General features: G+C 40.7%; 3 protein-coding genes and 1 pseudogene across 3 annotated transcripts; all 4 read right to left on the bottom strand.

Moving 5' to 3' along the window:
* Positions 1–2278: 2278 nt before the first annotated feature.
* On the bottom strand, positions 2279–3394 carry LOC108349174 (heterogeneous nuclear ribonucleoprotein A1 pseudogene; annotated as a pseudogene).
* Positions 3395–5785: 2391 nt separating this feature from the next.
* On the bottom strand, positions 5786–9115 carry Zfp36l3 (zinc finger protein 36, C3H type-like 3). Its single transcript, NM_001318118.1, has one exon. It carries the CDS (start codon positions 8958–8960, stop codon positions 6792–6794), a length of 2169 nt encoding a protein of 722 aa, NP_001305047.1. The 5' UTR covers positions 8961–9115; the 3' UTR covers positions 5786–6791.
* Positions 9116–16564: 7449 nt separating this feature from the next.
* On the bottom strand, positions 16565–29926 carry 3830403N18Rikl (RIKEN cDNA 3830403N18 gene like). Its single transcript, XM_008773327.4, has 11 exons — positions 29803–29926; positions 27811–27948; positions 27309–27375; positions 26735–26769; positions 23711–23836; positions 23079–23142; positions 22773–22807; positions 20624–20741; positions 19849–19948; positions 17330–17428; positions 16565–17011 (listed from the first exon to the last, which is right to left on the bottom strand). Exons 2-11 carry the CDS (start codon positions 27899–27901, stop codon positions 16871–16873), a joined length of 876 nt encoding a protein of 291 aa, XP_008771549.1. The 5' UTR covers positions 27902–27948; positions 29803–29926; the 3' UTR covers positions 16565–16870.
* Positions 29927–45095: 15169 nt separating this feature from the next.
* Positions 45096–58368, bottom strand: LOC120099188 (cancer/testis antigen 55-like). Its single transcript, XM_039100186.2, has 5 exons — positions 58059–58368; positions 56847–57031; positions 46826–46970; positions 46049–46161; positions 45096–45364 (listed from the first exon to the last, which is right to left on the bottom strand). The coding sequence occupies exons 1-5, from the start codon at positions 58138–58140 to the stop codon at positions 45170–45172; spliced, it is 720 nt and encodes a 239-aa protein (XP_038956114.1). The 5' UTR covers positions 58141–58368; the 3' UTR covers positions 45096–45169.
* Between the last annotated feature and the right edge of the window lie 13721 nt (positions 58369–72089).

A 72089-nucleotide genomic window follows, 5' to 3' on the forward strand; every position in this document is an offset into this window, starting at 1 on the left:
GAGACAAAAGGACAGCATTGGGCTGGGCCAGGAAACCACCAAATGGCTTTTTATTTTCTTTCAGATCCCCATATTATTTTCTAAGCTGTTTCAGGTAATGTTGCTTCTGCTGGCCTGGAAGTTACACTTGAGAAAAGTTTATGAATATGTAAGAATACTTCATTTCCCCCTTCCCAAATGTTAGTTCTTCATCTATGGCCAATGGATTCATTTTCTTTTTTCTATCATTGCATTCCTAGGGCCTGAAAGAATGCATAGATTGCCTGTGAGCCACCACTTGCCCTTTGGAGGCCTTTCTAGGAACTGTGTTCGTTTGAGTAGGAATGGCCTGTATAGGCTCCTTTGAATGCTTAGTCTTTCTGGGATGGCACTATTTGAAAAGATTAAAAGAATTAGGAGATATGGCTTTGTTAGAGTGGGTATAGGCTTAGTGGAGGGAGTGTGTAATTGGGAATGGGTTTTGGGGTTTCAGAAGCCCATGCCAGATTCAGTTCTCTCCCTGCCATTTGTGAATCACAATGTAGAACTCTCACCTATTTCTCCTGCACCGTGTCTGCCTGGGTACTGCTATGTTTCCTGCTATGATGATAATGGACTAAGCCTCTAAAACTGTAAGCCAGCCCTAATCGAATGCTTTCTTTTATCAGAGTTGCCTTGATCATGGTGTCTCTTCACAGCAACATGACAGTAACTAAGACAAATTAGTACCAGGGGGCAGAGTATTGCTGTGATAGGCCTGACTATGCAGTTTGTTGGAGTAATATGGAAGATTTTGGAACTTTTGACTAGAAAAGTGGTTGGAAATTTTAAACTGAACTTAATGGACCATCCTAGTAGGAGCATGGAAGACAGTACTGCGAGTGATTTGAACTACGTGGACCCAGCTCAAGAAGTTTCAGAGTAAAGAATATTAGTAGGCGGCCTAGAGAACACTCCTGTGATTTTTTTTTTTTTACAAATAATGTGGCTGCTTTCTGCCTGTGTCCTAAAACTCTGCCTTAGGCTAAATTCAAGAGTTTTAGATTAATGGCAATGGCAGAGAAGATTTCAAAAAATCTTAGTATTGACTGTGTCACATGATTATTAGTGGTCACAATTATGCAGATCTATAATGAAAAATGCAACTGGGCAAAGACAAATACAAAATGTACAGTTTGAGGAGAAAAAGAGAACCGGGAAATGTAATATAGATGACAGAAGGTTCAGGTCTCAAGGAGATACGTTTGAAGAAGAGCCTGATGCTAAATGAAATAAAGGGAGTGGTGACCTCAGGGCAAGACATTACTCAGCTAGGTTTCTACCTTGTGAAAACTAATTAAAGAAAAATTTAAACAATGAAAGAAACCAACAGAAAGTTGATGCTAGTGTAATTGAACAAGGGGGTCAATTTCCATCCCCAGGAAGCAGCAGAACTTCACCACTTGGACTTCTGGCTTTTGAGTTAAGGATAGAAGAAAGGAGTTATGAACTGTCCCTCCCTGGCCAAAGGAAAGCCACTGAGGTCAGGTATGTGTCTGGGATGTGTCAGGGATATCCCGGCATGGAGGCCGAGAGAGGCCTTTGCATAAAGCTGTGAAGGTGAAGCCTGGATTGACTTGGAGATCCCAACATGTTGGAGATGCCAGAGCCCTGGAAAAGCTGCTGAGGAAAGCTGCTAACAGGACATAGAAACAGTTCAAGGGAAAAACTGTGTTACAGTCAACAAAGCTGAAAGGAGTTGAAGATCGAAAGAGTACTTTGGCATCAGACATAGAGATGCAGAGTTTGGAGTTTGTCCAGCTGGTTTTTTGTCTTGCTTTGGTTCAATATTTCCTCACTATGCTCCTTTTCCTCCTTTTTGGAATGGTAATGTGTATTCTGTGCCATTGTGTCTTGGAAGTATTTTGATATTGATTTTATGGGGGTTTACAATTAAGACATTGACATGAGTCTCAGAAAAGACTTTTAACTTTTTTTAAGACACATTTATTCAACATCATGATCAGACTTTTACATTTAGTAATCAACATCATGGGTGAAAAAGGTCTACAGTAAAACCCTTCGTTGGAATTCTTTACATTTTGCACAGTACAGAAACTAAAATAACCTGTTCTACAATTAGTCACAGATACAGTCTTGGAGTTTTTGCTCACACACTCAAGTATTGTCCAAAACATGTCTTCTTTGTAGCAGCTAGGCCCTGCCACCACTGTGCTTGGCTGAGTTCACAAATCTCTTGTAACCTGTGGCTTCCCTGCCACTTCTCTGGCTCTCTTCTCCTGCCAAGCTTTGTTTCCTGGCTGTAATTAGAACCTCCTGCCACTGCCATAGCTACTGCTGTTGCTGGATCCTCCATAGACACCTTGATTTCGTGGTTTAGCAAAGTACTGGCCTCTGCCACCATAAGGGCCAGAGCTCCTGCCTCCAAAGTTTCCTCCTTTCATCGGTCCAAAATTTGATGACTGGTTGTTGTAATTGCCAAAATCAATGTAGCTTCCACCATCTCCAAAATTGCTTCCACTACCACCGCCAAAGCCGCCTCCGCCTCCTCCGTTGTTATAGCTGTCATAGCTGCCACTCCCGCCACAGCCACTGCCCTGGTTTGCATAACCCTGTCTACCACTTCCATAGCCTCTGCTTCCTCCAGAGTAACCAGGGCCGCCTCCTCCATAACCACCATCATTGCCAAATCCATTATAGCCATCCCCACTGCCCCCATATCCACCACCACCACCACCACAGCTGCCACCAAAGCCACCACAATCACTGAAGTTCCCTCCTCAACCACAATTGTCATTACCACCAAAACCACCTCCACGACCACCACCAAAGTTTCCAGAACCACTTCAACCTGTCTGGGTGGATGAAGCACTGCCATCTCTTGTTTTGACAGAGCCTTTCTTACTTCACAGTTGTGGCCATTCACAGTACGGTATTTCTGAATAACAATCTTATCCACCGAGTCATGGTAATCAAAGGTGACAAAAGCAAATCCCCTCTTTTGTCCACTGCCTCTGTCAATCATAATTTCAATCACTTCAATTTTCCCATACTGCTCAAAATAATCTCGTAGGGGATGTTCTTCAGTGTCTTCTTTAATACCGCCAACAAAGATCTTCTTCACAGCTAAGTGGGCACCTGGTCTCTGAGAATCTTCTCTTGAACAGCTCTCTTAGGTTCCTCAGCTTTTCCATTCACCTTGTGTGGTCTTGCATTCATGGCAGCATCCACTTCCTCCACAGTGTCCTATGTGACAAACCCAAAGCCCCTGGATCTCTTTCATTACTACACAGTCAGTGAGTGTTCCCCATTGCTCAAAATGGCTCCTCAGACTCTTGTCGGTTGTTTCGAAACTCAGCCCTCCGATTAAGAGCTTCTGCTGTTCTGGTTCCTTGGGGGACTCTGACTTACACATGACCACGGGGTGATGAGAGCCTTCAGAGATGCTTCCTCGCCAACCTCAAAGAACTGAAAGGAATAAGATAACAAACATGCCCTGAAGTTTTTTTTTTTTTTGAGATGACAAAATGTTTTCTTTTATTATGATTTTTGTCTTATAAACACTTATTTCATCATAATAAATCACATCAAATATTTCAAAAAATAGTTATAATTTTAGGAAATTTTAATCTAAATGGGAACAAAATATTCAATATTTCAATCCAAATATAAAAAAATATAAATATAAAATATTTCAGAAACTAATATAAAAGATTCAAGGCTGATTTCTGAGCTCACGACTTTCTTGATTCCCCATTTATAAATTTGAGATATCTGATTAACTCTCTGATTAACGGCTTTGTAAGATGATTCCTATACATTGAGGAGTTGAAGATTTTAAATGCCTCTTTTATTTCCTCAGATGAAGAGATTAGATGAGAGCTGTAACCAAGCTGTGCAAATACAGGGATTAAGCTGAGTCCAAAATGTTTCTTCCCCTGTTCTAACTATCCCTTAGCCTAGAAATAAATAACTTCTGGCCTTCACACAGTCTAATCTTCCAAGATGACTGATTGCATCTGAATTCTCTCAGCTCCTGCCTGAATTTCTCTGATTGGCTTCATACTAATTTGGTAATATGTTCTAATCTTCTGGATCCTTTTTATTCTCTGGCTTGTTCTGTTGTCTTCATGTGTGTCCCGCTTGCTCTCTCTGCAACCCGTCTCTGTAAAACTGTCCTAGTAAAACTGCCATACACACACCACTGTGTTCACATGGGGCTTGAACAACTGGGAGGGGAAAAAGCTGTCGCCTACACATGGGATATATTCTTATGGCTTGGCTGCCTTGTCTGGCCTCAGTGGAAGAGGAAGTGCCTAGCCTTGCAGAGACTTTAAGTGTGGGAGGGGGGATATCCAGAGGACTGCACCCTCTCAGAGGAGAAGCGGGAGGAGGAGGGCTGTGGGAGGGAGTGTCTGGGAGGGGGACAGTGAATGAGATGTAAAGAAAATAAGTAAAAAATAAAATTTAAAAATTAAAAAAAAGACGAACGAGAAAGACTTTGAACTTTTAAATAGTGTTGAGACGATAATAAACTGTGTGGATTTTTGACATTAGACTACATATGTTTTGCATTATGATATAGCTACAAGCTTATGTGGGCTAAGGAATATAGAATGTAGTGGCTTGAATAATAAGCAGACAGTGAATAATATGGGCCAAGGAAGAGAAACAGGTCTAAAAGTAAGGAAAAAGAGGCCTCATAATTCATTGGTATGACCTAACAGTGCCAGTGCCTGTGGTGCCAAGATCATGCTGAGCCCTCTGCACCCCTCCCCCAGAAATGAGAAAATAATCAAAGGGGCAGGTGAATCTTTAGAAGTTTGAAGCCAGTCTGGTTTAAATAGTGAGTTCCAAGTCAATCAAGGTTACACAGTGAGATCCTGTCCCCTCCCATCAAAATAATAATAATGATGATGATGATGGTCACAAAGCAGCACTGATCATAACATTAGCACTTATAGTTTACATATAAAACTATCTTATATGTATGGTTGTTTTGTCTGCATATATATCTATACATCCCATGTGCCTGGTGCTAGCAGAGGGCAGAAGAGGGCATCTGATCTTCTAGAACTAGAATTACAGAACTGTGGGAGCCACTGTGTGAGTGTGGAGATTCTAATTAGGGTGCTGTGGAAAAGCAAACAAGGTTCTTAACCTCAGAGACATCTATTCAGCCCATAAACCTTTACATTTCTATTTGAACAAGTCACCTAGGCCTGAAATTGTAGTCATAAGAATCTTATGGAGCAGAAATGGTTACTGTCTTCATTTAACAGAGTAAAGGTGCCTGCTACCAAGACTGATGACCAGAATTCAATACCCAAACTCTAAGAGGTAGAAGGAAAGAACTTATTCCCACAAATAGTGTTTGTGGTCTTTTGACCTCCACATCTCAAATTAATACTTTTATTAAAGAGTGTTATTTTGAAATTTATATAAACATGGAAAGAAATTAATGAAATGATGTAATATTTTAAGTTAATGGATGGAGGTAGTTTGTAGGATCCTACACCTATTAGCTGGTGAGGGAACCTAAGGGAGGGAGAGTCAATATCATCAGACAAATATCCACAGAGATAGCCCTGGTTAGGTTCACTGTATCATAAAACAAAACAAAAACACCTGAACACAGGAAAGGAACCTGTGTGTAGGGGTACTTGTAAGGAAGGAATTTGGTGTCTGGCTATATCCTACACCAACTCAAATGGGGCCACCCTGCCTTATAGTACTGACAATATTGGGAGGAAGATAAGGGAGGGTTGGGGGGCGGCGAGAATAATCAGAGCCATTACACATATATGAAATTGCGAAAGAAGACATTTAATAGATTTTGTTCTTTTACAGTAAATACCAAGTGATGTTACAGAAGATATATATATATACACATATTATATAACCATAGAAAGAACATAGTCTTTGCATCCTATTACTTAATAATAATAATCATAATATAAGAACATATCTATTGCTTTTAATCAGCTAGATGGTCCTAGCATGAACAGAACAACTTACACTAACCTTCTCTTCCAGAGAGCCCATGAAATGGCCCTAAGCTAATCATCCACAAAGTGGTGGCAATGTAACCAGTATCAAACTTTGGAAGGCAAGCTTCTCTTGGCCCCTATGACACTTCTAACTTTCTTTTAAAAAACAGACAGAAATAACCACAGACTATGGAGGATCTAAGGGCTATTATTAAGGCATACGCTTAATGAAATTTTGAATTCTAAAAGTATAGCAAGGGAGGGGGCACTTGCTTTGCTGATACTGGTCTAAGACAATTCTAAGCCATTCACTTCAAGGTAAGAGTTCCCACATCAGGGATGTAACTAAGTCAAGGAAAAAAAAATGCTTCTAGGCTGATTATTTTAAATTGTGTCTCACAAAAACGTGTGGGCTTTTTGTTGTTGTTTTTATCTTCTTCACAATCACACATTGTTTAACACAAGGAGTTCCTTGTCTTTTCCTTTCAACAAGAATTAAACTTCAGGGGCTGGGGATTTAGCTCAGTGGTAGAGCGCTTACCTAGGAAGCGCAAGGCCCTGGGTTCGGTCCCCAGCTCCGAAAAAAAAAAAAGAATTAAACTTCATAATAATAATGAAAATAATAACCAAGACAAAAAAACAAACAAACCGGGAATGGGATCCCTCCACCAACCTTAATAGTTCTGAGTCCAAGCTTTCAGCGAGGCCCTCAAACTGCCCAGTGGTTTTATCACCCCCTACCCACAGTGCTTTCCACAGGCGAGAAACTGCAAGAGATTTCCCCCACCACCACCTCTTCCTCACCACTGGCATCTTTTTGTTTCATTTGTCAGAGTCTGAGATGCGGCTGAAGATGGGCAGACGGCGGCTGGAGCTGCTGTCCTCTACTTCGGAGCCATTGGGGCTGCTGCAGCTCGAGGAATCCCTCTGAAAGTCGTCTTCATCCTCGTCATCAGTGACAAGCAGGGAATCCAGGGCGCTGGTGACCATGTCGAACTCTAGCGACTCGGACTCAGACTCGGACTCGGCCTCGACACCTGGCAGTTGGAAGGTGAAGTGTGGTGCGGCACCCTCTGCAGCAGGGAACGTGGTCAAGGATGTGTTGTCCACAGCGGCAGTTCCAGCACCGGTAACTGTAGTGGAGGCACCTGGAGCCAATATGCCAGCAGAGGCTGCAGCAAACCTGGGAGCGATGGCAACTCCGGGAGTGATGGCGACTCCGGGAGTGATGGCAACTCCAGGAGCGATGGCAACCCTGGGAGTGATGGCAGCCCCGGGAGCCAGGGCAGCCCTAGGAGCCATGGCAACCCCAGGAGCGAAGGCAGCTCCGGGAGCCAGGGCAGCCCCGGGAGCCATGGCAGCCCCAGGAGCAAAGGCAGCCCCGGGAGCCAGGGCAGCCCTGGGGGCGAGGGTAGCAGCCCCAGGAGCGATGGCAACCCTGGGAGTGATGGCAGCCCCAGGAGCGAGGGCAGCAGCCCCATGGGTGAAGGCAGCACCAGGAGCTATGGCAACCCTGGGAGTGATGGCAGCCCCAGGAGCGAGGGCAGCCCCAGGGGCAAAAGCAACCCTGGGAGGGATGGCAGCCCCAGGAGCGAGGGCAGCAGCCCTAGGGGCAAAGGCAGCCCTAGGAGCGAGGGCAGCCCCAGTGGCCATGGCAGCCCCAAGAGCCATGGCAGCCCCGGGAGTTATGGCGGCCCCAGTAGCCATGGCAGCTCCAAGAGCAAGGGCAGCTCCAGTAGCCATGGCAGCCCCAGGAGTGAGGGCAGCCCCTGTGGCCATGGCAGCTCCAGTAGCCATGGCGGCCCCAAGAGCGAGGGCAGTTCCAGTAGCCACGGCAGCCCCAGGAGCGAGGGCAGTTCCAGGAGCCATGGCAGCCCCAGGAACGAGGGCAGCAGCCCCAGGAGCGGTGGCAGGCCCAGGAGCGATGGCGGCAGCTGTGCGGCCAACACCTGTCTGGCCAAAGATGGTGGTTGAAGGCGAAGGCCCGGCAAGGGGCATCTGGAACTGTGCGGAAGCCGGCAGGCCCATCTGCTGCTGGTTGTTATAGCAGTCAGTGGGAGTCGTGGTAGGGTTCTGGAATGCCACAGGCGAGAAACCACCCAGCTCTTGGCGGAAGGCGATGTCATGGTTGGTGAAATCGGAGCGCGGGTCGTTGCCAGGCTCGGAGACCATAGTTGGAGAGGCAATCATCGGAAGGTTGGCAGCTCCAGGGTATGAAGCAGGCAGAAACCTGCCTGAGTTCATCGCCTGCTGGTTGAGCTGCAGAGGTGCCTGGAGGGCCTGGCTGTTGCCTGACAGGAAGCCCGAAGGGCTGTCACTCTGCAGTCTGGGCTGCCGCTCCCCGTTGTTAACGCCCAAATGGTGCTCATCCAAGCCATTGAAGGAGCTCGGCTCCTCAGAGACGCTCCCGGGAAGCATAGGTAGCTGTTCCGGCTGGTTGTGAATAAAGTGGCAGCGACTGCCATAGGGGCAGTAGCCAATGCTGTGGAAGGTGCGGCAAGGCTCCGTCTTGTACTTGGGGTGCCTTGACAGGGTGCGCAGTTCGTGGTAGCCATGTGCGAACTGGCACTTGTTGCCGTACCTGCAAGTGCCGTTTTCCTCAAACGGCCGACACAGCTCAGTCTTGTAGCGCTCGGAAGTGGCCTGGGAGCTGGAGCTGCTCATCTTCTGTTGCTTAGGCTTCTGTTGCAGGCTATGTTCGCCATTCCCTGGGTGGACCCGCAGCTCGGCGCTAGCCCCTGAGGGCTCCTGGGGAGCTTCACAGGACACCGCACCAGTTTCCCCCAACTGACCATCACTGCCGCTGTTCGCTTCTCTCACAAAACTGGACGAGCCGTCCTCAGTGAGGCTGAAGGTGCTAGGAGCCTGGTGGCCGAGCACTTCTTGGGGGTCCATGGAAGACGGTGGCGGAGCGGTGCCAGGCATTAAGCTGGAGTCGGAAGTCTCAGCCGCATTAGTGTTTAGCGGGCGGTTCAGGTCGTTGTTGGCCATCGTTGTCTCAGTCTTGTGGACTGTCTCTATTGTAGAAAGCCCAGAGACCTGTGGACATTGTCCTGTGGCCAGTGCCGTTCTGAACTATAAATAAGGACGACCGGGGGAGAGACCTTCGAGGGAGGCAGAGCCCGCGAGCTCGAAACACGAGGCAGAAAGGGCAAGTAGGAGGAGCTTGGGAGGAGTCAAAAGTTTGAGTCCCAGCCCAGCGGGAGGGCGGGGTGGTGGGGGAAAGGGTGAAGCAGCACGAGGCAGACGTAAGATGTGCTGGTACGCCACCAAGTGGATGGTGAAGAGTAGTAGCAAAGATCTTAGCGCCTCGCTCACGCTCATGCTTTCTGTTGAGTGATTCATGTCCCCTAGGGGCACGCGAGCTGGCTGGAACTAAGAAGTGAGGAAAGGCGGCTTTTCAGGACCTCCTGCTCTGGGAGGGCTCTGTACTAATTTACTAACCTCAAGATTTTTGTGTTTGTTCTAATATTTGAGTAAAACAGTAAAAGATAAATCACCAGACTCCAAGTAATTCCACAACTCCCCTATTCTAGCAAAGAGTAGTCCGGTCAATGTCCCTACACTCCCCACGCCCCCCACCCCCTCAACCCCTTACACCCCCACAAATCCTACGGTTCAGTTTGTACAGACTTGCGGCCAAACTGAAGCCTGGAACCCACACCCTGAAAAGAAAACCGATTTCCTCCGCTTCTTTGACTTTCTTTCTTGTGTGTGGCACGGTATGCCTTCATAATCCACCTCCCCAAACCCCAGCACACAAATGTAATTTAAAAATAGACAATTTTGGGGTTGGGGATTTAGCTCAGTGGTAGAGCGCTTGCCTAGCAAGCGCAAGGCCTTGGGCTTGGTCCTCAGCTATGGGAAAAAAAAAAAAACTACAACAACAAAACAACAAAAAAAATAGACAATTTTGTTGTATGCATTCAAGGTGGAATTACAGTCATCAGGATGCTTCAGTGGGTAAAGGGGTTTTCCACTAAACCTGACGAACTAAATTTCAGTCCAGAGCTCCAGAGTGGAAATTGAGAACTGATTTTTCCAACTTGTCCTCTGACCTCTACACTGGCGTCATTGTTCCCTTGTGCTCACATATAAACACACAGAAAATAAATAAATAAATCAACACAAACAAACAAACAAACCAACCATTTGGGTTATATTTTTCAACATCATAGAATTAGAACTCGTGAAATAGCTGAGGGGGTAAAAAGGCACTTGCCACCAAACTTAATGGACTGAACTAGAGTTCGTGAATCATGATGTAGCAGTAGAGGTCCAATTCTTTTTTTTTTTTTTTTTTTTTTGGTTCTTTTTTTCGGAGCTGGGGACCGAACCCAGGGCCTTGTGCTTCCTAGGCCAGCGCTCTACCACTGAGCTAAATCCCCAACCCCTAGAGGTCCAATTCTTATGAGCTCTCTTTTTGGCTGCCAGGTTTGTGCCGTGGCGAGTGAAATGTGCCTCCCCCAAAATAAAATAAAATAAAATAAAATAAAATAAAATAAAATAAAATAAAATAAAAATTAGAGCCATTTTCTGCTGCACACATCTAAGGTTCTCAAGATGGCTCAGCATGTATAGGTGCTTTCTGCCAAGCCTAAAGACCTTAGTTTGATCCACAGAATGCAAACAGTAGAAGGAGAAAATCAATTTCTGCAAGTTGTTCTCTGACCTCCACATATGTGTACTGTGGCATGAGAACGTGTGCGCACGCACACACACATTCAATACATACATACATACATGTATATAATTTGAATTTTAGTCCATTTTCTGTTATATGCATTAAAGATCGTATAATCAGAGCTGTCAAGAAGGCAAGAAGGACTTCAAGGCCTGAATCCACACAGAAGAAAAGGAGAACAATTTCACTAAGTTGTTCTTAGACACACACACGCGCGCGCACACACACACACACACACACACACACACACACACACACCAAGCAAATAAATAACCTGTATTAATAAAGGCCAAATTTTGGTTATTACATTCACTGTGGTAGAATTAGGGCAGACTAAATGATTCAGTGTGTACATGCCACCCAACTTGAGCTTGTGTCCTGGAATCCATAGAGTAGGAGAGAATCGACTTTGGTGTTGGGATCTCAAACAGCATATGTATTTATGCTCAGAAAAAAAATTCTGGGGCAAACTGAGTACTGAAATAGTATGGCTATTGGATGTTTTGTGGCAAATATTTTCCTGGGGAGACACAACACACTTGTCTCCTCACCTCAGACAGGGAGTCATGACAGACTAAAGTGGGGATACCACGATTTTACCACATATATATCTATTCACTCCAGAGAGAACCCATGACAGACAGACTATAGTAGAGAAATCACTGAAGTCCAAGTTGGTGGACCCGTGAGTTTTATTGTGGTTACTTACAGGAATATGGTGAGGGGTTACTTACAGGAGCAGAATGACTCACAGAGCTGCATCACCAAAGCCCACCCCAGCATGGCTGACAGCTCACAAAGCTGGGGACCTGGAGCTCACTGCACAGCCTGCAGGCAGCTCAACAGGGCGGACAGAGTCCTTTCCACGTGCATCAGTGGGTCTAAACCTCTTCCAGGTAAGGCAGCTCCATCCAGCTCCATCCAGCTCCATCCAGCTCCATCCAGCTCCATCCAGCTCCATCCAGCTCCATCCAGCTCCATCCAGCTCCATCCAGCTCCATCCAGCTCCTCGGCTGGTTTCTGCTTCATTCAGGCAACTAGTCTCATCTCCACTGAGACTCTTCTATTGAAGCTCAGCTTTCTGCCTCTGAGGGGGATTCTCAGCTTTTATTCCTTACACTGGTAGGGAGGAGCCTAGTTTGGGGGACTCCTTGAACCTCTTTTGAGTTGTTTACCTTCCTGCTTAAGGAGTTTCCTGAATTTCTTTTGAGTTGTTTATCTCCCTGCTTAGGGAGCTTCCTGCAGGGTGGAAGGTTTCAATCCTCTGAGGAAACTGTTACACAACAGTATATTAAGAGCTTTTGGAATTTTATTAGTGATAATTCCCACTGTACTTGTACTGTACAGTTAATAGTAATTTTATATTATTATTATATTACATTTTATATTATTAATATATATTATATTGTTATAATAAAAACCATTTCAGTTGTGCCTTACCCTGATAACATGGTTTCACATATATATGGGAGTATGGTAGCCTCAGGACCCATTCCTCTGTCCAGGTAGCTGGACCATAATAATGGATTTTATACTCAGATGGCCACTCATTATCTTTCTCGTTGCCAATTTGTATGTAGGGCACACCATTTATTTTGAGACTTCCAGTATTTAAGATTTCCAAATGGTTCCCTTTGGTAAGTGGGAACAGGAAGAAAGTTGTACAGATAGACCCCAACACACACAATCCTGATGAGGTGGGAGGAAATATAATCTGGGCTGTGCTCCCACATATCCATTATAGTCCACCGAGGGTCTGGTACCTGATATCTGCACTGACATTGTTCCAGTCCTGTCAGAAATGGCCTCAAATTCACAGAAGCTTCTGCCTCTGGGGTGCTAGGTTTAAAAGCATGTGCTTCTACCACACCCAGCCCAAATAATTGAATTTTTAGGGAGTCAAACTTCTGTAGCAGGACTGGGGTACCTTGTTCCATGATAAGGATTGCGGGGATCCGGTTCTTTTATGTCTCTCAAGACCACTGATCTTCCGTATTAGTTTCTTCACGTACATGGCCAAAATAGACCCTTGGCTGTGGGGTGATGGTGTCTACCAGGACCACAAACAGATTTGTTGTTATGGCAGGGATGAGAAGTGGGCACATTTTTATTTCCTCATAAAACAAATGGAAGGGCTGGATGCAGCTTTATGCACATAGAAACTCTCTTAAAATATAACACAGTCCCCGTGTTCAGGCCCATTCCAATCTGCCAGATGGTTTTCTGTCAGGGTGTTGTTTCTTAACTTAGGGATACTGAAATTAGAAGGTTTCCAGGTCCCTAGTTGATAGTCTGATGCAGCAGGCTCCTTTAGAAGGAGCATTATTTCACACTTTTCCTATCAGGTGGCTCATACAATGTGCCCCCAGTAGAAACAGTAAAAATGGGCTATAGGGGTGCATCTGGCCTGAGTTAAAGGATGTTCATACATGTAGTTAGCACTTAGCCTTTATTCCCACTCCCAGCAGAGTCCTGACAATGGCTCCATGAAGTTGATCAGTCATAAACTATGGTTTCACATACATATAAAAGTATTGCCATGGGTTGTCCTAGGTTATAGAGTAGTTTGGATCATTTGTCCCTCGCCCTGGGGATAGCTCTTGACTTCTAATCATTCCTCTGTTGGGGAGCACTGTGTATCAAAACCTAGTGTCTTCTCCCATGTTGGCAGATGGAATAGTTGATTTTGTTATACTTGAAAAGTGAATGTGGTAAATAAAGCAGGGTCCAAGTAACTCCTTGGCACAACTGAGTCAGACAAATACAATAGATAACAGAATATGGGGGCTGGGCTCACAAAGCAGTACATAGCAAGTAGTCGCTATGTACCCTGTCCATAGAAGGTAAAGAAATGCTAATAGAAACTTTCACAACAGGTCCAGTTAACTGCCTATTTACTCCACTGACAGAAATAGTTCTAAGTATTCCCTTGTGAACTAGTGAGTTTTGGGGGGGGGGTTCTTTGCAGGAACACGGCTGACTCCAAATGCAGCTGCATCACAGAGAAGCTATCGCAGCAGGAGTGCTGATTCACATGACCCTTGTTCCCAGGAGCTCCCTTCTCAACCAGCAGGCAGCTCCACCAAAGAGATAATCTATTCATCCCAGCAATTGTTTGCCTCCTTTCCAACCTTTGGGAGGGCCCCAGCAAACCTTACAGCTTTCTGAGCTCCTGAAAACTTGAAAGTTTTATTTCGCTCTGAGTTGTAGGATCCTCCATCCTCTCTTAGAAAGGAATGTGCAAGAATTTTGGTTTCTTAAAAAACCCAGTAATGTTATACGTTTTTGTTTTAATCCCAGTTGTGGGATATGGGGCTGCTCACATTGCCCCAGCTTGCAGATAATGTATGTTTGCAAATCTGGGAACTCTTGAGAGGGTATAATTGGGAGAGGCCCTTAGAGGACCTGTGGCAGCTGCTGCTCCTGCTGCTTCTTCTTTTGTTATTGTTGGATTAAATGAACAATGCTATCGCCATTGAAGCAAGGTCCTGGATTTATGTGTGTTAAAGGGCAGTGATAGACATACATCATTGCAAGGAAAAAAACAAGTCGCTGCTTCACGGCGTAAAATAGGGTATTATTTTTTATTTAAAAGTGATAAGATGTTTAATGTTAGTCAAAAAATAGTTGGATAGGGACTAGGGAGTTGGTTAACTGGTAAAGTGCTTGCTGCACAAACATGAGGATCTGAGTTCAGATCCCCAGCGCTCACAGTAAATGCTAAGTGTGCTAGCACTTGCCTGCAACCCTGCCCTGGAGGAGTGGAGAGAGACAGATGCCAGGACTTGCTGAAGTACCAGTGTAGGTCCAGGTTCAATGAGAAACACTTTCTCAAATAATATAGATAGCAGTAGAGGAAGACACCTGACAGATTATTCGGAATGATTAATTCATTTAAGTAATTTTAGAAAAACAGTAAGTATGATTGATTAAAAGAAATGTTTAAATACTGAGTATTTGGTAAAACACACATTTCAATTCTTTTTATGTATGAACGAATATTTTAAATAATGACTAGAAAGTAACAGCTTAAGAAGGAATCTAAAAATCAAACTTGTATATATTTGCTGAAGATCAAAATAGTAGGCATTCTTGATCATTTGTTTGAAGACACGTGTGAAGGTACCTTTGGTGGGCCCATGCCAAGGTGCTCCCCTGAGAAACTACACCATGCAACAAACGTGGTGTAAAAGGGATTTATTGGGGGAGGGGAGAGGACTGAGGAACTGGGGGAGGGGTAGAGGCAGACAGACAGAAGCAGAGCCATGAGGGTAGCAAAGAGTGGAGCAGAGAACAGAAAAAGGAGAAGCTGCGAACAGAGGTGGGGGAGAAAACTGGCGAACAAAAACAATGGGAACAGAGGGCTGGAGGGCTGGGCAGTCCTTTATCCTGCCTCACACACCTGTCACACCTGTCAGTGGTAGCAGGTCATGAGGTTAAGCAATAGCTAGGGGGTGCTGGCCAGCACAAATCACCTGTATGCTCACAGCAGTTTAGTCTGTTTCAAGACACAAATACACTTTCTTTTAATGAATTTTATGAGTCAACAGGAGATATTTTCATTTCTCAGAGCTGATGGTATTAATTATATAGTGTTTATAGGAGATTTTGTGGGGGTTGTTTTCTTAATAAAAATGTAAGGCAGGTATGTTGGCACATACCTGTAATAGCACCTACATGGAATGCTAAGATCACCTCGAACCTAGACATTGTAGACCCTCCTGGACAACATACAACGTAAGTGCCTATCTCAAAAATCAAATGAAATCAAATCAAACCAATGTACTTTCTATATTTGTATCTCATACCTTTGGGAACTGATAAGATTATGAATCCAAAATATAAATTTCAATCATCTTTATGAATAAAAATAATTAGAAATGTGAAGAAGGTAAAAAAAAATTACTACAGGAGAGTGAGGGACCTGGCTGGCAAGGGGACAGGGAGGGGAAGAGGATCAGGTATTGGGGGGATAGGACTGAAGCCCTGAGGAACAGCAGAAAGAATGGAAACAGGCAACTTCAGGAGGTAGGAGATGGGGGGGGGCCCTCAAGAACATACCAGAGACCTTGGAGGTGAGAGACTCTCAGGACTCAAAGGGAGAGACCTTAGATGAAATGCCCTACAGTGGGGAGAGGAAACGTGTATAGCCCACCTCCAGCAGAAAGACAGGTCAAAGTGAGGGATGGGGTTGCCATCCCACAGTCAAAAACTCTGACCCATAATTGTTCCTGTCTAAAAGAACTGCAGGGATGGAAATGAAGAAGAGCCTGAGGGAAAGAAGATCCAGAAACAAGCCCAAAGTGGGGTTCAGCTCAAGGGGAGGCCCCAAGGCCTGACACTATTACTGAGGCTATGGAGTGCTCACAAAAAGGTCCCTATCATGACTGCTATCTAAAAGACCCAACAAGCAGCTGAAAGAATCAGATGCAGATATTTACACCCAAACAATGGACAGGAGCTGCTGACCCCTGTGGTTGAATTAGGGAAAAGCTGGAAGAAGCTGAGGAGGAGGGCGACCCTATAAGAAGACCAGCAGTCTCAATTAACCTGGACCCCCGAGATCTCTCAGATACTGGATCACCAACCAGGCAGCATACACCAGCTGCTATGAGGCCCCAACACATATACAGCAGAGGACTCCTGGGTCTAGACTCAGTCAGAGAAGATGCACCTAACCCTCAATAAAGTTGAAGCCCCAGGGAGTAGGGAGGTCTGATTGGGTGGGGACATCCTCATAGAGACAGGAGGTGGAGTAGGGGGTAGGGGTATGGGAAATGGAACAGTTAGGGGGTGGAACTGGAGGGGGATAAAGTCTGGAGTATAAAAAAATTAAACAATAAATACATTTTAAAAAATCACTATAATATTGTGTGGAAGTTCAGTACAAAGGAGTATTTGCTACTTATGTAGTAGTCATTTAGATTTTATTTGGAAGTTAATATAAAGAGGCTCTTACACTTAAACAAGAAAATGACTGAAGATGTTCAAAAGGACCTTTCTATTTTGATTCTAAAGGTTTACCTCCCAGCTAACCCTGTAATTACATCCCCATCACTCAGGTTCAGCTTCCTTTTCAGAATCATCAGAGTAACAAGGATTAAAGAGTCTTTCAAACATTTGCAATCACTCCCTGCTGATGTTCCAGGGAAGGAGACAAAGTTAACAAAAATTTTAGTTACAAATGAAGCAGCGAGTGAAAATATACAAGCTTTCATTAGTCAGAAGTTTCAAAAGCAGAAGAGAACTTCAGAGTCTGCTTCATGAGGTTTTTTTTAAACATAGACATTTCTTTTCTCAGTTCGCCGTCTATACCAAAAAGCATATCATGGTTGTTGGTCTCCAAGTCCATCAAACCCTAAAACAGAAAAGCACGTCTTACTAAAGAACTCTCCAAGGATACAAAGATGAAAGATTCTGTGCAAATGATGTGTAGACGTGCTATGTTTAGTTAAGCAGAATCACTGTAGTGTTAATAAACTAGGATGTACGTCTGAGGTCAGATTCCCAATTTATCATTTATGTCTCAAATAATTCCTACAAAGCCATTAGGATTCTAGAGATAAAACAGTCTCTTCAGTCAGAAATAATTCAAAATAGTATGTAGTTAAAACTTTATGATTCCTAAAACATATTTCATTTTCCAAGGATATTTTATGCCCCGTGTGCAACATACCTTCATGAATTTCTCATGCACTTCTCTAACTGCTTGCAGGGACTGGTTCTGGCTACTTTTTGACAGTTTAAATGCTTTTTGTTGTTTTTGATAATTATTCTGCAAATATAAAAGGAAAGTATTACTATAACAATTCTATTCACTTTTGTTCTTATTGTTGTGCAGCACGAGTGCTAGGCTAACCATCAACCCCTTAATGTATCTCCAATCCTAATATTTTTAAGTGAGCAAAAATAATTCCATATGAAACTTGAAAGGAATAGTTTCCAACTGATTTAATACTTTAAAAATTATTATGACTAAATATACTTAATTTATATTTTTACAGTAACATGAAATACCAATCTTACCAATTGTGGTGTAGGAAAATATTTTTTTATGAGAAAGTATTTGCCATACTGCACAGGCTGGCTTTAGCCTCCCAAGTACATATGTTTATAGGCAAACATGTACTTGGTGAAATCCTACACCTGGAAACCTTAACTCTAGCTAGTGTTGATGCTTTTACCATATGACTACCTTGTTTTACTAAACAGCAGAAGCAATCCCAAGAGATGGTTCACTACCTTATCTCTCGATCTACCACCCAGGTGGTATATGCCATGTCCTCTACTTTCTCTTCCTTTCTTAAGGATGCCTTATACTCGTTCTTTCCTAAGTCCAACTTCTTCACTTATTTCAAAACTATTGTCAAGAATTTCAGCAATTATAACTGTTATTTTAAATTTGTGATTCCAGCTGGGCCTATCTGTAATGTCTATGAAACTATCTTTTATAAAGTTTGAGTTAGAATGATCACAAGTTCATGAATAGCCTTGATCAGTTAAAGATACCCTGCCTCAAGATAAAGTGTAAAAAGATGTCCGGGGGAAAAAGTTTAGTGGTAGATTGGTTTTCTCTAGGTTCCAATTTCAAGTAACACAGGGAAGTTGTAAATACATGTCTCTCTGTATTATTTATATTGGCACACAACTATGGTAATTTGAATTTTTAAAAAAATAAAACAAGTCTTCTACACCTTTTCTCCTTGGGCTACTACATTCCTATTTTGTCTTGTATTCACTATGATCAGTTTTGTCCTCCATGTTTTCACTCAAATCCTCCTGATTAAGTACAATGAACTCCACACTGCTGAGTCTACTTTAAAAAACGTGCATGTACATACATATGGAGACCAAGGATTAATATTGGGTGTCTTCCTTGGTTGCACTCCACTGCTTGGGAGACAGGATCTCACTGAACCTAGAGCTTATCCATTAGGCTGGACTGGGTGGCTAGGATCTTTGACCCAAATCTGAGTTTTGTGGTTCCAAAATGCTTAACACCACACCAACTTTTCTTGTTGTTGTGGTTTGTTTTTTGTTTTGCTGGTTTGTTGTTGTTGTTGGTGGTGGTGATGGTGGTGGTGTGTGCATACGTGTGTGTGTGTGTGTGTGTGTGTGTGTGTGTGTGTGTGTGTGTGTGTGTGTGTGCAAGGAATATAAACTCAGGTCGTCATGCCTGCACAGGAGAAAGATTCCAACTAAACCATCTCCCAGGCCTGCAAATCTATTTTATTTGGCCCATTAGCAGCATATAACACAATTAGTGGTCTTTTCTTCCTTTAAAGGTTTCCTTCACTCAAGGCAATTTACTTTATACCAATAGTTCTCCTACTTTACTGGTTCCCTCTCAGCCCACCCAATGCAGGATTGCAAATACTGAAGTACTCCAGGTGTCTATCCTTAGATCCCTCACTTACAGGGATGATCACTCCCCCTTGCAATGTCATCCAGTATTTATTTAGTTTCAATTGGAGTATTTATTTAGTTGGTATTTTTAGCCCCTATCTTTCTCCTGAACTGACTCATATAATGGTGGCTTCCTCAATGCCTTTTAGACAGGAATGGATCTCCTGTTCATCTCAAATTGAATATACTTTGAAAACTACTGAGCAATTAAATAAAAAATTAGTTAATATGGTCATCAACTTAGATCTTACTGGGAAAGCATGGGCTGACTACAGTGACTGACACAGTAATGGAGAAATATCTAAGATAGTTTGGTGATATTCCTCCACAGGAATATTCAGCCGTGGTTGCTGAGAAAGGTTGTTTCCATCCACTGTCATTATTAAATTTGTACTAAGTATAGGATTGTAAGAACTGATTTACCAGTTTGAGTGAGTTTTCAAATATTAGTGACAGAGTCCAGATGACACTAGTAAGTAACCTTTCTCTCTCCTGAGGCTGGCCTATTGTGATTCTTTTTATAGAAAATGGTAATCCTCTCTTCATCTTTCAGCAAATATCTGTATTTTAAAAATTTACGATCCCATCTAATATTAAAAGCCCAGTGGTTTTTATTGATAGAGTATATGATCACATGTCTCTGGTTCACAACTCAGTAGGATGAGAATAGAGCCATGGATGGATAATGAAATGGTTTAGTTTCGTGTGCCCAACACAAGGCTAGTTCCTCTATTCCTACTTGACACTTAGTTATACTAGATTAATTATAAAGTTAGTTATGATACCAACAGCTGATTTTTCTTGTTCTTCATTGAATTTCTGTACATCCATATCGAACTTCTGAAATGTAGTTATATACTGCTTACAAAATTTGCTGTTGATCTTCTTCCTGTAAAGTAAAAGAATGAAAGCCGTCACACTTTATACCAATATGAAAAATCGACAATTGCATACTATAAAAATACAAATAGCAGTACAAAATTATCTAATGGGAACTCATTATCGATTTTTTCCCTAATAGAATATCAGAGAAGTGTTCTGTTATGTTTTATCTTTTCAAAATTAAAGAAGTTTTAACATATATATTAATTTTCAGAAAATTAATTGTATTTCCAAATAGGTTTTTTTTGTTATTTTCTATCAAGTATAGGGTCTAATTTATTTTTCCTATATTGGTTTAGTTAAGACAGTACAAAACTTAAGTCAGTTAAAATATACAAATTGTTTGCATATCAATTGATCCTTTTTTATATTGTTAAAAATAATAAACCATAAATTATGCTTCTAAGACCTTTTACAAGACTTCCAGTATTTCCAGAATGAATGTAAATCAATTTTTAAAATCTCAATTAACAGTTATTTAAAAGGAGAAAGAAATTTCCACACATTTCTAAGAATTATATCTAGTTTCCTTGAAGGCATGAAGTTATAGGGCTATCTGCTTAGACAAAATTAAAGCCACACATTTTTACTAAAGGCTCAGACATGACTGTATTTTTAAAGTTGAGCTACATGGAAGTTTTTGAATGATACAAATGTGACTCTATAAAGCTAACAACTCTACCTTTCCCGTTTGTTCATTTTCCAAACTTGTTCTAATTTTTGGTTACTGCGTTTGAAAGAATCTTTGATATAAGTTTCCATGTGTTTTCTCTTTACATGAAGAGTCTTGTTAATGTCACCTATATTAAAAATAAAGTGTCATGTTGAAGCAACTTTAGTTGGATCTATGTATTCAAATAGATATAAATATAGATAAAATTCATTCAATAATGCCAAGGAAACAAAATTAAATTGAAAGATATCACTAACAAGGTATACCAAATACTTCATACTTCAGAATACTTAGGGTTTCATATTTTCAGATGAAAGATATTCAACCAGTAAAGTCTACAGAAATGATCCAAACTACAGAAAATTCCACTCCCATGCATTTTGGATAAGAAATATGTAATCTTGTCCCAATTTTGATTTTAAATTTCAAGAATAGGAAAATAATCTTAAACTTCAAGAACAGTTTTCAAAAGAACAAATACACAAAACAAAGGATCAAGGATGGGCTTTAATTTCTTCATGGGGAAACACTTTAATAAAGACTAAATTTTTTCCTAAATCTAGATGATGATGCAACTGATAAGACACACTTGGTTGTGTAATTGTTAGAACTCATTATTTAAAATATTCTATTTAAAATAAGAAGGCAGCCAGGCATGCTGGTTCATACTTTTAATCCCAGTACTCTGGAGGCAAAGGCAGACAGATATCTGTGAGTTCCAGGTTAGCCTAGTCTACAGAGTGAATTCCAGGACAGCCAGACCTACATAATGAGACCCTGTCACAAAAAAGTTCAACCCCCCCCAAAAAAAAATCCAAGAGGGAAGCTGGAAAGAAGGATCAGTAGTTAAGAGTGGCTGCTCTTTCATAAGATCTGGGTTTGATTCCCAGCACCTACATGATTTTCAGAACCATCTCCAACTCCAGTTCCAGGGCTTAATGCCCTATTCTAAATTCTGCAGGCACCGGGTACACACACACACACACACACACACACACACACACACACACACACACACTCCCCCCCACACACTCACACATGGCCCCCAGACATACATTCAGGCCAAATACCTATATATATAGAAACGGATAAAAATGATAAAATCCTATATTTAAAACAAAGGTCCTCGGGGTTGGGGATTTAGCTCAGGGGTAGAGCGCTTGCCTAGCAAGCGCAAGGCCCTGGGTTCGGTCCCCAGCTCCGAAAAAAAAGAAAAAAGAAAAAGAAAAAAAAAAGGTCCTCAAAGTTTGCTTAAGTCTAATAAAATTATTTCTGAAGAGTATAGTCCATTATACTTCAGAACATATCTTTTACAAAAACAAAAATAAAAAAATTAGTTTACATAAATATCAATGCTATACCTGTCTAGCATACATAGTTAGCTTTCAGGAATTAGGATGAAGCTATATTATGATGTACATATTTAATAATTTCAACATATATAGTACCACATAAAATAGGTTATAAAATGATTATTCTGCCTCCTCCAAATAAAGCAAATCCTTTTTATCAATTTTTGATAAAATTTGATAATCAAAATTATCAAAAGATTTGATAAATGGGCAACCATAAAAAAGCCAAATAATAATTTTTAAAGTAAAACATTGTTTTAGGGGCTAAGGAGATGGCTCAGCAGCTAGGAAGATGCCTCAGTAGGTAAGAGGGTTTGCTTTGAAAGGAGGAGGTTTGAGTTTGAATTTAGCAGCCATATACCAAGCTAACCATGGATGCTTGCTCCTGTATTGGCAGCACTGGAGGCAGAGTAAGACTTGCTAAGACTTGCTGGCTGCCTGTCTAGCTGCATGTTTAGTGAGAGAGCCTATCTCAAGGGAATAAGGTGGAAAGTAATAGAGCAACAACATCCAGCATCCTCCTCTGGCCTCCACATGTGTAGATGTCTACATACATGCATCATAGACGTAAACATACAAAAAATAAAAATAAAGTTTCATTAACATCACACCTATTCAAAAAGCACTATTTTTACTATCTGTACCATGGGGGAAAAACTCCACGATGCTAAATCAAAAATATTTACAAAATTCTATAAATAGGAATAAGGCAGTAAGAAGTCATATAGTATATTAATTAATATTTCCTATTATATAAATTGTTAATATTATATAGTTTTAAATAAATTATACATCCAAAAATGTACCTTCAAATTTTCCAAGAATATTTTGTATTTGAGATCTGTGAAGAAATTAAAGTTTTAAACTTAAGGATGTTGAAGATATAGTTTGGTGGTACAGTTTTTGCCCTACATGCATGAAGATGAGTGTTTGATCCACAGCACTACCCCCTCCAAGAAAACCATTCAAATTAAGGATTCATCTTATATAATTCTTGTTTTGGAATATACATCATATGCCAAGTATTAATATAGATTACTTGTCACACAATCAATTAAACTTTTCTGGAAGTACTTAAACTAAGCAGGAACTAATAAGTTTGAACATATTACTGTGTATCTCCAACTATTTCTTCAGGATTTGCATTCCCATCATCTTGAGTTAATGGAGTCCTTTCTGTGTTGGTAATAAAACAAGATATTAAAAATATGTTATTTTGTAAATTTTAATGAAATACTTTATGATCTTTCAGGCATAGTGCCATCATTAGTTTTTTTTAATTTAATTTTATTTTTTATTGGGTATTTTATTTATTTACATTTCAAATATTATCCCCTTTCCCAGTTTCCTCTCTGGAAACCCCTTATCCCATCCTCTCTCCCCTTGCTTCTATGAGGATTTTGCCCCACTCACCCACCCACTCCCCACCTCCCCGCCCTGGCATTCTGCTACACTGGGGCATCAAGCCCTCACAGAACCAAGGGCCTTTCCTCCCATTGATGCCAGACAAGGCCATATTTGTCTGAAAGTTAAAAAAATCAAGTAATTTATAATTATCTTCTAGAAACAGATTTTTAAGCCTTTCTGGACAATATCAGACTAAGTTATGTGTTATATATCTACATGCTGTGGTTAAAGACAAGAGATACAATATGAGATTTCCAGTCTCCAATACAAGCCTAAAAAGAACAACTGAGAAAAAAATGAAATGTAGCATCAATGCCCAACATTAGATATCTGGTACCTTCAAAAACCTCCTTTTCTGAAGTACTCCCGTCTTTCTCTTCATCACTTGATAGGTAGCAGATCTCCATTGGTGTCTCTAGAGAACCTTGAAAATTCTGCCTTTTCACTGAGAAACTTACGTTTTCTGATTTAAAATAAAAAGAAAGTTTCTCAAGCCATCTGAATAAAAGAATCATTTAAACTAATAAAGTTGAAATACAAAATAACATTAAGGAATGATTTTATAAGACAGCACTTAATAACTGCATGAAAGGTTTAAACATAAAACCATGTTTTACTACCTTCTGCTTTAACACTAAACAGCTTAGTATTTAAATATTTAACAGAATAGTTGGCTTCAAGAATAGCCATTAATAATCTTAAGTTTAATATGTACTTTTTTTAAAAAAAAGAAAGATTTTAGTTGAATAAAATATTATTTTGGGTTTCCTTGGTTTATACGACTAGGAGTTTGTTGTTTTTCAGTTTAAAACACACACACACACACACACACACACACACACACACACAATATGATGGGTTCAACTGTGACTCTAAGTGGGTTTCTGCTAGGTTTTTAATAAATTTTAGAAAATGAGTCTGCATCTCAATCTCCAAATAAAATCATAGTTGCTACTATCACAAACGAGCTCCCCAATTTTTCCATAGTAACACAAATTTAAAGCAAATCTAAAATATAAAGTTTTGCCTGGCTGGACATATATCTTACTGCTACAGCAAGAGGCTCTGGGTTCAATCTTCAACAATGAATAAAAACAAAAATTAAAAATAAGGAATAAAACAGGCATGTTTCCTCAGGCCCCAGGACTTCAGTTTCAAGACCATTCCAAACTGCACATGAACTTTCAGACAAACGGAAGGTACACAGTTAGAGCTTACTTTCATAAACCAAAACAACACAAAAATAAAAACAACTTGTACTGAATTATGTCTGCAATCCTAGCACTTCTGAGGCTGAGAGGGGTCTCAGGATTTTGAGGCAATATGGGAGCTATGCAAATTTCAGCAATCTGGCCTTACAACATCAGGTAGAGGAAAATGAAAACTGGTGTTCAGTTTATTTCTAAGTATTTCCTGATGTGCAACAGCAGCACAGAAAAAAGTTCTAGTTTTTTTTTTCTTGCTCCTAACTGACCTCCACTCCACTCGCACCTCACATTCCTAGGCTCCGAGAACAAAGACTTTCAAGGTCTCCAATCCCTCAGGCCTTCCTGCTTTCTGCTAGGTTCTAGTCTTTTCTAACTCTTGCCCTTAGCAAAGTTCTCCATTTTCACCTCAGATGCCTAAGAGGGTAAAGTCAACTGCAACTGAGAAGCAGTATTGTCAAGTCCAGTGAGGGTCACCTTACCTCTTCACACCTTAAGTAACATACCCACCCTGCCGCCCTCACCCACCTCACACAGTCCCCGCCCCATCCCTCCCTTGCCCTCCCCCGCCACGCCCAGGACCCTCTGTGGAACCTTGATTAACAGGTCTCACAAGAGGTCACTGACTACCTCCAGAACTTGGCTTCTTTAAGAACTTGACTTCGTGGCCACCACAAAGCATATTGGGTAACAGGAATTGGACAGGAGAAAAACAACATCAAGCAAGCCCCTTGCTGATTGGCTGTGTTTGCACATGCGTACTAAGGGTAAGAGAGGGGCTTCCTATGTTGTCGAAGCAGCAAAAGGAGGTAGTATTTTAGCTGCTACTACGAATAGAACACCTTGCAATACTAAGTTGAAAGTTAAAATAAAATGTGTAAAATATGAACCCTGATGAAGACTCTTACTTTGTTTCAGTTGAAGGGGATGTTGCATGTATTTCTAAATTGTTTGGATTTATTCATTTAATAAATATAAGTATTTTCTGCATCTTTGTTTTTACATAATATGCATGTCTAGTGCTATTAGAAACGAGAACAGGATGCCATGTCCCGTGGATCTGAAATTAAAAATGGTTGTGAGCCACCATGTGGGTTCTAGGAACTGAACTTTGGTCCTCTCCAAGAGTAACAAGTGCTATCTATTTCTAAGTAATCTTTCCAGTCCTGTCCTGTGTGTGTTTTAATATATGCTTGATCACTTCTTTCAATAGATGCTTATTTTCACTATACAGTATACATCATGAAAATATGACACTTTCATAATACTGTCTCTTTTAAGAAAAAAAACACCAAATATTTAATGGATGGCCTTAATCTTAAAAATTGACTCAACAAAAAACGACATGCTGAGAAGCTTAAATAGCCTATGATGGAGTAGGGAATGTTTACTTATTAAGTGGAAAATAAATTTTAATTGTGTGTATTCAAACATATTCATGTTTGCATATTCTAGTATATGTGTGCATATAGAGGCAAGAAGTAGACATCTGCTGTCTTCTCATTCATGTCTCAAATCTTGACATAGGGCTTCTGTGAACCTGCAGCTCACTAACTCCACTAGCCTAGCTAGCCAACAAGTTGTACCCACCTACCCTGCAAGGGGCTGCACCCTGCATTTATAAAGTGGATTCTGGGCCCCCACCTTAAGTATATACCAAAGGAACCATCTCTCTAACTCCTGTGCAAGGTCTGTTCTGTTGCTGTAGGCACTGTGTGTCTGTATTTCTCTAATCATGCCTAAGATTAGGCTTATAAAATGCTTAATGATGGTTTTATTTCCTCACAACTGCAAATTGTCTTTCTTGCTCACTTTACAATTTGGATTAATTGGACAAACTGGACAAAACAACATTTCATATGTGAGGCACAATGCTGTTTTTTGCTTGTTTGTTTTGTAGGTTTTCTATTTATTTGTTTTGTGTGCACCACCGAAGATGAAACTCTTAACTTTCACATGTTGCTCTACTACTGAGCTACATCTTCAGTCAATCTTTAGTTCTGAATGTTGGGTAAGAATTAATCTGCATGTGTTTTAAAGAAAGCTACAATTACTGTGAAATATAAACTTATCCCCCTATGCTATAGGGTCTATAGCAATCTGATGCCCTCTTCTACCTTCTTTGGACACCAGGTACATATCTCCAAAAATCATACCTCCAAATTTATGCAACATACTGTGTATTTCATCCCTGTGAAGAAAGGACAACAAAAAATTAAAGCTGGAAATACAGATAACCGGTAGTGCATTTGACCAGCACACACAGAACTTTACAAAGAAAGTCCTTGTAATTGTTTATAATAAAGATATAATGTTTGGTTTCCAATAAAGGTCATAGTCATATAAAACACATGTTGGACAAACAACGTGAACATGTATTATTTACATTTAACAATTCACACATGTATACCCCACACTGCTTTCTTCATAAACTCAAATCTCACTGAGAACCTTCTTCTGCTCAGCTGGTCCCCCTCTCATTTTTATGGTTCTCCCCTGTCCTTTGGGCGTGTACATGTGAAGATGTCATGCTGGTGATCATATTGTCCCAGTCTCGTTGTGTCTGTGATTCCCAAGGTCTCAAGGAAAACATGCTGGGCTTGAACTGGATACATAGCTGAGGATGACCTTGAATTCCTGATCTTCCTGCATCTACCTCTCTAGTGCAAGGATCAGACACTACTTTTGGTGTACTCTATTGAACTGGCAAAAATTATTGGAAAATATTACCCCATATCTTCGTCTGCTTCTATAGGAGGTGACTTATTCTCATCCTTGTCACATGCTACGCTCTTTTCTGTATTGACAAGGAGAAATGGAAACACAGTTGAAATTATGTTATATTAGTAATAGTTAATAAAAGTACTATCGATTTGCATTTCCCTGGAAGAATAGCCCAGGTAAGTTTCTAGAGCAGCCTCAGAAGTGAAATAATTCCTTTACAGGTTTTATAAAATAAATTCGCGATTCACCAATATTTTGTACCAACAACGTTTAAGTGTTCCTGGGGTAAAATCATAGCAAGTTATTATCTCACAACATACTGTGACTGCAGTGCCAAGAGAAGGTGTAGGCATTGCTAAACTCTATGGTAGGAATATATAGATGTAGATAAAATTAGAAATGAAGTATATGAAAACCCTTAGGAAAGTTTTATTCCACTTCAAGTGACTAGGTAAAAATCTAAGAAACTACAGGACCCAATCAATGCCCAACATTGCATATGCTGTACCTTCAGAAAGAGCCTTCTCCAAAACATTTGTATCATCTTCTTCATCATCAAAGTCAAAAAGTATTAAGGACTCGTCCATTGGTACTGTCATGACTTCCCTAAGATTCCTTCTTCTTTTGGTAAGCACTCAGAGGTTTTCTTAGTTAAAAAAAAAGGGGGGGGGGAGAAAATATTCAAGTTATCTGAATCCAAAGGAATCACTTAAATAGATAAATTTAAATTGTCAAAAATCAAATACTTATCTTAGTTCCATGAAAGATCATGTCTTCTCTTTTTTAAGATTTATTTATTTATTTATTTATTTATTTATTTATTTATTTTTAGTTCTTTTTTTTTTCGGAGCTGGGGACCGAACCCAGGGCCTTGGGCTTCCTAGGCAAGCGCTCTACCACTGAGCTAAATCCCCAACCCCAAGATTTATTTATTTTTAAAGGGGTTACTTGCCCCCTTCTCTCCCTCTTCTGTTCTTATTTTAAAAATAGATTTACTTATTATATATACGTACACGGTAGCTGTCTTGAGACCCACCACAAGAGGGCATCGGATCACATTAGAAATAGATATGGCTGCTGGAAATTGAACTCAGGACCTCTGGAAGAGCATCTCTCCAGCCCCTTAAGATTTATTTTTTTAAGAATTTATCTTTACCACAGAATTTTTTACACACATTCAAAGATGGTGAGGTATATATGCAATTCCCCTTACCATCTTCTCCATGTATCCCACTTAACATGTCCCTCTCCTTCCCAACATTTATTTTAAACTTCTTTAACTTACATCTAAAAAAAACTTCTTTTGAACCAAAGTTAATAGTATGTCATTTCTCAATTTAAAACATGCAAAATCAGGCCAGGCTATACGATGTGAGTCCTTGCACCCCGCACCAAACCTCCACCCCACCCCAAAAAAGATGAGCAAAATGTGTTTGCACTAAACTCCTGGGATATCTGAATTTTGCTCCTATGTCCCATAGATTCTTTTAAACAAAAAAATCACCAATTCTGTATGTGCGTATCTCACAATTAACTGAAAATCACAGTGCTATCCAGAAAGATATCGAAAAGTGTAATTGAACATTCATGTCAAAAAGACCCAATGCTCTGTCTACAACAAACACCCACCACCACCCACACTGAAAGGCCTCATATTTCAGAAACTTGGGATTTGGGAAAACTGAGGATTTCAAACATTTGAAGATCGTAAGTTTGAGGTCAGCCCAATCCAGGCCAGTCTGAGCTACAAAGGAAGATCCCATCCTACAAAACTAAAAGTGACAGAAGAAGCAGTACATGGTCCTACAAATCTTTAATCCCAATATGTGGGCTACTGAGACTAGAGGATTGGTGTTTGGAATCCATCCCAGGGGTTGGGGATTTAGCTCAGTGGTAGAGTGCTTGCCTAGCAAGCACAAGGCCCTGGGTTCGGTTCCCAGCTCCGAAAAAAAGAAAAAAGAAAAAAAAAAAAAGAAAAAAAGAAAAAAAAATCCATCCCAGATTACTTTTTAATCTCCTGCAATGTCTCCTCTTTATTTTTTTTATTCACTCTTGCTTTGCCACTCCCCTGTCTCCAACGTCCATACAGTCCATACCAAAGGAATACACCAGAGAAGATAAGGAGTAGGGAGGTATCCCCAGGCTGTTTCTAACGGATTCTAACGGACACCACACAGGACAAGCACTAAGGACACAATGGCTCCTCACTCAGGGCTCCCTCATCTCCCGACTCCAAGTCCTGCCGCCGGCTCTCTGATTCTCTCCCCAGAACCAAAGATTGTGTTCTCCAACGGTCCCCAAACTTCTAAGGCCCTGGCCTGTTCAATCCTCTGCCACTGTACGGTCCTCTACCTCCATTTTACCCTCAGCGGCCAGAGGAACCGCCAATCGGGAGGATTTTCCTCACATAGTGGCCGCCTGCCCTTGAGATGCCCCCCCCCCCCACATCACGCCTAGATCAACTGTCCAACACCCCTGAACAGAGCTGGTCCTCACTTACCGGCCAACTGAGGGGTGAACACCGTCACAGCTGCACCCTCCCGCACTCAGCTCCTCAACTGAAAAAAACAAAACAAAACAAAACAAAAAAAACAAAAACACTCCCAGGAAGCACAGGCCTGAGGTCTCTGAGGATCACTTGTGATTGGAGTAGGAGAAAAGCTGGTCTCACACAGCGCCCATGCTGATTGGCTGAATATATCCTGCGCATGCGTACATGAGCACCAGGCACCGGCTCACTGAAGGACGTACCTGGAATACCTGGCACAGGCTCTTTGAAGGGAAAACCTGTTAAGAGTCTTGAGAGAATTTTCAGGCAGTGGAAGTGAGCTACCGACTTTAGGACTAATGTTTTCTATTTTCTCGGTTTATAATCCCTTACAGACTTGAAATACTTGAATCAAACCTGTAACATATGAAACACTGTGAACACCACTACTTTATTTCAACTGAAGAGACTCTTGAATACATTTTCACTTTTATTTATGTATTAATTTAAAGGGGTGGACATTTTCTTCACGTATATGTACACAACACAGGAGTCTGTGCTGCCCTCTGCGATCAGAAGTGAGCATCCAGACCCCCTACAACCTATGGTACTGTCCTGTCTACACCTTCCTAGTACTGAGATTGATGACAAGAGTATGCTAGATCCCGCACCCCCTCTGTCTCATTTTTGTCTCTCTGTGGTCTACAGAGGCTGGAAGAGAGCACTGATTATCTGAAACTGTAGTTATTCACAAACTGTGAGCCATGATATAGGTGTTTTGAGCCGGGTCCTCTGCCACAGCGAAAGGTGCTTTAACTGCTCAGCCACTTTTACCATCAGCCTTGTGTGTACTTAAATGCACCCTAGTGACCTCTCAGGACTCCAGACACAGATATTTTGTGCCTAAATACATGTGGAGGCCAATACACACATATAAAACAAACAGCTTCTTTACTGTTTCTAGTGATGCAAGATTTAAAAGGCATGGACAAAACAGTAAAGTCAGGAGAATGATGAAGGTCCTGAAAGGGCAGCCCTAAAATTTGGGGAGCCTCTCACTCTAGTCGCGGGATGGGGTTCCCCAGGAAACACGAGTAGCCAGTCTTGATGTAACAGCAAGAGGTAGCATTTATTAACGAGATCTCGGGCCGAAACGTGTCTCACGCAGGAGACAGAGGAATCGACCCCAAGACTCGAATTTTAAGGCTTTTTATAGGGGAAGGCAAGGGGATTCAGCGTGGTTATCAGCAAGGGAAATGGGTACAAGGTCTCATCTGCAAGCAGTACGTGCGGGCTGGGGTGTTCTCAATATAGGAGCGCGTCTTATCTTTATCTGTAGAGCAGGGAGTTGTCTATCCGGATGGCCCCCGACTCAGCAGAGATGGTGGCTGTTAGTTCCTGGAACAATCCCTCGACCTTGCTTTTAGGCTTGTCGGGCACATCTCAGGCCTGCTCTGTCCTGCCCCCTTATCTGCTGTTCTTTTGTAGTTTTTATGAAGTTTTTATTTTAACTCTTCAGTCCCACTAGGAAGACCAGCCAAGGCCTTCAGGAGTTCAGTCAAGTCTTTCGATTTTCTCTTTGGCCATCATTTATTCTAACAACTAACTAGCAATCTACATTTTCTAACAGTTATATAACCATTTACTTTTTATCTCTGGGTTGATTTGCATAGAAACTACATTCTTCTCTGAAGAAGACACTTTTATTTATTTATTTATTTTATTAACTTGAGTATTTCTTATATACATTTCGAGTGTTATTCCCTTTCCCGGTTTCCGGGAAAACATCCCCCTCCCCCCCCCTTCCTTATGGGTGTTCCCCTCACCATCCTCCCCCCATTACCGCCCTCCCACCAGTCTAGTTCACTGGGGGTTCAGTCTTAGCAGGACCCAGGGCTTCCCCTTCCACTGGTGCTCTTACTAGGATATTCATTGCTACCTATGAGGTCAGAGTCCAAAGTCAGTCCATGTATAGTCTTTAGGTAGTGGCTTAGTCCCTGGAAGCTCTGGTTGGTTGGCATTGTTGTTCATATGGGGTCTCGAGCCCCTTCAAGCTCTTCCAGTTCTTTCTCTGATTCCTTCAATAGGGGACCTATTCTCAGTTCAGTGGTTTGCTGCTGGCATTCGCCTCTGTATTTGCTGTATTCTGGGTGTGTCTCTCAGGAGCAATCTACATCCGGCTCCTGTCGGTCTGCACTTCTTTGCTTCATCCATCTTGTCTAATTGGGTGGCTGTATATGTATGGGCCACATGTGGTGCAGGCTCTGAATGGGTGTTCCTTCAGTCTCTGTTTTAATCTTTGCCTCCCTCTTCCCTGCCTAGGGTATTCTTGTTCCCCTTTTGAAGAACGAGTGAAGCATTCACATTTTTGATCATCCGTTTTGAGTTTCATTTGTTCTAGGCATCTAAGGTAATTCAAGCATTTGGGCTAATAGCCACTTATCAATGAGTGCATACCATGTATGTCTTTCTGTGATTGGGTTAGCTCACTCAGGATGATGTTTTCCAGTTCCAACCATTTGCCTACGAATTTCATAAAGTCGTTGTTTTTGATAGCTGAGTAATATTGCATTGTGTAGATGTACCACATTTTCTGTATCCATTCCTCTGTTGAAGGGCATCTGGGTTCTTTCCAGCTTCTGGCTATTATAAATAAGGCTGCAATGAACATAGTGGAGCACGTGTCTTTTTTATATGTTGGGGCATCTTTTGGGTATATGCCCAAGAGAGGTATAGCTGGATTCTCAGGCAGTTCAATGTCCAATTTTCTGAGTATCCTCCAGACTGATTTCCAGAATGGTTGTACCAGTTTGCAATCCCACCAACAATGGAGGAGTGTTCCTCTTTCTCCACATCCTCGCTAGCATCTGTTGTCCCCTGAGTTTTTGATCTTAGCCATTCTCACTGGTGTGAGGTGAAATCTCAGGGTTGTTTTGATTTGCATTTCCCTTATGACTAAAGATGTTGAACATTTCTTTTTTTTTTTTTTTTTGGTTCTTTTTTTTTTTTTTTCCGGAGCTGGGGACCGAACCCAGGGCCTTGTGCTTCCTAGGCAAGCGCTCTACCACTGAGCTAAATCCCCAACCCCATAATGTTGAACATTTCTTTAGGTGTTTCTCAGCCATTCGGCATTCCTCAGCTGTGAATTCTTTGTTTAGCTCTGAACCCCATTTTTTAATAGGGTTATTTGTCTCCCTGTGGTCTAACTTCTTGAGTTCTTTGTATATTTTGGATATAAGGCCTCTATCTGTTGTAGGATTGGTAAAGATCTTTTCCCAATCTGTTGGTTGCCGCTTTGTCCTAACCACAGTGTCCTTTGCCTTACAGAAGCTTTGCAGTTTTATGAGATCCCATTTGTCGATTCTTGATCTTAGAGCATAAGCCATTGGTGTTTTCTTCAGGAAATTTTTTCCAGTGCCCATGTGTTCCAGATGGTTCCCTAGTTTTTCTTCTATTAGTTTGAGTGTGTCTGGTTTGATGTGGAGGTCCTTGATCCACTTGGACTTAAGCTTTGTACAGGGTGATAAGCATGGTTCGATCTGCATTCTTCTACATGTTGACCTCCAGTTGAACCAGCACCATTTGCTAAAAATGCTATCTTTTTTCCATTTGATGGTTTTGGCTCCTTTGTCAAAAATCAAGTGACCATAGGTGTGTGGGTTCATTTCTGGGTCTTCAATTCTGTTCCATTGGTCTATCTGTCTGTCTCTGTATCAATACCATGCAGTTTTTATAACTATTGCTCTGTAATACTGCTTGAGTTCAGGGATAGTGATTCCCCCTGAAGTCTTTTATTGTTGAGGATAGTTTTAGCTATCCCAGGTTTTTGTTATTCCAGATGAATTTGCAAATTGTTCTGTCTAACTCTTTGAAGAATTGGATTGGTATTTTGATGGGGATTGCATTGAATCTGTAGATCGCTTTTGGTAAAATGGCCATTTTTACTATATTAATCCTGCCAATCCATGAGCATGGGAGATCTTTCCATCGTCTGAGGACTTCTTCAATTTCTTTCTTCAGAGTCTTGGAGTTCTTATTCTACAAATTTTTACTTGCTTGGTTAAAGTCATACCGAGGTACTTTATTTTATTTGGGTCTATTATGAAGGGTGTCGTTTCCCTAATTTCTTTCTCGGCTTGTTTCTCTTTTGTGTAGAGGAAGGCTACTGATTTATTTGAGATAATTTTATACCCAGCCACTTTGCTGAAGTTGTTTATCAGCTTTAGTAGTTCTCTGGTGGAACTTTTGGGATCACTTAAATATACTATCATATCATCTGCAAAAAGTGATATTTTGACTTCTCCTTTTCCGATCTGTATCCCCTTGACCTCCTTTTGTTGTCTGATGGCTCTGGCTAGAACTTCAAGAACTATATTGAATAAGTAGGGAGAGAGTGGGCAGCCTTGTCTAGTCCCTGATTTTAGTGGGATTCCTTCAAGTTTCTCTCCATTTAGTTTAATGTTAGCAACTGGTTTGCTGTATATGGCTTTTACTATGTTTAGGTATGGGCCTTGAATTCCTATTCTTTCCAGGACTTTTATCATGAAGGGGTGTTGAATTTTGTCAAATGCTTTCTCAGCATCTAATGAAATGATCATGTGGTTTTGTTCTTTCAGTTTGTTTATATAATGGATCACGTTGATGGTTTTCCGTATATTAAACCATCCCTGCATGCTTGGGATGACGCCTACCTGATCATGGTGGATGATTGTTTTGATGTGCTCTTGGATTCGGTTTGCCAGAATTTTATTGAGTATTTTGGCGTCGATATTCATCAGGGAAATTGGTCTAACGTTCTCTTTCTTTGTTGGGTCTTTGTGTGGTTTAGGTATAAGAGTAATTGTGGCTTTATAGAAGGAATTCGGTAGTGCTCCATCTGTTTCAATTTTGTGGAATAGTTTGGATAATATTGGTACGAGGTCTTCTATGAAGGTCTGATAGAATTTTGCACTAAACCCGTCTGGACCTGGGCTCTTTTTGGTTGGGAGACCTTTAATGACTGCTTCTATGTCCTTAGGAGTTATGGTGTTGTTTAACTGGTTTATCTGTTCCTGATTTAACTTCGGTACCTGGTATCTATCTAGGAAATTGTCCATTTCCTGCAGATTTTCAAGTTTTGTTGAATATAGGCTTTTATAGTAAGATATGATGATTTTTTGAATTTCCTCTGATTCTGTAGTTATGTCTCCCTTTTCATTTCTGATTTTGTTAATTTGGATACACTCTCTGTGTCCTCTCGTTAGACTTGCTAAGGGTTTATCTATCTTGTTGATATTCTCAAAGAACCAACTTTGGTTCTGTTGATTCTTTCTATGGTCCTTTTTGTTTCTACTTGGTTGATTTCAGCTCTGAGTTTGATTATTTCCTGCCTTCTACTCCTCCTGGGTGTATTTGCTTCTTTTTGTTCTAGAGCTTTTAGGTGTGCTGTCAAGCTGCTAACATATGCTCTTTCCTGTTTCTTTCTGGAGACACTCAGCGCTATGAGTTTTCCTCTTAGCACAGCTTTCATTGTGTCCCATAAGTTTGGGTATGTTATACCTTCATTTTCATTAAATTCTAAAAAGTCTTTAATTTCTTTATTATCTCCCTTGACCAGGTTATCATTGAGTAGAGCATTATTCAATTTCCACGTATATGTGGTCATTCTTCCCTTATTGTTATTGAAGACCAGTTTTAGGCCATGGTGGTCCGATAGCACGCATGGGATTATTTCTATCTTTCTGTACCTGTTGAGGCCCGTTTTTTGACCAAGTATATGGTCAATTTTGGAGAAAGTACCATGAGGAGCTGAGAAGAAGGTATATCCTTTTGCTTTAGGGTAGAATGTTCTATAAATATCTGTTAAGTCCATTTGGCTCATGACTTCTCTTAGTCTGTCTACGTCTCAGTTTAATTTCTGTTTCCATGATCTGTCCATTGATGAGAGTGGGATGTTGAAATCTCCCACTATTATTGTGTGAGGTGCAATGTGTGTTTTGAGCTTTAGTAAGGTTTCTTTTACATATGTAGGTGCCCTTGTATTTGGGGCATAGATATTTAGGATTGAGAGTTCATCTTGGTGGATTTTTCCTTTGATGAATATGAAGTGTCCTTCCTTATTTTTTGATGAATTTTAGTTGAAAATTGATTTTATTTGATATTAGAATGGCTACTCCTTCTTGCTTCTTCCAACCATTTGCTTGGAAAGTTGTTTTCCAGCCTTTCACTCTGAGGTAGTGTCTGTCTTTGTCTCTGAGGTGTGTTTCCTGTAGGCAGCAGAATGCAGGTTCCTCATTGCGTATCCAGTTTGTTAATCTATGTCTTTTTATTGGGGAGTTGAGGCCATTGATGTTGAGAGATATTAAGGAATAGTGATTATTGCTTCCTGTTATATTCCTATTTGGATGTGAGGTTATGTTTGTGTGCTTTTCTTCTCTTTGTTTTGTTGCCAAGATGATTAGTTTCTTGCTTCTTCTAGGGTACAGCTTGCCTCCTTATGTTGGGCTTTACCATTTATTATCCTTTGTAGTGCTGAATTTGTAGAAAGATATTGTGTAAATTTGGTTTTGTCATGGAATATCTTGGTTTCTCCATCTATGTTAATTGAGAGTTTTGCAGGATACAGTAACCTGGGCTGGCATTTGTGTTCTCTTAGGGTCTGTATGACATCTGTCCAGGATCTTCTGGCTTTCATAGTTTCTGGCGAAAAGTCTGGTGTGATTCTGATAGGTCTGCCTTTATATGTTACTTGACCTTTTTCCCTTACTGCTTTTTTCTTTATTTTGTGCGTTTGGTGTTTTGACTATTATGTGACGGGAGGAGTTTCTTTTCTGGTCCAATCTATTTGGAGTTCTGTAGGCTTCTTGTATGCCTATGGGTATCTCTTTTTTTAGGTTAGGGAAGTTTTCTTCTATGTTTTTGTTGAAGATATTTACTGGTCCTTTGAGCTGGGAGTCTTCACTCTCTTCTATACCTATTATCCTTAGGTTTGATCTTCTCATTGAGTCCTGGATTTCCTGTATGTTTTGGACCAGTAGTTTTTTCCGTTTTACATTATCTTTGACAGTTGAGTCGATGATTTCTATGGAATCCTCTGCTCTTGTGTTTCCCTCTTCTATCTCTTGTATTCTGTTGGTGAAGCTTGTATCTACAGCTCCTTGTCTCTTCTTTTGTTTTTCTATATCCGGGGTTGTTTCCATGTGTTCTTTCTTGATTGCTTCTATTTCCATTTTTAATTCCTTCAAGTGTTTGATTATGTTTTCCTGGAATTCTTTCAGGGATTTTTGTAACTCCTCTCTATGGGCTTCTACTTATTTATTTATGTTTTCCTGGAATTCTTTCAGGGATTTTTGCGATTCCTCTCTGTAGGCTTCTACTTGTTCTCTAAGGGAGTTCTTCACTTCTTTCTTGAAGTCCTCCAGCATCCCGATCAAATATGATTTTGAAACTAGATCTTGCTTTTCTGGTGTGTTTGGATATTCCGTGTTTGCTTTGGTGGGAGAATTGGGCTCCGATGATGCCATATAGTCTTGGTTTCTGTTGCTTGGGTTCCTGCGCTTGCCTCTCGCCATCAGATTATCTCTAGTGTTACTTTGTTCTGCTATTTCTGACAGTGGCTAGATTGTCCTATAAGCCTGTGTGTCAGTAGTGCTGTAGACCTGTTTTCCTGTTTTCTTTCAGCCAGTTATGGGGACAGAGTTTTCTGTTTTCGGGCGTGTAGTTTTTCCTATATACAGGCCTTCAGCTGTTCCTGTGGGCCTGTGTCTGGTGTTCACCAGGCAGCTTTCTTGCAGCAGAAAAGTTGGTCTTACATGTGGTCCCGAGGCTCAAGTTTGCTCGTGGGGTGCTGTCTACGAGCTCTCAGCAGCAGCAACCAGGAAGATCTGCCCCTCCGTTTTCGGGAGCCTCTGTGCACCAGGGTTCCAGATGGGGATTGGTGTTTTCCTCTGGCGTCACAGATGTATGCAGAGTGCAGTCTCTACTGGTTTCCCAGGCGTGTCTGCCTCTGTAGGTTTGGCTCTCCCTCCCACGGGATTTGGGTGCAGAGAACTGTTTATCCGGTCTGTTTCCTTCAGGTTCTGGCGGTGTCTCAGGCAGGGGTCCTGCCACTCCTGGGCCCTCCCCCACGGGAGCCCAGAGGCCTTATACAGTTTCCTCTTGGGCCAGGGATGTGGGCAGGGGTGGGCAGTGTTGGTGGTCTCATCTGCTCTGCAGCCTCAGGAGTGCCCACCTGACCAGGTGGTGAGGTCTCTTTCCCACGGGGTCTGGGAGCAGAGAGCTGCTGAGGGCCGGGATCCACGGGTGTGGGACTTCCGGTAAACACAGGACGTGCCGGGTCCTAGAGGAATTCTGCCTCTGTGTGTCCCGATTTCACCAGGCAGCTTTCTTGCAGCAGACAAGTTGGTCTTACCTGTGGTCCCGAGGCTCAAGTTTGCTCGCGGGGTGCTGCCCACGGGCTCTCTGCGGTGGCAGCAACCAGGAAGACCTGTGCCGCCCCTTCCGGGAGCTTCAGTGCACCAGGGTTCCAGATGGCCTTTGGTGTTTTCCTCTGGCGTCCGCGATGTATGTACAGAGAGCAGTCTCTTCTGGTTTCCCAGGCTTGTCTGCCTCTCTGAAGGTTTAGCTCTCCCTCCCACGGGATTTGGGTGCAGAGAACTGTTTATCCGGTCTGTTTCCTTCAGGTTCCGGCGGTGTCTCAGGCAGGGGTCCTGCCGCTCCTGGGCCCTCCCCCACGGGAGCCCAGAGGCCTTATACAGTTTCCTCTTGGGCCAGGGATGTGGGCAGGGGTGGGCAGTGTTGGTGGTCTCTTCCGCTCTGCAGCCTCAGGAGTGCCCACCTGACCAGGTGGTGAGGTCTCTTTCCCATGGGGTCTGGGAGCAGAGAGCTGCTGCGGGCCAGGATGATATTTTCTATTTGCATCCATTTGCCTAAGAATTTTATGTAGTCATTGCTTTTAATAGCTGAGCAGTACTCCTTTGTGTAAATTTACTACATCTTCTGTGTACATTCCTCCACTGAAGTACATCTGGGTTCTTTCCAGCTTCTGTCTATTATAATACATTTCAATTGTTATTCCCTTTCCTGGTTTCAGGGCCAACATCCCTCTAACCCCTGAACTTCCCATTCTATATGGGTGTTCTCCTCCCCATGCCCCCCATTACTGCCCTCCCCCCAACAATCCCGTTCACTGGGGGTTCAGTCTTGGCAGGACCAAGGGCTTCCCCTTCCACTGGTGCTTTGACTAGGCTATTCATTGCTACCTATGAGGTCAGAGTCCAGGGTCAGTCCATGTATACTCTTTAGGTAGTGGCTTAGTCCCTGGAAGCTCTGGTTGGTTGGCATTGTTGTTCATATGGAGTCTCCAACCCCTTCAAGCTCTTCCAGTTCTTTCTCTGATTCCTTCAATGGGGGTTCCGTTCTCAGTTCAGTGGTTTGCTGCTGGCATTTGCCTACGTATTTGCCTTATTCTGGCTGTGTCTCTCAGGAGAGATCTACATCCGGGTCCTGTCAGCCTGTACTTCTTTGCTTCATCCATCTTATCTAGTTTGGTGGTTGTACATGTATGGGCCACATGTGGGGCAGTCTCTGAATGGGTGTTCCTTCTGCCTCTGTTCTAAACTTTGCCTCCCTATTCCCTCCTAAGGCTATGCTTGTTCCCATTTTAAAGGAGGAGTGAAGCACCCGCATTTTGGTCATCGTTCTTGAGTTCCATGTTTTCTGTGCATCTAGGGCAATTCGAGCATTTGGGCTAATATCCACTTATCAATGAGTGCATACCATGTGTGTTTTTCTGTGATTGGGTTACATCATCCAGAATGATATTTTCCAGTTCCATCCATTTGCCTATGAATTTCATAAAGTCATTTTTGATGATAGCTGAGTAGTATTCCATTGTGTCGATGTACCACATTTTCTGTATCCCTTCCAATGTTGAAGGGCATCTGGGTTCTGGCTATTATAAATAAGGCTGCTATGAACATAGTTGAGCATCTGTCTTTGTTATATGTTGGGCATCTTTTGGGTATAAGTCCAAGAGAGGTATAGATGTGTCCTCAGGTAGTTCAATGTCCAATTTTCTGAGGAACCTCCAGACGGATTTCCAGAATTTTTGTACCGGTCGGCAATATTGCTGACACTTAACCACCCATTCCTGATATATTGGCATCAATAAAAAGAGAGGAGCTTTAGGGAATGTATCCACAGTGTCAAATCAGCTAGTGTATGCTGACTGGTTGGTATTGTATGCACCTGGTTGGGGATCCAGTGTCTAAGAGATCCTGAAGCTCCAGGTTAGTTGAGATTGCTGGTCTTCCTATGAGGTCACCCTCTTCCTCAGCTTGTTCCAGCCTCTCCCTAATTCAATTAAAGGGGTTTGTAGCTTCTCTCCAATGGTTGTGTGTAAGTATCTGCATCTCTTTCAGCTGTTTGTTGGACCTCTCAGAGGGCAGCCATGCCAGGCTTCTGTCTGTCCATAGTATCAGAATCTTTAAGAGTTTCATGAGATGAGTTTCTTAGATAGTCTTATTTGGCACTTCAGTCCAGTTAGGTGTGTGTGTGTGTGTGTGTGTGTGTGTGTGTGTGTGTGTGTAAAATAAAACAGGAGAAAAGGTATAAGAAGCTAGTTTAGTCACAACAAGAGGGAATATGTAACCAAACATGAGGCCTATTTATGAGAAAGTCTTAGCCTCAGTGGATATTGTCAGGGTATATCTTACCAGAAGATTGGCCAAGGGTAAAAAGTTGGACCAGTTTTAAGCCAGTTCCAGAACTAATTTAGAAACAATGGGCTTAATAGTATGGTTCTTGTGTTGAATCTGTCCAGATCTCTGAGGTCAGTAGGTGCAATGAAACTTCGAGGTTACACTGAAAGGATTACTGACCATTTGAGGTATAAACAAGGTGAGGAAATGTCCAGTATCTGATCCAATGTATAAGGGAGGCACAACCACAGGGATGGACGTAAAAAGAGTCTTGGCTGTTGCCAGAGCTATCTCCATATAGGTAGCCACCTACTACAAGAAGGTGGCCACAGATATTTATACCGAAATTGAGGAGGCTTCATCTTTCCAATGTTGACTTCCCTTTTTCACCAGAGGCTACTCACTTCAGACACATATCAAAAACTCCTTTTACCCTTGTCTTAGATTGATTTGTGCTCAGCAGAGAGATTGAAAGGAAGCCTGGAGAGATGTAGAATCTTGTGTCTGGAAAATAACTAACTCAGCCAGTCTGGTGATGGCAAAATGGAAAATCTGGTGCAGTTGATACATCAAGAGGCATCCAAGAACCTCAGGGAGAATAATTCTTGAGTCTGACAAAACAGATCCTGCTTTGCATCCTAGAAGCAATCTTTACTTTTAACTTCCAGGGAGCAGATGTGTTGAGAAAGGGTCTCTGGGTTAGGAAAACTAATTGGTCCAGTCCTTGGGCTGTGTGGTTCCTTGTTATTCTGGTTTCTCCTCAGGTTTCCATACACAAGGAAACTGCCCTATGATCTATTAAAGGGGGAGCAAGTATATTGGTACTTCAAACCATGACTTCAAAGTGAACACACCACTAGTCCACCAGACAGATCCATGGGTGCCATTGGGATTCAAGATGATCACAGGTTTTCCCAGATTTCATAGTAAGTGTCTTCCAAGTAGGGGGCAGGGACTACTGACCCGTATAAAATTAGGTGCTTGACTCAGTAGCCATCTGTAAAGCAGGTACAGGGCTTGCAAAATCAATATTTCTAAATTGTATTGATGGATCCAACAAAGGTCATAGTGTCTTTAATGAACTTCCCTTTGGGATAAGTTACCATGGTTATGACAGCTTCTGTGTTCAAGATGAGGTCCACTGTGTGGGCCTCAACACCTATTTTGACCACAGGTTCCTGAGGGCTGATCTGAATTGAGCCTCTTACCATTCAGTCTGAGTCTATCCTTCACGTGTTTGTCTCAGAAACCTGTTGGATCTTTTGTTTCACTGTGGCTACTACTGCAGGGACCTTTTTTCCTTTTGCGTGTTTATCTTTGGCCCCTGGTACCCTCTTCCTGACCTATTCATTCTACTAGTGTCCTTCTTCCGTGAGTAAGAATATTGGTACCTCTGTTAAAGCTTCTGGTGATCTTCCTTTCTTTTGGGTTGCAAGGTGTCTGAATTTTCTGCAGTCCTCATTGTGACCATCCTCATTGTTTGCTTTCTTCTCTAAGTAATTTTCCTTTTCTTCATTTATAGCCCCTTCCCAGTGAGCAATGACTTTGATGCTGATGTTGCTGAGCTGTTCAGTATTCACTTCTGTGAACCCCTTTAGCCTTGGAGCTTTTGTTAAACATCTGTTATCAATTGTGGGGCAAAATCCGTGTTGACTATTGACTAATGCATATGGGTCTCTGGGTCATTAGGTGGAGGGGACAGCATACCATGAATGGTACTGCACACAGCAGGCCGGAATGGAGACATCTCAATATCCAGTGGTAAAAAAGAGGAAAAAAAAGGATTACATCTGGGAGCTTTAGAAACTGGAGACACATCCCTACAGGGGACCAACCACTACAACTAAGGGAATGCCTGCCATAGGCCAAGACGGAGACGTCGCAGAAGCCAGTAGCCATTCTTTGAAAAAAAGAAAGAGAGAGAGAGAGAGAGAGAGAGAGAGAGAGAGAGAGAGAGAGAGAGAGAGAATGAGGAGAGAGTATGTGAAGAAAGAGTGTATTAGGAGAGAGGGTGTGAGACAGTGTGGGGAGAGTGTGGAGTGTGGATAATGTGAGGATTCTGTACATGTGTGTTAGAGAGAGAGAGGGAGAGTGAGGTGTGCATGAGGTGTGTGCTGTGGAGAGAATGTGAGGAGAGTATGTAAGGGGGATGTGTGTGAGAAGAAGTACGCAAACAATGAGTGTCTAAGTGTGAGAAAGTGAACAAATGAGAGAGTACATCCTTCAGCCCTATGCGGGAGCAAAAGTACATGCAGATTTGAGCAGAGAGAGAGAGAGAGAGAGACAGAGAGAGAGAGAGAGAGAGAGAGAGAGAGAGAGAGAGAGAGAGAGAGAAGAGAGAGGCTTTAAACCTGAAAGATTGTCTGTTACTTTTGAACAAGAAAGGTTGTCTGTACGTGCTGACTATATGCCTTCCAGATATCCTTGCTTCCAGTTGAGAACTCTAATCCTGTGTTGAGGCTGAACCCCAACAAAAAGGGGTGTCCTGTCTTTAACTGTCACCAAGCTGACCATGGAGTTGGTTCAGGGATTCGTGGGTGACTTTTGATTTTTTTACCAGATTTGTGACTCTACAATCCTCATCCTGAACTCCTCCAGGATGACTTTTCTTATTCTTATAAAGGCCTGGAGACCCTCTGGTATGTTGTGGCTACATTTGAAGGTATTAGCAAATCACTCCAGATCATTAGTGTGTGTGTGTGTGTGTGTGTGTGTGTGTGTGTGTGACTTTAAAGACCAACCAAGGAGTTACTGCCTGGAAGATCATACACTCTTTATGGGCCTTAAAAATGAGGGGGCTTGGGGGCAGCCAGGAGTTGTTGACAGTTGTCCCAAATAGGCTTCTGTCTATGCATCATGGTGATCAGAAGGTTGATCAGAAGTTTTGGCTGCTCTGAGTATGGTGGTGTATGATGTCACTAGTGAGGGTTATCAGTGGTGGTAAATGACTGAGAATCTCATCCTTCTGGAGACTGCCTGGCCTTGAAGTTTGGCACAAAGGACACAATAGCACTGGATTGGTAGGTACTGGAACCCAACAAGGTACCTGGACCTTAAGTCACTCGAGGTGACAGATCTCCTCCAATGGTATGTAGGCTGTTGTGGTAAAATGAAAAATGTGGTTTCTTATACCCCACACCAGTGCCAGAACTGTATTGGATAATTTCATCTCAGATAAAGAGCGTCTCAATTGCTAAGCTCCATCCAATATCACACTGCCAAAGGCTACTCTCTGAACCTGGCAACAATCTCTGTACCCACCATCTACATCCCAAGACAGGTTGCCACCATACCAGACATCCATACCTAATTCCGTGGAGGCCCAGTGTGTCCAACTACCACACATTCTCTTGGACTCAATTAAATCGCCACATGTTAGAACATACTACACCATAACCTCTCATCCAATTGATAAGATATAATTGCCCACCTAGATAAGACATAGTTTGCTCATCTAGTTATTCCAAATCATTTACACACCCATCCCATAAAATTAGTCATACAACCTGCAATATGTAATATGTGCAGAGAAGAATCTTAACCTCTGCCTCCATGTTCTCTCGGCCACTCTCTCCTACAGTCTCCTCCTCCTCTAAAGCTTTTCTCCTGCCCATCCTTACTTCTTGTCCAATGACAGGTCTAGTTCTATCCTGTACCTGCCTTCACATGAATAATGGCATCAACCTACAGTGGGCAAAAGTGGCAATAGCATCTTTGACATGAGCAAACTCTTGTGTGGCAGGGCAGAACATAAAACAAACATTGGTGCTTGGGGCTCTGTGTTCTGATGGGGTGGGGGATGGTCACACTCAGGAGAAAGGGTATATGGTGGACGTTCCTAATCTTCATCGTCTGCCTGCAAGATAGGTGGCTTTCACATGGTTAAAACGATGAAAGTTTAGGATAACCATGTATTCCTAAAGCGTTTGGAATTGAACCCTCTCATTGGGGTTGAAGGACCACACCATAAAAGGAACTGACATAAACAACTGGTCATGAGGCCTCGGTCTCCAGTGCAGGAATCCATAACTCTTTGGATGGTGGCCAGGACCAGGATTCCTTCTGAAGGCCAGAGAATGTTGGAGACACAACCGACTTCAGGAAGTACAACAATCTGAAAGCAATTTTTGGACCACCACCTCAGGGTCTAATGAAAGTCTGCTCTATCTTTCTGTTTGAACTGGACTGTAGTATGATCTTTCATTTCTCTGAACTGACTGCATTGAAGACTATCATAGGATGGGGCTCTATAAATAAGCACTATGTTTACCAAATGGAGTTCTGATCAGAAATGAAAATTTTTATAGACAAATTAGCTTTGGAAAGGATCAAAGGCATTCAAATGGAAGGCAAGCTACAATGTTAAATCCTACCCGGCCACACTCTTGGGATCTTGAGCACCATGCTTTGCCTCTTCATGAGGCTTAGAGGCCCACAAGGCCATGGGCAGCAGAAAATCTCCACTTTATGGAGAATGATGCATGTACCTGAGGGCAGGGCTGTTTCTTTCCTAAAGCATGATTCAACACGGTATGTTTTTGAATTGACAAGCTACCTTTCTGAAGTGAGTCACGTTGCCAACGAAATTACCAGGGTTTTCAAAGAAAGAGTCATCGTTCAGAGATCTTTGGATTACACGCAACATTATTTTATTAAACCAGAACCTTGGGCATAAGCCGGAAAGCGAATTGTAGGTCTGGTTAAATCTCCACTTGTACTGGGGTCACTGATACTGCCCTCAGTGAACAATGTTGCTGGATACTGTCGACAGCGACCACATCTACAATGTCGTATAATCCAGGTGTATACCCGGAAGGTATCTGGAGAGAGTCGAGGGTGAAAAAGACTCTGGCTTCCACCATGCCATTTCTTCCATCAATGCTAGAAATATAGACCTGCAATGTTGAGAAAGATGGCTATGAGTCTGGGGAAGCATGTAATCCACAACAGATAGTCCTGCACACACCCCCAGACACCCAGTTCCAATCAGCAGGCCCCTCACCTCATCATGAGCTCATGCTATACCTTCCTGACTTTTCAACTCATTCTCAGGCTGTCCTACAATGAATGCTTTCACCGCCTTCATCAGCAGGCTGAACACCTCAAAACCAATGCACTCAACATTTCCCCACGATGTCTTCACAGCCAAGATGATCTCTAACTGTTGTCCACAGAGCAGCATAACATCAAGGAAAGCACACACCTTATGGATTGAGCACTTAAGCACACGCGCACACACACACACACACACACACACACACACACACAGAGACATATAGACGCAAAGACACACAAGAAAAGATACACATACACACACAGACCAACACACATACACAAACACAGATACACACACACAAAGACACACACACAACTACACACACACACTCACACACACACACACTCACACACACCTTCTATATTATCCTCTCCATATTTACTTTTCAATCAGTGGACAATAGTGTCCACTCTGCAGAAGACTTACAGCCAAAAGTACAAAACATAATCCGGGGCAAGAAAGGGATCAGTAAGAAGGAGAGGCAGCTGCCTACTCATGACAAGACGAAATGGAGGTCAATTACCTCATCTATATCCTGAGAGTTGAGGGGGCTCACAGAGTGGATATTGATGTTTGAAGTGCCTGCATTCATGGAATACTCAACCAGTACCAAGTCTCCTTTGAAAGGTTTGAATGCTAAAACAGCCAAGAAGGGGAGAATTGTTAAGTAGTAATACAGTCATATCACATTTTCTAGGTTCTTCCTCACTGCCATGTGCTGACCAACATTTCCTGAATGTAAAGAAATTCCTCAAATACTAAGATACTGTAAGTATCTTCCTACAGGAAGGGAAGCAGAAAGCCCTTTAAACACTGGTTCATTTACAATGATGCATTTATTCATCAGGCATTAAGAGAGACATGTATGGTACAAGTATTTTCAAGATAAATCACTTATACTTATATAATGCCATCATTGAATAGATTTTGAATGTATCCCAGGGAAGTGGCACAAAGATGAGAATCTCAGCAGTCAGAAGCATAATGGATGGGTTTCCTACTCTCGTACACAATTCTCGATACATATGAGTTTCCCATACTTTTGAGAACCCTATGTGAAAAACCAAAGTTAAAAAATGTTGCAGCCAATGAAATCAACTGAGTCAGGGAATCCACGTGGACATGTGATGACGGTTGTCACAGGGGACAGGATCTCTAGGTGGTATTTAAAATACTGTCCTTTCCCCCTGTATTTTACATTACTTTCAACTTCAAGGATGCTTCCCACACTCTCAAGAGCTTTTAACCCAAGCCAATACTTTTATTTCTTGCTCTATGTTTCTAAAGCTATAAGTCCTACCGCCAGAAAAGAGGTATAATGGGAAAGACACGTCGTCGCTGATATACACGTCTTCTTCAGTTACAGAGGTGACACATCTAATACAAAGTCTTCTGCCAAGTTTTGACGGCTCACTGCCCTCAGGAAGATCATTCATAGCTTTCACCTATGAGAGGAGACATTGATTGCAGGTGAAATAAAAATATCATGCAGGAGATTGTAGCCATACCAAGGATTCCCCATGAAAGCAACATTCTACTAATTAGTACCTAAGACACTTGTAGGGATACTTTGATGAAATAGTGCTATGTCAGAGAAAATGGGTTTTATTATGCATGCCAGAAACATTCCTCCTGCTGCAGAAATTCCTTATACAACTGTTCTCCAACCTAACATTTCCCGTTGAAAATATATTATGGAATGAGATGAGGACAGAAATCATGTCTGTGCTTGCTTCCTAGATTTCTAACTGTCTTTCAATAGGGAGTGCCATACCTATGTTTAATGCACCCACAAACTTAGCTTCTGACTTTAGAATAGAGTACATTTACTATTCAAGTACTCAAAATTCAATACTGCAAAATACATTTAAAATATACTTATACACAATGTGCAATCATGGCTGTAATAAACTAGAGAAAAATTTTGCACATTTATACAGAAGAAAACAGACTGAGACACACTGTGGGGGACAACCTGGGGTAGCTTTACTGTGCATGTGAAGGAACAAAACTGTGTTGCCTGTGAGATGGGTGTGACCAGAATTAAATCAACAGAGACAAGAATGAGCAGCACAGCATTGGAGAAAAAAGGAAAACATGCTTTTCCCTATCAGGATCTGGGAGCAGGAATTTATCATGAAGTGGGAGAAGCAACCACCATCAGAAGATTTTTCAATGACAAATCATGCAATGCAGGCCCCACGGTCTGAGGGAATACTATTCTTCTGAATTATCAGAGATAACGAACGTTAGAGGAAGTAGTATAACTTTGAATCTTTCTTCATGAAGCAGAAGAACATTCTTTACACGAAAGTAGAATATTCACTTGAGCACAAAGCAGAAAAGCATCTCCCACAAACCATCCTGGACAATTACATTATCCAGAAACAGTGACTGAGTCTCCATTTGAAAATGGAAACTGAACATTGTTCGTGTTATTAAAATAGTGCATGAAGACTCACAAAAGGACAGCAGAGAGAGACATCTGGAATCACAGTTGGTACACACATGTTAATTAGTGAGCTGCATTCCTCGTTGTTCGATATTTAGTTTGGATGCACTCATCAAGTATAGAGGGGAAGAATGATGAGAGCTGATGTTCTATGATCATTGAGGAAGCTTAAGACACTAATGTCAATGGCTGTTTGCAACATCTAAACAATTGCTGTTGCCACCTCTCACGCGATGTATGGCTACTTAAGAGTACTCATGGGATGGTGCTTTTCATAGGATCACTTGCACTGAGTGGTGAAGAGCTTAGAACCTATCTGACCACTCACTAATTCTGTCACTCTGCTGCCAGATGAGCATCACAGACTTTGACCATTCTTCATTCTGACCCTCCACTAATCCATAGACATACGGTACCCTAAGGAATTTCTCAGTTCCCGTGGCAGACTTAGATTCTCCCAGCTCTCATTGTTCAACACAGAGATACCACTAACAATCGTGGCAAACCACACAGACAGATTCCAAGACTAAGAAAGGCCCTAAGATACTGTTAATCCCTGAAAACCAAATGAAGTAGAGTGGAGGATTCATTTCAGAGTATAGCACCACTTGCAGACATTTGGAAAGCAATGTGCATGCACACTTAGGTCAAATGTTCTTGTGCCAATATGTGTATAACATCCTCAAACCATAGGAGTGAAACTAGACACTGTCCATGAGGCCTGTAATTCCAGCAATTAGGAGCCAGGAACTAGGAAGACGGCTGCAGGTTGCAGGCTACCCAGGGTTCCATCTACCTTGGACTTATAATGTACAGAGTACTAACTCATTGCATAACATTGAAATATATGAAAAACAAAATTCATCATGGGTTGTTTATTTAAACAAAGCCTTGAATTGTATACCTGGCTCACCATAACTTATCATGTAAACCAGTCTGGCCCTGAACTCACAAAGATTCCAAATGCCTCTGCCTCCTAAAGACATGTACCACGATGCAAGTTTTGAATTGACTTTGATTTAACAATTCGGGTTACAATCAAAAGATAGAAAGAATATGCTTCTAATATAGGAAGAATATATGTGAAAGCAAAAAAAAAGTGGTATTCCTTAAAATAACAAATTATATGCACCTCTTCTATAATAAAGATATTTTCCTGTAATACAGAAAGATCTATGATGGGAAATCTGTACCCTAATCCCATGTGTGATATATCTGGACTCTCAGAAGTCAGGATACTCCTGAGAGCTCAGGGGAGACCTATTGTGCTCACACTTATGACACAAGAGGAACCTGCCTAGTGCCTTCTTTGCTCTCTGGGCACAGGAACCTAGGACCAGGCACGGGGAGGACCTTTCTGGTTTCAGCATGAGCCCAGAGCTGAAAGCCAGTTGTCAGGAGTACCTACGCATATAAGAATAGTAGGTATAGAAGAGAACAAAGATTCCCATACGAAAGGGCCAGTAAATATGGTCAACAAAATTATACAAGAAAACTTCCTCTACCTAAAAAAGAGATCCTCATAAACATACAACAAGGCTACCGAACTCTGGATAGATTGGACCATTAAAGTATTTCCTCCTGTCACATACATAATAGTCAAAATAGTAAATTCAAAGAAACCCAAAGAAGTAAGTTTAAAATCAGTAAGGGGAAAAGGTCAAGTAACATATAAAGGCAGATCTATCAGAATTATACCAGTCTTCTCACCAGAGACTATGAAAGCCAGAAGATCCTGGGTGATGTCCTCTTTTGACGAATCCACCCATACAAAGCATAATAAATACAAAATCCCAACAAAAGGAGGAAGCTACACCATAGAAAAAGGAAGGAAATAATCTCCTTGAAACAAATCCCAAAGGAGAGAGGCATACAAACTTAATTCCACCTCTAACAATAAAACCAACAGATAACAACAATCACTATTCCTTAATATCTCTTAACATTAATGGACTCAATTACCGAATGAAAAGACATATACTAACAGACTAGATACTGAAACAGGACCCAGAATTTTGTTACATACAGTAAACAGGCCTCAGTGACAAAGGCAGCCACTACATTGGATTAAAAGGCTGAAAAAACAATTTCACAAGCAAATGGTCCAAAGAAATAGCCTGGAGTAGCCATTCCAATGTCAAATAAAATTGATTTACAACCAAAAGTTATCAAAAAAGTGAAGGAAGAACACTTCCTATTCATCAAAGGTAAAATCAACCAAGAGCGACCCTAAATCCTAAATATTCATGCTGCAAATGCAAGGACACCTACATTCATAAACGAAACTTTACTAAATCTGAAAGCACACATTGCCCCTCATACAATAAGAGTAGGAGATTTCAACACCCCACTCTCAACAATGGACAGGTTATAGACACAGAAATTAAACAGAGACTTAGAGAAACTAACAGAAGTTCTGAACTGCATGGATTTAATAGATTGTTATAGAACATTTCATCCCAAACCAAAAGAATATACCTTCTTCTTGGCACCTCATGAAGCCTTCTCCGAAAGTAACCATATAATAGGTCACAAAAAAAGCATTAACACATACAAGAAGATGAAAATATTCCCATGCATCATACCAGATCACCAACGACTAAGGCTGGTTTTCAATAACAACAATAACCACAGACAGCCCACATACACATGGAAATTGAACAACGCACTACCCAATGTTATGGAAGAAATAAAGAAGGAAATTAAAAACTTTTTAGAATTTAATGAGAATGAAGGCACAACACACCCAAACTTATGGGACACAATGAAAGCAACACTAAGAGGAAAAGACATATCTCTGAGTGTCTTGAAAAGAAACGTGAGAGAGCATACATAAGCAGTTTAACAGCACAGCTAAAAGCTCTAGAACCAAAAGAAGCAAGTACACCCAAGAGGAGTAAAAGTCAGGAAATAATCAAAATCTGGGCTGAAATCAACAAAGTAGAAACAAAACGCACTACACAAAGAATCAACAAAACCAGGAGCTGGTTCTTTGGGGAAATCAAGCATACAGATAAACACTTAGTTAGACTAACCAGAGGGCACAGAGAGTGTGTCCAAATTAACACAGTCAGAAATGAAAACAACAGAAACTGAGGAAATTCAACAAATCTTCAGATCCTACTACAAAAGCCTTTATACAACTAAACTGGAAAATCTGGATGGAACAGACAATTTTCTAGACAGATACCAGGTATCAAAGTTAAATCACGCCCAGCTAAACCATCTAAAAATCCCATAACCCCTAAAGAAATAGAAGCAGTTATTAAAAATCTCCCACCCAAAAATAGCCAGGATCAGTTGGGATTACTGCAGAATTCTATCAGACCTTCATAGAAGACCTAATACCAATACTCTCAAAACAAAATAGAAACAGAAGGAGCACTATCCAATTCCTTCTATGAAGCCACAATTATAATTATATGTAAACCACACAAAGATCCAACAAAGAAAATGAACTTCTGACCAATTTCCCTTATGAATACTGTCGCAAAGATACTCAATACAATTCTTGCAAACCAAATCCAAGAACACATCAGAGCAATCATCAAACATGATCAAAAAGGCTTCATTCCAGGGATGCAGGGATGGTTCAATATATGGAAATCCATCAATGTAGTCCACTATGTAACAAACTCAAAGAAAAACCACATCGCCATTTCATTAGAAACTGAGAAATCATTTGACAAACTATTCCACCCGCTTCATGATAAAAGCCTACTAAAGATCAGGAATTCAAGGCCATACCTAAACACAGTAAAAGACATATACAGCAATCCAGTGGCCAACATCAATCTAAATGGAGAGAAAATTGAAGCAATCCCACTAAAATCAGGGACTAGACAAAGCTGCACACTCTCTCCCTAGTTATTCAATATAGTACTCCAAGTCCTTACTAGAACAATCAGAAATCAAAAGGAGGTCAAATGGATACAAATGTGAACAAAGGAGTCAAAATATCATTATTTGCATGTGATATGAATGTATACGTAAATGACCCTAATAGTTCCACCAGAGAACTACCAAGCCTGATAAACAACTTCATCAACGTGACTGGATATAAAATTACCTTAAGCAAATCCTTAGCCTTTCTCTCCTCAGAGGATAGACAGGCTAAGTAAGAAGTTTTGGAAATGACACCCATCACCATACTTCAAAATAACATAAAATACCTCGGTATGATTCTAAACAAGCGTGTGAAAAACCTGTAAGACCAGAAATTCAAGTCTCTGAAGAAATAAATTGAGGAATATCTTAGAAGATGGGAAGCCTTCCTATGCTCATGGATTGGCAGGATTGATATAGTAAAAATGGCCATTTTGCCAAAAGCAATCTGCAGATTCAATGCAATCCCCATCAAAATACCAACTCAGTACTTCATAGAGTTAGACAGAACAATTTGCAAATTCCTTTGGGATAACAAAAAACCCAGGATAGCAAAAACTATACTCAACAATAAAAGAACTTCTGGAAGAATCACCATCACTGACCTCAAGTAGTATTACACAGCAATAGTGATAAAAATCGTATGGTATTGGTACAGAGACAGGCATACCGATCAGTGCAATAGAATTGAAGACCAGAAATGAACACACTAAACTACGGTTAATTGATCTTTGATAAAGATGCTTAAACCATTGAATGGAAAAAAGATAGCATTTTCAACAAATGGTTCGGGTTAAAATGGAGGTCAGCAGGTAGAAGAATGCAAATTGATCCACTCTTATCGCCCTGTACAAAGCTCAAGTCAAAGTGGACCAAAGACTTCCATAAAACCAGATACACTCAAAATAATAGAAAAAAGTGGAGAAGGGTCTGGAACACTTGGAAACCGGGGAAATTTTCCTGAATAAAACACCAATGACTTATGCTTTAATATCAAGTATCAATGAAAGGGAATATTATAAAACTGCTAAGCTTCTGTAAGACAAAGGATGCTCTCATTAGGACAAAATAGCAACCAACATATTGGGAAATGTTCTTCACCGATCCTATATCCAATAGAGGAGTAATATCAAAATGTACAAAGAACTCAAGAAGTTAGACTCCAGAGAACCAAATAACCCTATTAAAATGGGGTTTAGAGTTAAACAAAGAATTCACAGCTGAGGAGTACTAAATGGCTGCTAAGTACCTAAAGAAATGTTCAACGTCCTTTGTCATCAGGGAAATGCAAATCAAAACCATCCTGAGATTACACCTCACATCAGTCAGAATAGGTAAGGTCAAAAACTCAGGTGACAGCAGATGCTGGCCAGGATGGGAAAAAAGAGGAATACTCCTCCACTGGTGGTTGGGTTGCAAACTGGTACAACTACTCTGGAAATGAGTCTGGAGTTTCCTCAGAAAATTGGACTTTGCACTACCTGAGGAAGAGCTATACCTCTCCTAGGCATATACCCAAATTATGCTCCAACATACAACAAAGTCACATGTTCCAATATGTTCATAGCAGCCATATTCATAAAATCCAGAGACTGGAAAGAACCCAGAAGTCCTTCAATAGAGTAATGGATATGGAAAAATGGTATGTCTACACAGTGGAATACTACTCAGCAATCAAAACAATGATTCCCTGAAATTCATAGGCAAATTGATTGAACTAGAAAATATAATCCTGAGTGAGGTAACCCAATCACAAAAGAAGACACATTGTATGCACTCACTGATAAGTGGATATTAGCCGAAAAGTTTGAATTCACCAAGATACAAACCCCAGACCACATGAAGCTCAAGAAGAAGTACAACCAATGTGTGGATGCTTCAGCTCTTCTTAAATGGAGGAACAGAAATATTCATAGGAGGGGATGTGGAGACAAAGTTTGGAGCAGAGATTGAAGGAATGGACATTCAGGGCCTGCCCCACCTGGGGATCCAGCCCACTTATATCCCAAATGTAGACAATGTTGATGAAGCCAAGAAGTGCATGCTGATGTTAGCCTGATATAGCTATGTCCTGAGAGGCTCAGCCAGAGCATGTCAAAAACAGAGGCAAATATTAGCAACAATCCATGGAACTTAGAACTGCTGGAGGAATTAAAGAAAGGATTTAGGGGCCTGAAGATTTTTCTAATCCCATAAGAACAACAACAAAACCAACCAAGCAGAGTTCCCAGGGTCTAAACCAATCCCCAAAGATTACACATGGACAGACCCAGGTCTCTAGCTGCATATGTATTAGAAGGTGGCCTTATATATATGCATGCTAGATAAGATTGAAGAAGTTAAGAAAGTGCATGTTGACAGGAGTGGGATATAGATGTCTCCTGAGAGACGCAGCCAGAGCATGTCAAATACTGATGCGAATGCTAGCAGCAAACCATTGAACTGAGAATAGGATCCTCATTGGAGGAATTAGAGAAAGGATTGAAAGAGCTGAAGGGACTTATAAGCCAGTAAGTATAAAAATACCAACCAACCAGAGCTCTTAAGGACTAAACAACTACCCAAAGGCTATACATGGACTGACCCATGGCTCTAGCTGCAGATGTAGCAGAGCATGACCTTGTTGGGCACCAATCAAAGGCGAAGCCCTTGGTCCTGCTGAGGATGGACCTCTCTTTGTAGGGGAAAGTGGGGGGGAGGGTGCAGCAAGGGGGATTAATGGGGAGGGGAACTCCCTTATAGAAGAAGGGGACAGGGATGAGATAGGAGGCTTATGTCCAGGAAACCGGGAAAGGGCATAACATTTGAAATGTAAATAAAAAATTTCCAATATAAAAAAATTCTGTCGGTCCCCAGCTCCGAAAAAAAAAAAAAGAACCAAAAAAAAAAATTCTGGAAAAAATTTCTTTTGGATAACTAGGATAAAGAGAGGGCCTTAGGGAATTTCTCTAATTCTGTTTATTTTAGCCCAATTTCTAAAACCACATGAGAAGCAGATAATAGTAAGAATATCTTGAACATTTTAATATTTATATGCAGGTAAGAAACTGATCATTCTTTGTGTTTAATTCTTAAACCTTCCTACAAATGAAATACTTTATAAACCTCATTCTACACTATATGTAGAATAATTTATTAAAGTTCATAGAGTTGTTCAATACATATTCCAAATCAGAATCTGGTGCCTCACATTTCTGAAGCTCCAATAATTCAGGTATCCATGTCTTTCGATGTAAGATATACAAAACAAAAGCAAAGCAAAACAAAACTGCAATAGAATGTAGGAGATATATGATATAGAAGAACCTATAAGTTTTAACTGTAACCTTGCTGATGTAACCTCTACCCCTAAAAAAGTATAAAAACTGCTTGTTATAGCCATTTGGGGTCGCCTTCTAGTTACTCGCCTTAAGGGGCTGATTGAGGGTTGACCCTAATATGCTGGAAAATAAACCTCTTGCATTTGCATGGAACTCTTTTCTTGTTTCTCAGTTGGAGGAGGGGGGTGCCTTCTCCCAGTGGTTCAGACTCACTTTGAGTCTTACAAAACAAAGGAGAGGATTATAACATATGAAAAAACAGACAGCCTAAAGTATGTGAAGCAATTATTCCAGTTAAAAGTGTTGGAAATATGTTTGCAATTTTGTTATTCAGGCTAGTATGTTGAGGTTTAATGAAAAATTCATGAAGACTGGTCATTTTTTGAGATAAATTGACTGATCACCTAATGTGTAGTAGGATGAAATTGTATCCAGTGATATGTATAAGGAAGGGTTGTTGTTAAGTTTGGTACTATACAAATTACATTGTGAAGTTATTCCTTCCTATCTATCATCTCCAAAACCTAGTTTTGTTCCGTCTTTTTCTGTATTTGTAGATAATCAACAACAATAGAAAATATATGAGTTTGCTGCAGGAACCATTCCTCCTTATCATTGCTTATAATGTGACAGTTGATAATATATTCAAAATACATAGTTAATTAAATAACTGTGGTACTCTTGATATGCTTCAAGCATGTTTACATTGGGCAAAGACAAAGAAGTAGGCTTAGGCAAGAATTTGACATTGGGTTAGGACAAGACTCAAGATGAATACAACTGAGGAATGTGCTCTTTGTATCCTGATCATCTTTGTAATGTCCGGAATACAGTAATTCAGAGACCTTTGTTTATGCTTTCTTTGTCCCTTAACTACTTTGTCTATGCCTTGGAACTGACCCTATTCTTTGCATGTACCTAGAATGATAAAAAAGCAAACTTGGAGAAATTAAATGTACACCAGTATTTGCTGACATACAAAAAAAAAGTCTAAGATTGGTTGAATAATTGAAAAGTGCAAAATTCCTTTTTTATACTTCAGGTTTTTAGCAAACTTGGAAAAACAAAATACATAAATGTCAGTTTCAGTTCTCAAATTGCCAATATCTTCTCTATAATTATAATAACGACAATGACAAAAAGAACAAAAACTACTACTTCTAATGTGTTGGTGTTTATCAACATGGATAAAAGGCTTTTCTGTAGCCTATGGCTGAGCCTATTAATTAGAAAAGTATAGCCAAAAATTATCAGAGAATAGATATTGATATACAAATATCTGAGCTGATTATGTTTATAGAGCTAAGTCTTCCAAAAATCTAGACCAGAAATTTGCTGTACATTAAATACATCTTGAATATTGTATAACATATTGATATTAAAGTTTATCACAATAATTATATCTGTTCGAATTCATAGAAGCGAAAGAGCTTCTTACTCAGAAGGGAAGAGGATTATATGAAATCCAATAATTATCATTGTGTAACACATTTAAATATGAAAGAGAACTGAAATCAGTCTTTAGGAACAGAAATAAAAAGATACTGCAACCACATAGAAGAAGCCCATTAATCTCACCCCATATTTACATTCGTGTTTCTTTAATCCAAGAGAGATAACAAAATCCCCTTAGGTTAAGGTACTCTGGATAAATTCGGCCATACCTTGATTGCTTTCAGGGTATGAGTTACTTCATCTTGTTCCACAAGGGCAAGGACATTGGTCCCGATCTTCAGAGGCACATTGTCACTGATTACCTCCACGTTGAAGAGGATGGAGTCATTGATCCAGCCATAGTAATTGCACAGAGAGGTGACCACTCCCTGAATAGACTTCAACTTGGTGTTATCTACGACACAGGTAAACAAAGGTGACACTGGTTCATGTCAAATGCAAGCACCCACTACATGCATCAGCTCCGGCCTCCAGATTCCTGCTCTGTTTGAATTCCAGCTCTGACTTCCTTCAGTGATAAAGTGTGATGTGGTACCACAAGCCAAATAAACCCTTTCCTTCCCGGGATGCTCTGGCCATAGTGTAGCATCACAGCATTAGTAACACCAATACTCCACCCGTGTACACATGAGCACAAAGCATCACTTCACTGACCGTAACACAGCAGCCATCTCTGCATCCCAAGGTTGTGAGTACTCAATCGCACCTCCATGGCACCTATTTGAGCTGTGGGTGACCTGTCTCACTAAGCATTCAAGTGCTGGGTTCATCTACTGCTCAGGAAGGCCCTTTAAACTCCCACTCTTACTAGCATTCGCCTCACTCGACAGCAGCAGCAAATCTATAGCCAGAGCCCTAGATTCTTCAACATCGCTTCTGAGAAAGGTTTAAAGATGCGCGGATCTAAGGACACAGTGTCAAATTTCCTTTTGTTCTTCATAAGCATAATGGGTAATGGGTAAGTAATGTTTGAGAGTCTGGCTCGAGTACTCTGCAGGGACAACTGGCCACCGTCCTTTATGGAGTCCCCCTTAGATACCTGCCTCCTGGCTTTAGAACCATGTGTGCATGAAAACCAAGCCTAATTCACTCTCAATGTGCGATGCGCCCCTTCTCTGGGGGATAGACAAAGGCATCTTTCAAGGGCCAGATGCGAAGGCAGAGACAGTACAACCCACAAAGCCTTGTGTCAAGTGTTCTGTGAGTTTGCCAAACACCTTCCCGCTTTGCCATCCAAAGGAGCTTGGGACACAGTTCAGTACTGGCCTTACTCATGGAAACTCAAGGACATCCTCATGTTGAACGGCCACCCAGGATGTCGGCCTGTCCGTCTACACTATTTGTTTCCCAACCTCACCTTAAGGTGGAGGAAAGCCTTTCTGAGGAGTCTCCTCGAGTGGGGGTGTGGGTTACCAGATTACCTTGAGGCTGTTCCTCTGATATTTCTTCAGACGTGTTGCTCCCGTGAAAGAATGTGGATATCCACCGTAGAAGGCTCAACATGGTGATATCACCACCAGCCCAGCCAGTGTCCGAGGCTTACAGATGATTCAGCAGACTTCCTTTGTCTCACTCAGTTTATGGCCCCCGTTCCCCAGCCTCTGTGTGATGGTAGTGAATGGCTAAGACAATGCTCTTAGGAGAGCCAGTGGCAGGGTACCTCCTCACCTACGGCCAGCTTCCCATAAAGCTCCCTCTGCTTCAAAGGCAACCTTTTCCCACTAGTCAGCCAATGAGAGACAATGGTGTTTGTACGTCACTGCTTATATCATTAGCTATAGCCCATGACTGTCACTAGGCAAAGACATTTGGTCCCGCCCACCCATTATGATGGCAACAACAGGAAGGTCTCTGGAAAAGCCGCTTGAGGTTGTAACCTTGCGCACTCAGTTTGTGTATAAGGGCGCAGAATTTTTCTACATTTTCATGACAGGGCCGTGAGGTTGTCTTAGCAGAAACCTTCATATCTGTTCAGCCTATTAAAAATCGCGCCTGCTGATGGAAATAAGCACTAACCAGGAGTCTGGCTAGTTAAGCCACTAGTTGCCTTTAGTGAGGGCAGTGTTCGGTTCCACCACCCACAAGGCAGCTCACAACTGTCTACAATACCAGTTATATTTTTCCAACAGCTATCCCAGTCCCGGAATTCAAGTGGTGCATACATATCCAAACAAACCCACCTATGCAAGCTGGAAACGGTGGCCCATGCCGTCAATGCCCTTAATGACATGTCTCTGGAGATGGGCAAGAGGCATCTATGGGTTTGGGGCTAGCCCTATCTACACAGCAAGTTCCAAGTCAGTCAAAACTTCACAGGGAGACCCTGAGTCAACAAAACAAAACAAAACAAAACAAAACAAAACAAAACAAAACAAAACAAAACAAATCCAAACAAAACAACAGGAAAAAGTTAAACCGATTGATACATAAAAAATATTTTTAAAATGCACTAGCCACTGTTACCTTTAGAATCCTATATAGTGTGTGTGTTGTGTGTGTGTAAATGTGTGTGTGTTTGTATGCAAGAGAGAGAGACAAAGAGAGAGAGACAGTGCGAGACAAGTAGAAGACAAAGAGAGACAGAGAGAGAGAGAGAGAGAGAGAGAGAGAGAGAGAGAGAGGAGAGGTGGGGGGGCGGAGCTAATGAAGCAACAGACTCTATGTGGGCATTTGACACCCAGTGCCCATTTGACCCTCTTAGAAGTGTTTCCAAAACATGGAGAACTCGTAAAGTCAGGTACTGACCCAGGCTGAGCTTGTCAGCTTCCCTCCCTCATATTGTGGCCTGAGTTAGGAGACCTGTGTTTGGCAAAGCCTGAGCCTTTTTCAGGCAGATGTTATATCCCTATGTCTAGAGCAGTTAGAGCAAGGCCTTTGTGCCTTTCACACAGGTGGTTGTGTTGATTGCTGCGAATAGATCATCCCTGTAGTGGAGCTGAGTTGAATCTAGGTGTTAAGGGTTTTTGTTAACTCTTTTACAAAATGTGTAGGGGAAATTTTGAACCTTTAGGAGAGTCCTGTCCAGTTTAGCTGACTAGACTCAATGGACATTGGATCAGTCATTCAAAGGCAAAGATGGATTCTCTAGTGCCAGCAAACTGGAAAAGAAAGCATCCTTAAGGTCCAGCACTGAACTCAATAGACCAAGACAGGGAGCCACAGGCATGATTGAGGACTATCAGCTCACACCTGAAAGGATAGCTTGGAAGTCTCAGCTTGTCCAGATCTCTGTCTAGGCAGAGAAAATTAGACACCTTCATCACCTTACTCCTCAAGAAACTAAAATTTCCCTTGCACCTGCCTACCAATTCAGCTGAAATATCAGCTGAAGAACACTTCCCAGTTCTTCTAGACTCCAAAGTAGAAACTAATCCAGATCTAGGGATTCCTCTCGCCAAGACCCACTTCACTTCTGTCTTCTTTCACAAAGGACCAGGCCTCTGAAAGAGAACCACAAAGAAGAACAACAGAAGACACAAGAAGACAAGATGAAAGCCCTCACATGATGGTTTAACAAGGCGGGGAAAAAATAGGAGGACAAGAATGCCAAAAGCAGGAAAGAGAGTCAGAGACAAACCTGCTCCCGTTGTTAGGCCTCCTACAGAAATGTCAAGCTCTCAACCATCACGTAAATGCTGAGGACCTGATGAAGATGCACACAAGCCCTGTGCTCATTGCTTTCATCCCTGTGAGTCCATATGTGCCCTGCTCAGTTGATTCAGTGGGCTGTGTTCTCTTCCTGTCCCCAATCGCCTTTGACTCTTATATTCTTGTTATCTTTCCTTTGCCACTTCCATGGGCTTCCCTGAGTTCTGAGAGGAGGAATCCTATGCAGATTTGTAAATAATTCTCTCTCCACATGTCTCACTGTGATCTCTGCATCCTCTCCCATTTGCTGCTATAAGAGGTCAGTCTGAGGATTCTGACTGTGCAGGACCTCAATCTACGTGTATAGCAAAATATCACCAAGATAATTTTATTTATTTATTTATTTATTTATTTATTTATTTATTTATTTATTTATTTATTTATTGCTTGACTCTCTTGTTTTGCTCTACCCAAGATCTCTCTGCTATCCCGTCTTCTATTCCTGGCAATCACGATAGTGTAGGGCATGAGCTCCCAATTGTAGTAGGGGTCTCAAGTTAAAGCAGTTGACCACTACCATAAATTCAATGGCAACCATTGCCTCCTTGCAGGCAGATTGTAGATTGAAGGTTTTGCTGCCAGCTTGGTGTCTGAGTTTCTCTTTCAGTAGCCTGCCGAGTACCTCCCTGAATCAAAGAGACTAGAACATAGAAGTGAAGGGTCTGTACAGACACCAGGTTGTCTTTCCTATGTTCATGACCTGTGTAGATGTTGTCCTCTGTAATGGGGTCACCACTGAGCATTTTTGGAAAGTGGTCCTCTGTCCTACCATTAGCTTGGGCCATTTGAGGATCTCAAAAAGATCCCCTTGACCTAAATTTCAACTGAATGCAATCCTAGCCCATCACTGGAAGCCTTGCCTAAGTACAACAGATGGACATTTCAGGCTCCATATCCTCCCAGAGTACGGTCCCTGGTCCCTGTCATTGATTACCACAATTTCCACTGTGCTAGGTTTCTACACTCCTCAACTTTTCCCCAATTCCACCTGACTCTCCCTGCACTCTCTCCCTCTATGCCTTCCCTACAAGCCAATCCCTCATGCTCCTGTCCCCACCACCTCCCAGTACACCCAAAATCTATTCAATTTTCCCTTCCCAGGAAGATGCTCACCTACACCGCTACTCTCCTCCTCTTTATCTAAGATCTCTGGGTCTGAAGACTATCATTTACTTAATAGTTAATATCCATTTATAGGGGAATATATACCATTTTTGTCTTTGTTGGTCTGGGTTAACTCACTCAGGATGATTTTTTTCTAGTTGGATCCATTTACCTCCCAATTTCATGATGTCATATTTAAACAGCTAAATAATACTCCATTGTGTAAATGTACCCTATCTTCCTTATCCATTCTTTAGTTGGGGGACATCTAGGCTGTTTCCTGATTCTGTTATGTATAAAGCCACAATGAACATAGGTGAGCATGTTTTCTTGTGTTAGGACGAAGCATCCTTTGGGAGTATGCCAAACTGTGGCATAGCTGGGTCTTGAGGTAGGCAGATTCCCGATATTCTGAGGAAGCACCATATTGATTTTGATAGTGGCCATATAAAATTGCTGTCTCGCCAGAAATGAATAATTGTTCCCACTGCTTCACATCCTTGCCAGCATGAGCTGTCAGTCAGTTCTGTGTCTGTTCTTAGCCATTCTGACTAATGTAAGAGAGAAACTTAAAGTGGGGACAGCCAGCTTCCCCTAAGGAAGAACCTTAATACAATATCTAAGAGTTTTACAGTTTGCCTTTCTGGAGGGATTCTGTAGAGGAACCAATGGCCTTTTACCAGGGTAACTCTACTGTGAGGGAAGGAAAGACTTCTTGGGTCTACTGGATGCTGATTTTCAATTGAGAATGATTCCAGGGAGACGGCAAGAAATACTGTGGCCTCTAGTTAAAGTATGGGCTTAATGAAAGAAGTAATTAATGGAATTTCAATGTAATATGACTCATAGTATGTCCAGGGGTTTCCTGAAGTCATCCCATGGTTACTTCCTCAGTATTGAAATGTATAATTGGGATAGATAAACACAGATTTTTCATACTTGGGTTTGAGAGAGTTAAACTTTAATTCCTCAAGTGTCCATTTCCTCACAATATAGACATCCTCTACTGTCTTAGTGACTGTGCTACTGTTCTGAAGAGAAACCATGACCATGGCATCTGTAATAAAGAAAAGCATCCACTGGGCCTTGCAGAAGCTCGGTCAGGTTCATAATCATGATGTCAGGGAGTATGGTGCCATGAAGGCACACATGACAACTTCAGTTATTGTTAAACACGATTTGGGTACATTTTATACATCATAGACTATTTCCCACATAGAATTGGCTTAGTAGTTTTCTAAGAACACAAAGGAGGGTATACATGCAAAATGGGGTTCTTGAAGACTTTCCTTCAAGAACAACTCGTCGTGTTGTGTTGTGTTGTGCACACAGCCGTAGAACTAGTTATTTGGAGGGCTGAAATGTGAAGCTCAGTTGAGGCCTGGAGGTCGATCTGATATGGGAAACACCATTTGACTCTGTCTCCAAAACAAGAAAAGACAGAAATCCACAAAACATAATACAATGCTCAATTTAACATCCATAACAATATTTTGTATCTTTTAAGAATGGTAAAAATATTCTGAAGCCGAAACTGAAATTTAAATAATCTTTATTTGTGATATAATATTTACAACCATAGAGAAACAGTTCACATTACAATAAGCCTTGCTACAGAGGAATGGCTGCAAGTCACATGACATTTTAGATTTCATTTGAACAGTTCAGTTCAGTAATACAGATTTGTCAATGCTCTTGAGAATTTGCAATCTTTTGCTGTTGCTTTTTCATAAAAACAAGGTAGCAAATGTGCTCAATTGTGAGATCCAGGCAATATCAATTTTGTCAAATTAAAAATTAAAAACCTTGGGTACTTTGCAGGCTGAGGTTACGCCCAGAAATGGGAGACCAGCCTGGGTCACATGGCGAGCTCATGTCTCAAAAATAAAGCCAAGCAAAGCAAGGCAAATGCCAACATAACCTTCTATAATTGTTCTTTGTCTCTTTCATCATTGATTAGGGGTTTTCTGATGCTTAAATAAATGAACAAACAAACTAACTAATGTTCAATCATACATGAGAATTCACACTGTTGGAGAGAGAAATGTCACTAATTAAAAACCCAGGAGTTAAAATCTTGATACAGCAAAAGAGCTGCTTGTCATAGGCCTGCTTAGATTTCATTTAAACTTAAATTTGATGTAAGGAACTGCGTTTTAGATAACATTAGAATTCTATTGCAGCAAACAAGTTGAAGTGTTTGTTCTTCAAGGACTCCTCAGAATAGTATGGATAAAAGAGACTTTCGAATGTTTGCAATCTCGAGCTGCTGCTGTCTCATAGGAGAAAAGAAACATGTTGAATTGTTACTGTTGTGCATATTTTACTAAATAAAACACTTTAATGTTTCTGCTCAATTATGTTGTTTTAGTTCAAAATATAACTTACAGTTTCTATCATTTCTTTCTTTTGATACTCAGCAATTTCCTTTTTCAATTCAATGCATGAAGCACTTTTATCCTCCACGTTCTTCAAAATCTAAAACACGAAAGACTGGTTCAGTTATAATTCCTCCTAGTTTCTAAATTGCAAAATTCATCTTCATAAGTGAGAATATATTAGTATTCAAATAATTCTCATTATGTATTCCAATTTTCAAAAACATTATAAATAATACAAGAATTAAAAATAATGAATGGAAATACAGCAGACACCTGTACAATGTGGTTAAAGGGACAAAATTAGCATATTTCCCCTAAACAATAGATCAATGAAATGTTGAAATCTAAATGGAACAAGAATGTGCAGAGTTTCCCATGATTTCTTGGTACTCTGGAAGGTCAGGATACAGATCTAGAGATAAGCCTGAGGAATACAGTGAAACTCTGGCTCAAAGAAGAGCCAAATTAAATATGTGAATAAAAACTACAATACCCCATCAGGAAGATAACTTAAAAAATTTCTAGAAAGTTTTAATCATCTTGGCAGAATGGTTATGTAACATGAATTTAATAAAGGAAAAATAATCTGTACTGTGAGATCTGTTTAACTTACATAAATTAAAATTACATTGCTAAACTATATGTAGTGGTGCATAATTTAATTCATAGCACTTGGAAGGCCAAGGCACACGAATCTCTTGAGTTCAAGGATGGATAGTGAGCTCAAGGCCTTCTAAGTTTATACAGTGAGGCCTGTCTCAAAAAAATCTCACATTTTAGCAATTCCTGAGCTTTTACATTATAAATATCACACATATGCAGTATTTTTAAAAGGCAGGGTTATACTATAGTAGCTTAGTTAAGGTTCTATAATACTAGCATTATATACCTGTACCACCCCATGTGGTTAGAAGAAATAAATTTTAGACCATTAACATGCATTAATAAAAAACATACCCACTTCCTACTACCCCAAATAGTACTACACTTAGTGCTGTGAAGAAACATCTTCTTTTTCATCATCATCACCATCATCATCACCATAAATGAGAACAACATCACCATCACCACCATCATCATCACCATCAACAACATCATCATCACCACCATGATCATCACAAACAACATTATCATCATAGCCATCATCATCATCAACAACAACAACATCATCATCACCATCATCGAAGACATATGCTTCGTTTCTCTCCAGTAAGGAAAAGCACAAACAACAATGTTAATAAACTAAAATATAGACAGAAATGCTTCTCTCTGTATATACAAAGTACACATTGGTAAATGACTTGGGTGTAGTTGGCAAATCAACAAGAAATCAATAGACGAGGTGAGATAATGGGTACATGTAGTAAATGAAACTTTAAGAAAGACTCAGTCACAGGGAATCTCTAAAGTCTAAGGCTACAAAATGAGAAATTACTGATAATTTGCTGGAAACAGAGATGTTAGAGAAACACAGCATGGCAGACATAGGAAGGTTGGACTGACAGCACGAGATCAGTTAACACGTGTTCACAGTTCAAAGATGATGATGGTTAACAGGAGAAAAATGGACTCAGGTTAAGAGCCTTAGTGAGATAAATTTAGTGCAATATTGAGCCACTGCATGAAGAAACAAATGTGCTATAGCTCATTTTGAGAAGCTAAAAGACAAGGAAGAATTAAACATCACACCAATATTCTTAATGGGAAATGGAACATTTCATAAGAATGTTTAGAAGAAAGGTTGACTGGTGTTTTATCAAACACTGATACCAATTAAAATCCTGATCCCAGGGAACATTAGAGCAGCCTCACAAGGCCTCTGCCTGCAAACACTGACAAATAACTTTTGTTTTCAGAAAAGGTATTTTAAATTGAAAACCTTTTAAATTCCTTATTAAACTATTTAATATGTAGACCCATATTTATGCTTGACTCTCCCTCTAAAAACATCCTCAATTGTCCAGTCTTTCGTGGCTTGACTTAAGTGTTGATCAGCTATCAATAAGATGCATGAAAAGTACATTTCTAGGTAATTTCCTAGTTTCCTACCTTGAATAATCATTGTAAAACAGAACCCTAAAGCTACCTGCAATATTTTCTTCAAACAATTCAAACAGACAAGTAGTTAAGATTTTAGATTAATAAAGTTTCACCAGCTTGCAAAAAACATTGCACGCTTCTTTTCTGAGGTGTTATGCTCCCTCGTGGGTAAGTACCTGTGTGTACTGTATAACCATCTGCATGATTAGTGTCATTCTCTGGTTCTGTTTAATTTTCTGCTGTATTAGTACCATTTGTTGTTGTTTGAAGATACTCTGCAGATATAAAAGAAAGCTTAAGTAACAAGAGTTTGGTAAAGGATTTTAGCTGTTCTTTAAGGATTCATAGATTATATACCGGGAAACACTAATTCTCTAAGCTAGGCTCGATCCTTAAAGAAAAATAATAATTCTATAGCAAAGTCAAAAGGAAGCATTTTAAAAGGAATACTTTTAACATTTTACTTTGACAGATATTTAAGTTTAAATAATTTAAAAATCGTTAATATGCAGTATAATGATCCACTAGTCACTAAATAGGAATTAGTAAACATTTAAGACAGAGTCAGCCTATGTTGCACATGCTGGCTGGAACTTGTCCCTATTCTTCCTCGGCCCCCCAAACATCAGACATTAACAGCATGCACATCCCAGTAAAAACAAGTGGAAAAGATCTATATTCAAGTAATAGCTTATTCTTTGATACCTCAATGTCTACATAAAATTGGTTTTTATACTCACTTGGACGTGGCTAAGTACCATGGCTGCAAAACTGAAATCCAGCTAGTGTACCTAGGTAACATTTTCACCTGCTGATGGTCGTATTTCACTAAGTATACAGAAACAATACAAAGGAAACATAGAGTCTCTCCTTACCACCCTTTATCTGACTCTGCTCTCATTTCTCAGGGTCCAGCATACCTGCTCTTTACCAAGTTCTTGTCACATGCCCATCGATGTCCCAACAATTCAGCTTTTATATCCTCTACTCTCTATTTTTGATTTGACTCTCCAGCCAGGCTAGTTGACACCAGGCTGCCATAACAGCTTCTGGCACGGTGAGGCATGAGGATCACAGGGACAAGGCAATGCCTGAGGTATAGGTCAGCCTGGCAAAGTTAATGAACCCTGTCTCAAAAGCAAGAACTGTCTGAGGCTATAGCGTAGGGTTAAGAGATATTTCCTAGCTTGGATGAAACCCTGGGCTCTCATTTCGGGCCTCCAGAACAAAACGGGTGTGGTTCTGAGGGGTAAGAACAAAGTCAACAACTGAAGTATAGCTTGGTTTACTTCCACAGACCTATTATAACGTGAGCATCCTGATTCTACTGGAGTTTTTGTTATAAGAGATTATTTAGAAAGCTAAGTGTGATACCAACAACTAGGTTTTCTTGCTGTTTTTCAAATCTCTGCTTATCCAAATCCCATTGTTTAAACAGATCCATAAATTGCTGGTAATACATATTGTTAAGCTTTAGCCTGTAAAAAAGATAAGAATACATGCTTATATCTTATATCACTATGAAATATCAAAACAAAATTGAACTGTCATATTTATACTCTGAAAAAGAAATTAGTCATAACACTTCAAATATTCTGATGGGACCCCAAGAAATAAAATTGGGATTTTTTTCTTTTTTTCAGAGCTGGGGACCGAATCCTGGGCCTTGCGCTTGCTAGGCAAGCGCTCTACCACTGAGCTAAATCCCCAACCTCAAAATTGGGATTTTTAAAGGTATTATTATAATTTTTCCAAGGCTGAGGACCCAATCTTTCACTTTGTACTTGATAGGCAACCACTTTACTACTGAGGTAAATCTCAGACACACACGCACACACGCACACACACACATGCACACATACACACACATGCACACACACCTACACACACACTCACTCACACACACATGTGTGCACACAAACACAAACACAGACACCCACACACCCACACACACACACACACACACGCACACACACACACACACACACACACACACACACACGCGCGCACACACAGAGTTTTTATGAAAGTCAATTTCATTTCCAAGCAATTTTTTATTTTTTCTACTGGTTCTAATAAGGAAGTAAGTTTTTTCTGAGTCAGAATATTTCACTAAGCCCTTTGGCACAGTTAACTTTTAATACAAAGACTAGTTGAGTTAGCTCAAATGTACAAATGACTTAAGATATGCAATTAACTCTCCTCTACATTGTCTATACAGTTAACTAAAAGACATGTAATAGTGTACATAGTACCTACCACTTCCTCAATTAATATATTTCCAGAGTAAACATGAATTACTTTAAAAATAATAAGGAAGAAAAGATAATCTTCACTGACTTCCAAGAAACACATGTCAGTTCTATGACAGCCTGGATTTAAAACACTACTTGCTTACAGAATCAAGGGAAACATTTTCGCTGGAGATTCCAATACACAGGTAATAATATTTCCTAAGTCATTTGCACCAATATACAGTGAGAAATGATATAAACATGGCCCTAAAATTACCACCAAACTTACAATTGCTTTTGTTTGGTTTTCCAAACTTGTTTCATTTTATAGCTACTCTCCTTGGAAATCATTTGAGAGTACATTTGGATTCTTCTTCTTTTCTCAAGAAGAGAATTGTTCACATTCTCTGTATTGAAAATAAAGGGTAATAGTAAAAGTATTCTATTGTTCTTAAACTTTCAAGCATAGACCGTTATGGTTTATTTAAAATATTGATGATACTCAAATTGAAATATAGCATCAACATGCTACACAAAAAGGATCATATGTTTGATAGGTGGTGGCGGTGCACACCTTTATTTTATCCCATCATTGGAAAGCAGAAGTTAGTGGATCTCTGAGAGTTTCAGTCCATCCTAGTCTAAAGTGAGTTCCAGTGCAGCCAGGGCTGAACAGAGAAACCCTGTCTTGAAAACCCAAACAACACACAAAGTTTCATATTTTAGAGTACTTAGAACTTTGCATTTGCAGACTATGGATGCACAACCAGTGAGGTCAATGCAAATAAAACACACAAATCTCGGAAACCTGAAATATTTTTTGACCCATGTATTTTGCAGAAGAAATATCCATCGACATCTCAGATCTGATTTTCCTAGTTGAAGATATTTCTAAAATCGAGACATTATACTAAACAACCCAGGAAATAAAACAAGAGGGCTGAGGTTATATGTTAAGTTATTCCCAAACACTTTGCTAAAAGGGAAATACTGTTATTCAAAAAATATTGTCCAGCTGAAATGATATAGTACACTTCTGTACTGTGGTTGGCAGTCAGGCTTTAACTAGAGAAATGATCTTCAAAGACCAGTCTTAGAACTTGAGCTATAAAATACATGGAAATTCTTTTAAAAACAATCCCAGTCATCTTTAAATCTAACAGTAAGATATGTGTATAAAGTAGGCTCAATCATCAAATATATATATATATATATATATATATATATATATATATATATATGAAAATAGGGGCTTTGGTCTGGGGAGATGCCTTAGTTGTTAAACTGCTTGTTATGCAAAGTAGGAGAACGTGGGTTTGAACTTGTACCACACACATAAAAGCCAGGTGTGATGCTTCGTGTCCTGAAACACAGCACTTAGGGGTAGAGATAGGCAGATCCCTGGGACTCTTGGCCATTCCGTCTCACTGAAATGATAGCTCAAGATACAGAAAAATACTGTCTCAAAAATAATAATTTGGAGGCTCTAGACAGTTGGCTCAGTTTTTAAGAACATTGGCAGCTCGAGCAGGGAACCTGGGTTCAGTTTCCAGCAACCACATGGTGCCTCATAACCACAGCAAAGGGGATCTAATGCCATCTTTAGGCCTTTGAGGGTACCAGGTAAGCACATGTACCACATATACATGCAAACCATACATGCCACCCCCCACATACAATTGACAAATACATTCTAATTTCAAACTCTGACTGACATGTGCGCCAACATAATTGCCCATACATGTGCACACCTGCAAAACACACACACACACACACACACATACACACACACACACACACACACACACAGACACACTCGTGCACAGATGCGCTCGCGCACATACACACACACACACACAGACACACAGACACAGACACACACACACATACACACACACACACACACACACGAAAAAGTAGAGCATGTAAGCAGCATGGATATAATTAAGAAAGAGTTGAAAGTAATTTCATTGAATCTTTCATAGGGGATACGGTATAATAGAGCAGTGCATGAAAATCCAATATATTAAATAATGTTTATTAAACATGCATTCTACCATAAATAGGGACCATTCAGTAACTAGAACAAATCTGGACTATTAAATACAATTTTATACTTTCAGAATCCATAACCACAAATTCATGAAAGAGTGTAGAAAACAAATTCTTTGTCATCACAAATAGAAAAATATGTCTCTGGGAAAAGTTCATGAGATCAATAATTCCTACAAAAGAACCAGTTGTTCTTAACTCCTTTTAAAAGAACACTGCTTCCCAAACTGGTTGTGGTGGCTCCTGCCTGTAATTCTAGCAACCAGGAAGCTGACAGAGGAGATCTGTAGACTAGGCCTAGACTTGGCATCGTAACAACTTCCAGAGCAGTTTGAACTCACAATTGACAGTAAGACGGCGCCTCAAAACCAAGCAAGCAATATACAAATTAACAAAGACAAAACAAAAGAAACGATTACAATGAGTTCACTCAGTTGATAAATATAGTATTTAAACTTCAGAACATTCTCTCCAACAAAAATAATTTTAATTTGGATTATTTTATTCTATACATATGAAAGTTTTCTGTATCTACACGTGTGTATAACACGAGTGTCCACAGAGATCAGAACAGACGGTCAGAGGTGGACAAATAGAAGGTCATGGATGATCTAGAATTATTGATGGTTGTGAATCACCATGGGAATGCTGGGAACCACGCAGAAAAAGGATTCCTCAAGAGCCTCACATAATAAATGTTGGGAATGAAAGCTGAGGCACAGAAAGGCACAGAGACACATCTCTGTACTATCCCTTAGTTTGTGAATAGAACGAAATGCAACACTGTCCCATTTGTTTTGCTTCTAAAGTTCTAGTTGTCTCCAGGGTCCAAAAACAATCTTTTCACTTTTGTTTAAAGGATGGAAATGTTCACTTGTGAAAAATTGTTTTAGAATCACAAAATTTCTGTAAAAATCTGTCCTAAGAAGGGACTAATTGTCAGTTAACACAGAATAAAGATTAACATTACTTTTACAAAAATTGATATATGGTTTTAAACACGTTTCTAAAGATATAAATATCTCCAAAAATCATACCTCCAAATTTATGCAACATGCTCTGTATTTCATCCCTGTGAAGAAGAACAACAAAAAATTAAAGCTGGAAATACAGATAACCGGTAGTGCATTTGACCAGCACACACAGAACTTTACAAAGAAAGCCCTTGTAATTGTTTATAATAAAGATATAATGTTTGGTTTGCAATAAAGTTCATAGTCATATAAAACACATGTTGGACAAGCAACGTGAACTTGTATTATTTACATTTAACAATTCACACATGTATACCCCACACTGCTTTCTTCATAAACTCAAATCTCACTGAGACCCTTCTTCTGCCCAGCTGGTCCCCCTCTCATTTTTATGGTTTTCCCCTGTCCTTTGGGCGTGTACATGTGAAGATATCATGCTGGTGATCATATTGTCCCAGTCTCGTTGTGTCTGTGATCCCAAGGTCTCAAGGAAAACACGCTGGGCTTGAACTGGATACATAGCTGAGGATGACCTTGAATTCCTGATCTTCCTGCATCTACCTCTCCAGTGCAAGGATCAAACACTACTTTTGATGTACTCTATTGAACTGGCAAAAATTATTGGAAATTATTACCCCATATCTTCGTCTGCTTCTATAGGAGGTGACTTATTCTCATCCTTGTCACATGCTGCGCTCTTTTCTGTATTGACAAGGAGAAATGGAAACATAGTTGAAATTATGTTATATTAGTAATAGTTAATAAAAGTACTATCGATTTGCATTTCCCTGGAAGAATAGCCCAGGTAAGTTTCTAGAGCAGCCTCAGAAGTGAAATAATTCCTTTACAGGTTTTATAAAACAAATTCGCGATTCGCCAATATTTTATAGCAACAATGTTTAAGTGTTCCTGGGGTAAAATCATAGCAAGTTATTATTTCACAACATACTGTGACTGCAGTGCCAAGAGAAGTTGTAGGCATTGCTAAACTCTAGGGTAGGAACATATAGATGTAGATA

Source organism: Rattus norvegicus, chromosome X (assembly GCF_036323735.1).
Source record: "Rattus norvegicus strain BN/NHsdMcwi chromosome X, GRCr8, whole genome shotgun sequence".
Taxonomy (NCBI): Eukaryota; Metazoa; Chordata; class Mammalia; order Rodentia; family Muridae; genus Rattus; species Rattus norvegicus.

What these genes read in the sequence shown, in the direction of transcription:
- Zfp36l3 (NM_001318118.1), bottom strand. Translation starts at nt 8,960, where the DNA reads ATGGCCAACAACGACCTGAACCGCCCGCTAAACACTAATGCGGCTGAG.
- 3830403N18Rikl (XM_008773327.4), bottom strand. Translation starts at nt 27,901, where the DNA reads ATGACAGTACCAATGGACGAGTCCTTAATACTTTTTGACTTTGATGAT. An exon ending in AGAAAAGGAGGTTTTTGAAG is followed by an intron (nt 23,143 to 23,710) that starts GTACCAGATATC and finishes TTACCAACACAG; the next exon opens with AAAGGACTCCATTAACTCAA. An exon ending in AAGAACAAGAAAAATCAGCT is followed by an intron (nt 17,429 to 19,848) that starts GTTGGTATCATA and finishes TTATATTTGCAG; the next exon opens with AATAATTATCAAAAACAACA.
- LOC120099188 (XM_039100186.2), bottom strand. Translation starts at nt 58,140, where the DNA reads ATGTTGAGCCTTCTACGGTGGATATCCACATTCTTTCACGGGAGCAAC. An exon ending in ATACCCTGAAAGCAATCAAG is followed by an intron (nt 46,971 to 56,846) that starts GTATGGCCGAAT and finishes CTCCTCTCATAG; the next exon opens with GTGAAAGCTATGAATGATCT. An exon ending in ACTCTCAGGATATAGATGAG is followed by an intron (nt 45,365 to 46,048) that starts GTAATTGACCTC and finishes TCAACATTGCAG; the next exon opens with GTCTATATTTCTAGCATTGA.